Source organism: Eleutherodactylus coqui, chromosome 13, assembly GCF_035609145.1.
Source record: "Eleutherodactylus coqui strain aEleCoq1 chromosome 13, aEleCoq1.hap1, whole genome shotgun sequence".
NCBI lineage: Eukaryota > Metazoa > Chordata > Amphibia > Anura > Eleutherodactylidae > Eleutherodactylus > Eleutherodactylus coqui.
This window is the reverse complement of record NC_089849.1, coordinates 30,636,908-30,705,002: the sequence shown is the minus strand read 5'-3', so window position 1 is coordinate 30,705,002 and position 68,095 is coordinate 30,636,908. Positions and strand designations below refer to the sequence as shown.

The 68,095-nt window shown below is 44.6% G+C and overlaps 1 protein-coding gene across 4 annotated transcripts; it reads right to left on the bottom strand.

Moving 5' to 3' along the window:
* Window positions 1–10,702: 10,702 nt before the first annotated feature.
* FAM171A2 (family with sequence similarity 171 member A2) lies at window positions 10,703–57,557 on the bottom strand. 4 transcript variants are annotated; one of them, XM_066586173.1, is made up of 9 exons: window positions 57,361–57,557; window positions 34,334–34,573; window positions 30,942–31,034; window positions 23,056–23,220; window positions 17,491–17,667; window positions 17,279–17,395; window positions 13,587–13,710; window positions 12,026–13,404; window positions 10,703–11,917 (listed from the first exon to the last, which is right to left on the bottom strand). In XM_066586173.1, the coding sequence occupies exons 1-9, from the start codon at window positions 57,482–57,484 to the stop codon at window positions 11,868–11,870; spliced, it is 2,469 nt and encodes an 822-aa protein (XP_066442270.1). In that variant the 5' UTR covers window positions 57,485–57,557; the 3' UTR covers window positions 10,703–11,867. The 4 variants fall into 4 exon arrangements, with proteins under 4 accessions (XP_066442270.1, XP_066442267.1, XP_066442269.1 ...); XM_066586170.1 differs by having other exon boundaries at window positions 10,703–13,404; XM_066586172.1 differs by having other exon boundaries at window positions 10,703–13,404; window positions 34,343–34,573.
* Window positions 57,558–68,095: the final 10,538 nt, after the last annotated feature.

Genomic DNA, 68,095 nt, shown 5'->3' with positions numbered 1-68,095 from the left:
TGTTTTTTTTCTTACACACTCCTCCAAGCTATTCTCGCTCCTCTGTAGTTTAGGATTCCGAAATCCTGCCTCCAGGAAGCAATGGCAATGATTGGCTGAGCAGTGGTCAAAGAAACCAATCACAGCCATTGCTTCCTGGAGGTGGGATTTATGAATCCCAGGAACATGGGAGAAATGGGACATGCCAGTGAATGTGTTGTGTACATGTGATTGGATAACACAGACTGCCCTCTATGTGCCGCCTGATGTGAGTTGCACCGGAGTCGCTTGTGTGCAACTTGCAGTTAGAGCTGGTGTGCCTAACCTATGGCGCATGTCCCACTAAGGCATTTATCCCCTATATGCTGGAAAGGAGACAAATGGCTGATTGCTGGGCATCTGCCCACTGGTCAGGAGTAGCCCACCCTAAATCATCCTAGTGAATACAGCAGCGGTGTAGCAAGTGACCACAGCTCCATTCACTTCTGTGGGATGGAGGATGATGGCGTGTGTCTCTTCATCCATACCATAGAAGTCAATGGTACAGCGGTTGAGCATGCACCCGGTTCACCTACTCCGTTCATACGGGGCATTCAGGGTCCCCTATTGTGACTGTTACCAGCTGTTGGACCCCTTGCATTCATTTATTCCCTATTCCGTGGAGAAAAGAGAAAGGCCGATTTCACACGGTTAAGAAAATCGCGTGAGATTTGTGCTTTGTGAGATGCACAAATATGAACCCTATTGTTTTGAATTAAGTCATATACATGAGTTTTTTTTAAAACTTTTTTTCTTCCTTGAATTGCGGTGCAAAAAAATCGCAGCATATGCTATCTTTGGGCGTTCCCTCGGTACAGCACCATTGTTTTCAATGGGGCTGGCGAAAGCATCGCTTATAAGTGAACGTACCCCTTATTCACACAGAAAATATGCAGTGAGTAGAAGCCGTTGATTCCAATGGGTTTGTTCACATCCATGTATTCTGCACACAAGTGTGTTCCATTTTTACTGCGCATTTTTGCATGAAAACTGTAACAAATTACACTAATTGCCCATTGTAATCAATGGGAGCAGAGTTGTATGCTGCTTTGTGAGCGCAAACACAGCTGCACACCAATACAGTAAAACAGGCACAGGTGCGCAGATAAGTTACCCTAAGACTCTTGTCTTAGTATACCGTAATGGGGGTGGTTTTATACTGTAGTTTCCTAACTAGGACTGAAGTGTCAGCTGAATTAGTGCTAACCTGGTGGATTGACATATGTGCCTCTCCAAATATTGATCACCCCCCTCTACTACCCTGCAGGAGCTCACAATGCACCACTCACTTTTTAGAAAGCAGGTTTCATATCAGTGTATTTCCACAATGGTATTCTACGGAACGTCCACTCTTGTATTTGGAGCTTTGGCAAGACAAAAAGTAAATCCCAACAACTTTCAGACAAGTTTGGCAAATCCTACATTACAAATGGTGACCGCCGCAGGGGAGGACGTACCGAATGTCAAATTCTATATGCGGATTCCCCACAGCTTCTGGCTGAGCTTCATTAAAATCTCATCCACTTTGTTGGCTGTAATAGGCTGGATTTTTCCATCCAAACTTGCATCTGCTGCATTTGAACATACCCTATAGATGGCATGCTGACTTCCTGGAGCCACCACTAGAGGGATCTGACACCATATACTGTATTAAACAAGACAGTAAGTGCCCCCTAGTGGCAGCTTTAGGAGGCGTGCATGTTTTTACATCCACACTAAGAGCAGGTGGCTTCATACGATCCAATGTGCAAAAAAAAAACCCCCACTGCGTGCTGTTTTTGCGCATCAACAAGGCTGTTGAGGTAGATTGGCTTGTGTGGATTTAATTACTATTTAAGCCTAATAAGGTCCAGATGTGTTTTTTCCCTGCATTTTGCACAATGTCAAATCCCTCCCCTTGCATATTTGTGCACCTCTCATAGACTTCTATGGGACTTGCTGCACAAAATTCAGGAAAATAGAGCAGGTCCTGCTTCATACCTGTTAATGAGAATGAACACCTTAAATCAATGGGTTCTGTTCTCTGTGCTTGGCTCGTGCAGATTTTGCGTACCTATACCCACGTAAACACGGTCATGTGTTTGGGTCGACTCGGTAAACTGTGCCGGTTTTGCCCTGGATTTTCTTGTGGATCTGCTGCAGGTTTTAACACTTTTGTATTTCTAGGGGTAAAACCGGCCGTGTCTTTTCAAAAGCTTTCCGCTATTTTTGAAATCCCCTCCACATGGCCTGTAGTGTAAATGCAGAACATCGACATCAAATTGTGTAGCAAAGCAAAAACCACCGGTAGGAGCCAATCACTGGACGCCAATGACTATGATGGCAGACTTGTTTCCAATTAAAATACCCTCTTTGTTAATGGAAACATGAATATAAAACTACGCGTTTCACCCCCAGAATGGGGAGGATGCCTGAGGTTGAAACGCGTAGGTTTAAGTTTTTATATATTTTATGTTCGTGCTTCCATTAATAATGTGTAGTTTATGGGAAACACAAGTCTGACCTCATAATCATCGGAGCCTGCAGACGTGGGTTTTGCTTTGCTATAATACACTGCCTGGCTTAAACCTTGGGAAAGAAAGCTTCTCCAGTGGACCTAGAAGGGCAACTTCATCCCCCCCACCCTGTTACACTTTTTGCATTGGGGGTCAGGAGCTTCAAGTTTCACCTCTGCATTAAGAGAAGTTGGTGGAGGGGGGCTCTAAGATAAACTTGTGCACCCGGGCCCATGAGCCTTTAGCTACGCCCCTGGGTGGGACGGAATATTCTGCACCAGAATCCGCACAGCTAACTGCAGATTTTGATACATAATGGCCAGCAGAATTCTTTTTTTTAATTCTGCATCAAAATCCATGTGTTAGCGGCGCTGACTATCCTGCAAGAGGGCGTATGCTGCAATGCTTTTGTGGAATAGTCCATCCCGTATGAGAGGTCCCTTAGGCCGCTCTCACACAGGTGTCTGTAAACTGCGTCCATTTACAGTGTGTTCGTCAGCGGTTTTTAACGCACCAAATCATTGAAATGGGTCATTGGATGTGTTAAAAATTGCTGAAACACACTGAAATAGTGTGTCGGGGGAACGGCGGGGTGGAGCGGAGGTAGAGTGAGAGAGATATCTCTCTTCCCCCACCACCTGCCCCCCTGAGCCTGCTCGGACGAGAATGCAGTTACTCGAGAAGAGTGATGCTCGCTCAAGTAACTCCCTTATCCAAGCGTGCTCGCTCATCTCTATTGAGGACCTATCCTGAGGATACATAATCAACAGTATTTCCTTAAGGCCCCTTTCACGTCTTGAAAAAATGACATGAAATTTGCGCATTGCGAGACGCACGAATATGTACCTCATTCTTTTGAATGGGATCATACACATGAGCGGGTTTTCTTTCGTTTTTTTTCTGCGCTGTGTGGAAACAAATTGCGGCACGTCCTATGTTTGGGCGTTCCCTATTGTTTTTAATAGGGCCAGCACAAACATTGCACGGCGCGTGAGAGCGATGTGAGGTTTTCGATTGAAAACAATGGGAAACACTTGGTGGTTTGCTCCTTTCCTGAAGTTATGCCAGGTGTGTTTAACACAAAAACGTCTCCCATTCCGCGGAGAAATCGCATAATATCGGGCAGAACGTCACACTCCTGATATCGCACTCGTCAGGCTAATTTCACATTAAGGAGTTTTGTTTTTTTTTTAAAGTGAAGTTTGTGTTGCTGCTGTCTTTGCTCATTTTTGGAGGAAGGCGTGACCCGCCCTTCTGGTAGAGTGCTGCACCCGGCTCCGTTTTCATATATAACGGGTGACTATATATGTTGTATAAACGCTAAATACCTGAGATCTCCTAATATCAGGGCAGCCAGACTCCCATCTCATTCGAGGGGCGACATTGTTTGGAAATTCGGCGCTATAAGGAAAAAAATTCTCATTGGGTCTCTCACACAAACATGTTTTCGTTGCGCGTGCAACATGTGATGCTAATAGCCCATTGGTTTCTATTAGGCGACTCGTACTTGTAGTTTTTTTCTCGCGCGTATTACTCGCGTGAAAAAAAAAATCAGGGCATGCGCTCTCTTGGCACATAATATGCGTACATACACGCTAAGATGATGTATAGGGAGTGGCGGCACGCAATAAGTATGCATGCTTGTGCTTGTACGCGCCTACTTATGGCCACGTGAGCCCAGCTTTACGCAGATCCATATCACACTTATGTAGAACTAGCAACACTTTTTTTTTAACTCTTTCAAAAAAAATGAGCCACAACACGGTGGGTGCAATTGTTGGATAAAACTGGAGCAGGACATCCCTAACTGATTTTCTGGGCCCTTATATCCAATCTGCTCCTACAAATGTATGGAGCTGATGTATCATGTATTCGCAGTGATGTACTCTACGGACAGGTACTAACAAGGGGGCTGGTGTAACAGATATGTATCCGTCCCCCACATAAGCTGCGATCATGGCTGATGTAAATGAGCAAGGGGAGTTGTGCATGGACAAGAGGACTTTGGTGAGAAAATAGGAGTACAACCAATTTCCATAAACGGAAAGAGATGACAAGATGGAGGTCCCCATGCATTTCGCTGACGTTGGAGGACTCGATGACTCGTATGGGGTCAGATTGACAGATGATAATGGGAGAAAGGAGGCTTAGTTATGTTGCGGTTCAATCTTTTTGTCCTCCCTGCAGAAAAGCCATGGCACGACGCGGTCTTGTGCGGTTACCCCCATGTAAAACGCATGAACACTCCGCCAAACTCAATGGGAGCAATAGTTGCTGGCCAAATAAGCATTTGGGCATAACTATCAAGTTGCCCATACATCCTTCAAACTGCAATATCCTTATCTGTTAAAGATCCTTTTACACGGGGCTAATTATCAGGCCTGAATATTCCTCTGAAAACTTGGTCTCCCTACACTTGGACTGTGTAAAAGGACCAATGAACCAGTGGATGGTTGGTCGTGGACTGATTGTTCAGTTGCAGTGGGCATTAAAAAAAAATCGTCTGTACATCTTCCCATGTGAACAGGGAAACGTACAGCCAGCCTGTTGGGAGGAACCATCTTAATTCTGACTTTGTCAATTCCTGGCCCCTTTAAAAAAAAACAAATATATATGAGGTCCGATTTGACATACATTTAAATTGGTACTCATTAGATTGGATTGAGGATTTGGCAATAAAATGACCATTATCACTCCACCCCACAAGTACATAGTCTCGGGGTAACATTCAACTGCCCTCATATCCACACTCTCCACCATCTCCAACTGTAATTCACATATATGACCCTACACACAGCCACCATTCTACCATTCCCCTTCTACTTCCATTCTTGCATACCTCATCGAGAAGACTGCCCATGCATACTTGGAAATACTCGTCTGTAACAGTCGTTTGCAATGTTACCCCGATAATACGTCATGGAAAGTGGCGCGGCAGTTTATGGTGCTATATCACGTGAAAACGCTTTAAGACAACCCATCCAATATTGCATACAAAAGAGGTCTTCTAGGGAGGTGGTCCTCTCAGAGAAGATGGAAAGTATGCATAATACAAGGTAGAATTGAAAATCTGCCACAGGAAATCTGGCCAGGATAAGGAAGGGGTCTTAAAACTATCTGACAATGAGGTGATCAATGAGTGGATAAGGTTGCCACGAGAGGTGGTGAGTTATCATTCAACGGAAGTCTTAGTGATCCTGCATTGAGCAGGCAGTTGGACCCAATGACCCTGGAAGTCCCTTCCAACTATACCATTCTATGATTCTCAAAGAAGTAGTCCTTTGGGGAGGTTCCACTGTCCTGAAAAAAGCATATCTATACTGTAGACACTGGGGACAAACTGCCAACATATCCATTAAACAGGCTGTGGCAGATGTCACCCATGGGCTGTAATGGCCTCTGTTTAATGGATATGTTATGCAAAGTTCATGACTTATATATGTAAAATAGATGTCATAGTCTTAAGGTCCTTTTACAAGGACTAATTAGGGTGCTTTCATACCTGCGCCTGGGGTGCCGCTTTTCTGCTCTGTTTGGGGAGCAGGGAGGGGAATCCCCGTGGCCGACGGCTCTGTCTCGGGACGGAACCGAACAGACCCCATTTACTATAATGGGGTCCATTCAGTTTTTGCTCAGCTGCCCAGCTTTTAGAAGGAATAAAAATTGCTGCATGCAGCGCTTTTTCTTCCGGTATTTTGAAAAGAATCTGCGGCGGAACATACGATGGGAGGTCCCAACCCAGATGTGAAACCAGTCTGATTGGACCTGAATGCCGCTATGAATGCTTGTTCGCTTGTTTATCCTTTTATAAGACTCAATTGTCTGGCAAACGCTTGTTTATCTGCTGGCCATGTGTAAGCAGGAAGATGTGTAGCTGATCAATGACCGCTGTATGGGGTCAAACTGTTATGTTGACCACAGGTTGTCCCCATGGAGCAGATAATCGGCCCATGTAGATAGAGGGAACAAGCACTGGTTAAGGTCGGGCAGCGGTCATTATAAAAGGACCTTAAAGGTGTTTCCCCACTGCTTACAATTGCTTCCCAACCACTCTGGCCTTCCTGAGCGCTGTTGACCAGGTCATGTGACTGCTATAGCCAATCACTGACTGTAGAAGATCACTGCTGTAGCTAGTGATTGGCTGCAGCAGTCACATGGCCTGGTCAAAATGTGATTGTTCTCAGTAAGAGAAACCAAGTAATCTTGTAGATATGGTACCTTTTAATAGCTAACAAAAATACATGAGGTTATAGCGAGCTTTCAAACCTGAGGCTTAGGCTTTATTCACACGGGTGTTTTATCGTGGTGATTTTGCCATGCTGGCTGAAAATCACAACCATCTGAAGCATTGGATTCCAATGTATTTGATCAGATGGGCGATTTTTATTTTATTTATTTATTTTTTTTGAAGGGCGTAAAATTGGCCGGCTGGAAAAAATAGTGCATTCCAGCCAGCCGCTTTTACGCTGACCGGAAAAGATAAGTCTGGACCTATCTTTGGCCGGACTACGGCGGTCGGTCCCATAGACTCCTGTGGGAGCTGCTGAAAAAGGGAGATGGGGGGTAGGGGCAGGAGTTTAACATGCTACCTTCCACCCCATCCCACCCCCTCCATTTGCCAGCAAGGGACAAAGAGGGGGAGGAAGGTTAGCAGAGCTAAACTCTCATCCCTTGCCCGATGGTATTCCGGCCTGTGGCGTATATGCGCCACAGCCCTGGCCATCTGAACAGTCGACAAAACGAGAGCTGCAGCCGGGACCTGGTCGCAGCTGACCCGCGTTCATGTGATTTTTGGACGTGATCTGAAGACGAATATCTGCTATTGGTTTAATGCAGATTAATCACACTGTGCCTGTGCCTTTTTATATTATAGAATTATAAAAAGGTACAGACATGGGGTGATTAATTGGCACTTAAAACAATACCAGAACAAGATGAGTAGAGAAGTAAATGATTAGTCCACTAATAAGGATGTGAAAGTTTTATGGTATCTAAATTGGTGATAGGGGGCCACCAGGCCTGTGTGTTATCTCTTCTATAGATTCCTCATATTCTCCAGTGATACATGAAGCCTCTTGAGATGTTGATTCTGGTCTTGCGAGTATAAAGATTGTTATAAACTTGTACTCTCAAATTCTTCTGTGACGTTGAGATTTGAAGTTGCCTTTTAATACAGTAACCTTCATATGTTCTATGTTATGTCCGTGACTAGAAAAGTGCTCGGCCACAGGGAATTCTGTCTTCCTCTGTTTAATCGTGTGACGATGAGACCTCATCCTCGCTTTCAGTTTTTGTCCTGTTTCTCCGACATAAAGGCCCCCAACAGGACATTTACTGCACCGGATCAGGTACACAACATCAGACGTGGAACATGTGGGATCTTATAGTCCTGCTGTGTGTTGGGGATTTGTATCCTGTCCGCGATCCGTACATGTCAGCAGGTCTTACAGCTACTTACTTTAGATGGAGAAGTTCCTTTTTGTGTGTAAGAGGACAATGCACTCCTGATTATAAGGTTCCTCAGATTTGGAGGTTGCCAGTAACACAGAAGGGGAGGGTCTGGGAATATGGTCTTCAGACGGTCATCCTTGTGTAGGGTATGATGGGAGTTTCTTTGTGGTTTTCCTTAGTGCTTCTAGTTGTGAATTGTAGGTCACTACTAGAGGTACACAATTGATTGTTTCCTTCCTTCACAGCAGGACTATAAGATTCTTTGGGATGTTCACATGTTCCACATCTGATATTGTGTACCTGATCCTGTGCAGTAAATGTCCTGTTGGGGTCTTTATGTTGGAGAAAAAGGACAAAAGCATAGATGAGCGAGTATACTCGCTAAAGGCAATTGCTAGAGCGAGCATTGCCTTTAGCGAGTATCTCTCCCGCTCGAGACTGCAGGTTCGGGTGCCGGCAGTGGGCACGGAGCTGTGGGGGAGAACGGGACGGAACGGAGGGGAGATCTCTCTCTCCCTCTCTCCCTCCTGCTGACAGCCGCTACTCACCGCTCCCCCGCGCCGACACCCGAACCTGCAGTCTCGAGCGGGGGAGATACTCGCTAAAGGCAATGCTCGCTCAAGCAATTGCCTTTAGCGAGTATACTCGCTCATCTCTAGACAAAAACTGAAAGCGAAAATGAGGTCTCATTGCCACACAATAACTTAAAGGAAGAAAGACAGAATTACCTGTGGCGGAGCATTTTTCTAGTCACGGACACAACATAGAACATATGAAAGTTACTATATTAAAAGCAACTTCAAATCTCAACGTCATAGAAGAATTTGGGAGTACAACTTTATAACCATCTTAGATACTCTCAAGACAGGAATCAACATTGCAAGCGTATTCATGCATCACTGGAGATTATGAGAAATCTATAGCACAGATAACACGCTGGCCTGGTAACCCCCTAACACCAATACAGAGACCATAAAACTTTCACATCCTAATCAGTGGACTAATGAAGTATTTACTCCTCTGCTCATCCGATTCTGGCATTGTTTTAATCTATGTGTGTGTTTTCATGGTTTTTGTTTCTTTGGATCTATTCCATTAAGACCAAGGACGAACCCTAAGTAGGTTTGAAAGCTTGTAGTAACATCATGTATTTTTGTTAGCCATTAAAAGGCATCATATCTACAAGATTATTTTGTTTTTCTTACTGAGAAGAATCACATTTTGCTCCACTGGCTAACATAGTACCAAACTTTTTTCTTATGTCCTTGTCTGCAATAACTAGGAAGAACAGAGTGGTTGGGAAGCTATTTTAAATCTTGGGAAAACCACTTTAAATTATAAGATTTTCATGATACATCTGTTTAAAAGGGTTATCCAGGCAAGGGAGAAAAAAAAAAGTGACTGGCACCTCCCCTTTCTGTTTGGTTCCATCACATGGTACGGAGCTCCCTTTACCTTCCTGGTATCAGTGACCTCATTGGAGTGGCCCGATTGTTCAACTCCTATAACCAAGTCGGCCTCTTTCTCTGTCACGGCCAATGCAGAGAGGAGCAGACTGGGTACATATCTCTCCTCTATAATTGCCCTCTTCGTGCCAATATAGCCTATTAGTTATGGATGCCACAGTTAGACCATTTGTAGACTGCATGGCACCAATTTAATGGATAGAGCATGAAAAGTTCATGACCCAAGTGTTTAATAGTTGCCATTATAAAGGCCTCTGTCACTCAGTCTGTTATATTTAAGAAAAAAAAAGGAAAAAAGGATCTTTAACTAATGGATACCAGCCAATAGAGGACGCTCTTTCATCCTCTGACAGATTATGAACATGTTTCCATTTAGTGTGTAAGCCAAGAAAATTCCCGGGGTATATGGTTAAAAAAAATACATTAAAAATATGATGTGAACAGGCCTTTACCGGTTTGACGAGGTATAAAAAAAAGCGGACAAACTCCCTTTTACGAGACCTTCCGGTCCCGGAGAAAGATGGCCGCACCGCTTCTCTGACTACCTGAAGAACACTGTGTTTTAGTATGCATCATTAGTCTAGAACACTATATGCAGCTTTCATTCGCCAGTGCTGCCCACCGGCCAGTCAGCGTAGCATGCAGTGTCTTAGACTACCAATGCTACTAATTCCCAGCCTGTACTCAAGAGCATCGGTGCAACTATTTTTGCTTTTTCAGGACCGGAGGGTTGCTTTAAGGCCAGTTTCAGAGACCTAGTTGTGATACAGACTAGTATTCTGGTCCGACTGCAGATCTACCTACCCAAACTCGGCCTTAAAAAAAACAACAAAAAACTATAATGCTGTAATTTTGAGTCAGTATACCTGAGTTGAGCGGGATAGTCGTCTTTATTAGGGCTCCTGCACACTTGCGTTTTTCTTGCGCCTTTTTTTTACCGCGAAAGTCAATAGGACTTTCTAATGTTAAAAACGCATAGCGATGTTCATGCGTTGCGATTTTAACATTAGGAAGTCCTATTGACTTTTGCGTTGAGAAAAACGCAAGTGTGCAGGAGCTCATCTGAAACTTACTAAAGCCTGTGTCTGTGCAATTTAGAGCTCTGTATTGGTGGGGAAGAAGAGGTCAGACTGCTTTACAGTTGTAGGTGCTGCCAATTTTGGGTATGCAAAGTCCTAGTCGATGGTGTGCGCTCATCCCCATTGAGAGTAGCTGAATTTTTTTTTATTTTTTTTTTTTTTTTTTATAATTTCACTAACTTGCACTGTAAACTTTTCTTTCACGTTTTATTAGTAATGTTTGTAGGAAACGGCAGTAATAGTTCAACATGACAAATACACTTTTCTTGTGCTGTTCTCCTCAAGAAATTTCAAAGGGATTGGCTTCTTGCAAATACAAATAGCTTCCCAGTGAAGGAACGCAACCACGTGTGCCGGAATGCATCATGAAATAAGTCTGAATACCCTTAGAAACAATCTGGTTCCAAAGATCATAATGCATTGCAACAAATTTAAAAAAAAGGGGGGAACGTGGTACTCCTATAATATATTAATACTATGTTGACCAGAATGCATTACACATTATTAGCTAATATTGAGATGTAGTGGGGTTGGGTTGGGTTGGGTGGGGGTGGGGGGGTCAGGGTTACAATGAGTACAATGCATTGCCAGGCATGTTATAGGACTGAGAATTACAAGGATCTGAATGTATCATGGCAGGTAGCCGTGGCCTCCATGGTAGAGGGGGGTGGATGAAGCCACAATGTGGTGACGAGTGGAGCCATTTAAGTAGAAAACGAAAAATTGCTAGGATTTCCATGGCTCCTCTACATGAGAACTTGAAGGACCAGAATGCATTGCAAGCTATGATGTTTCACACACCTTACACAAACAAAACACTAGGACCACAATGTTCAAGCTACTTGGAGATGTCATGTTTCTACCGGGCTTTGCATACCCTGCTGCACAGGTGCCAAGACCATCTCCGTAGAAATTATGATAATGACTGAGCCAAGGTCAATTCCCGATCCGACCGAATCTGCACCTGTTGTCCTTGTATCACTATGTTAACAGGAATAAAGAGAAGAATCAAGGGTACATATCCAAAAAAAAAAAATCTTGTCCTACCCAACGTGAGGTGGGACGGGTCCCGCTGAGAGTCTCACTGTGCAGTGTCATAGACTCCCAGCTCACAGAGGGACCGCTACGCTCTTGTGTTTCGGTGTGCCGTGTAAGTGTCACATTTGAGTGTGTACTGTATACGTGTGTGCATGAAGATGTGTAAATGTGGGTGTATACATGGTGTCTGTAGGTATTTATATCGTGGTGCCTCTGGCCTTACACACAGGAATCTCTCCAATGCTGGGGCTGTGCCTCGAAGATAGGGGAGAGTTGGGGGCAGGGTGGTGTTGTCACTCTCCAAGCCCCAGACGTCGGATTCAAGGGATATCCCTGCGTTTTCTCCCCGAAGTCCTTTGAGGGGTACATCCTATACACAATGAGAATTGAGAAATCCCTCATTATTTTACATTAAACACCATCAGTGGTCTCTCCTCTCTCCTTTGCCAGGGGCTCTTCTTATCTTGGTCATCCCCACCTTCAGATTGGTCATTAAGGTCCTCATCCGGGCTGGTCATAGAATCCCTTCTTAGCTCACTGGTGCTGCTACGGGAACTGTCTCCTCTGCTGCGCCCTCTCCTGTTCATGACTGGGCAAGTCTCAGAGGTCTCGTCGAGAAGTGGCGTGAGCGAGCTGTCTTCTGGGGAGCAGCCACCAGCAGTCCGACTCTCACTTAGGCTGTGTTCACCTTCTTCAGCAAAGACCAATTTGGAGTAGGTCAAGTTAGAAGGCTGATGCTGTGACCTCCCACCTCTCCCTTCCTCTGGGCCGGGTTTTATTTTAATCTCATTGACATCCACACCCGAGTCCAGACTGGCATCATTACTACGTGTCTTGTCTCCAGCCTGCAGATCAATATAAGAATGACGCACCTGTGCATTAGAACGTCCATCTAGTGACACAAACCAGGCTCTTGGGTGAGGCTTGACTCCAAGTTCTAAAAGTTTCTTCTCAGTCAGCGCTTGAAGTTCTCCGTTCAGTTGTGCCATTGTGGACTCATTGAAAACTACGGGAATGGTGACGGAACCACTCATTTGTGAAGAGTGATTGGCCCAGTTTTTTCCGTCTTGATCCTGTGCGGAGCCAGGAGGTCCCCCTTGTTGGTAGTTATGGCCTTGCTGAAGTAATTGCTGGCGTTGGGCATGATCTTGAGGAGCAAAATGATGAGCATGTGAAATTAGGGTGGATCCCAATTCACCTTCTGTCTGCTCTTCGGGTTGGCCGCTGGGATTTTCTTCTGATGATAATCTTACATAATGTGCTGGAATGACCAATGTGGGCATAGCGTGTCTGTACCCTCCTTCCTTCATGTGATCAATGGACCCACAAAAGATGAGTTGCCCAGGTTGCGTCAAAGAAGTAGGACGTGATAATGGATCAGCTGACTGTGTCATCAAATAATCAGGCGGTTTTGAGTCCCCAATCACATGCTTGAAAGGTGGTGGAAGCGGAGGAGGGGATGGAGGAGGATCTCTGTTTGACCCCCTACCTCCTCGCCTCCGGTTTCCCTTTCCACCAGTGCCATAACCTCTTTTTATGTCTTCTGCATCCAGCAGGTCGCCAGAGCGAGCTGATTTTAATGGATACTCATCTCGAGAGCCTGGCCTTAAAGGGAGAGTGTCTGTTGAATGCTGCATGGAGGAACGGCCACTAGGCTTACAAAAGTCCTCTCGAGAGGAAAAAGCAGAGCGCAGAACTGGAGTCCGAAGGTCACTGTCAGCTGTGGAGGTGGAGTCCAAGTGACTGGTACTGATAAGGTTAAGGTGGGAGGTCGAGGTTGCCTGGTCCCGTTTGGGCTCATTAAGGCCAGAGAGCTGCAGCTTGTGATGCTGTTGTCTTGGTTTCAAGCATCGCCTCCTGCCAAAAAAGTAAATTGTAAGTAAATTGCACTAAGACTGAAAGCTACGTGATGGACATGGTCTAAAACTGGGCACGTTAATGAGAGAGGAACATACAGTTGTGTGGTGCAAATTTCAGGAACAGTGCAATTAGTATTGAATTGGCAAAGTTAAGTGCCATAAACAAAATCAAGCTTTTACCTGCAGTAATAGATTAATAGGCAAAGGAGTATGAGGACCAGGAGTGTAAGAGCGCCCAGAATGGAGAGCAAGAAGATAGTATGGTACCCAGCAATGTCCACACTGCTCATAAGTGACAGCATACCTGAGAAGAGATCACAGCGTAAGAGACAGTGTAACAAGGAGATAACAAATCTCCAGTCATATAACTACAAAGGGCATAAGAAAAATGGAAGATACTGTATTGTGCAAAAGTTTTAGGCAGGTGTAGAAAAAATGCTGCAGAGGAAGAATACTTTCAAAAATAGAAGTGTTAACCCTTTCCAATCCACTGTCTGACGTCTTCCAACATTCTGATTGAAGCCTGTACAGCTCCGATGTCGGAAGACGTCCGGCAGGGTATTCTTACTGTATATTACTGGCCGCTCTGTTGTCGGAGGCCTCTTCGGCATGTCACAAACTGCAGTACTGGCTCTAGCCAGCATATGGCGCCATTCTAAAATGGCAGAAAGAGCCCCTAGGAAACCCTGAATCCAAAATTGGATTGCAAAGGGTTAATAGTTAATTTTTGCCATGTTTTATGGTGCCTCACTGCTGCCTGCAGACACTCATTATTTTCTCTCCGGCTTTTGGCAAACAAATTGCCTTCTGTTATGGACAAATATTCCACATTTTGACTCCTCAGTCCAGAGCACCTGCTGCCATTGGTTCTATGTCGAAGGTGTATACACATTTCTTTTATCAAGACCACTTCTGGCCAGACTTCTCCCAACAGTAGATGGGTGTACCTGGGTCCCACTGGTTTCTGTCAGTTCTGAGCTGATTGTACAGCTGGATATTTTCCAAATTCGAAGGGAAGTAAGCATGATGTGCCTTTCATCTGCTGCACTAAATGTCCTTGGCTGACCACTGTGTCTACTGTCCTCAGTGTTGCCCATTTCTTACTGCTTCTTTAAAAGAGCTTTAACAGCCCATCTTGAAACCCCAGTCTGCTTTGAAATCTTAACCTGGGAGAGACCTCGCCAATACAGTATAACTATCTTGTGTCTTGTTGCAGTGCTCCTCAGTCTTGCCATGATGTATGACCTGTGATAATTCACTGTCTTCCACAACATCACCTTCATTTGGCTGTTCCTTACCCAGTTTTAAGCCTCCTACACAGCTGTTTCTGTTTCAGTTAGGCAGGGCTCACACGGCTGTAAGTGTAAAACTCTGCAAGTGTCTCACAATGTTTTATAGCGTTTTGACAGCTGTGGAGACGGCTGTGACCCTGCGTACTGCTGTATATGGCGGTGAAATTGTACTATGCATGACCACGTACTCAAGTACACAGTTATGCGCAGTATACCTGTTTTTTTGTTGTTGCGTATGGTAATGTAATTTGATTGTCTGCAAGTTACTGCGTATCATATGTGCATACAGAGCCCATGTAATACGCGGTAAACATGTGCCCTTGTGAACCCAGCCTGACTGTGCTTTAACCTATATATGAAAATGATGATTATTCACTTGTTTCATAGAATCATAGAATAGTAGAGTTGGAAAGGACCTCCAGGGTCATCAGTTCCAACCCCCTGCTCAGTGCAGGATCACTAAATCATCCCAGACAGATATTTGTCCAGCCTTTGTTTGTACACTTCCATTGAATGAGAACTCACCACCTCCTGTGGAAACGTGTTCCACTCATTGATCACCCTTCACTGTCTAATATCTAATCTGTGTCTCCTCCCTTTCAGTTTCATCCCATTGCCTCTAGTCTTTCCTTGTACAGATGAGAATAGGGCTGATCCTTCTGCACTGTGACAGCTCTTCAGATATTTGTAGACCGCTACTAAGTCTCCTCTCAGCCTTCTTTTCTGCAAGCTAAACTTTCCCAGATCCTTTAACCGTTCCTCATAGGACATGATTTGCAGACGGCTCACCATCTTGGTAACTCTTCTCAGACAAACTGGAGCAAGTTCAAAGTCTTTTTTAAATTGGAGTGCTCAGAACTGGACACAGTGAGATGAGGTCTCACTAAGGAAGAGTAGAGGGAAATAACTACCTCACGTGACCTAGACTCTATGTTTCTCTTAATATATCCTAAAATTGTGTTTGCCTTTTTTGCTACTGCATCACACTGTTGACTCATGTTCAATCTGTAATCTATTAGTATACCCAAGTCTTTTTCATATGTGCTGCTGCTTAGCCCAATTTCTCCCATTCTGTATGTGTGGGTTTTTTTTTCATTTTTCCTGCCCAGATGTAGGACCTTGAATTTCTCTTTGTTAAATACAATTCTGTTAGCCACCGCCCACTGTGCAAGCTTTTCTAGATATTTTTGAATTCTCTCTCTCTTCTCTAGGGTTAGCTATCCCTCCTAGCTTTGTGTTGTTGGCAAATTTCATCAGTTTTCTCTCAACACTTGGCCCAGGAAAGAGCCTTGTGGTACCCCACTTGAGACATTCTTCCAACTGGATGTGCAGCCATTTATGACCACTCTTTGAGTATGATCACTCAGCCAGGTGTGAATCCACCTAAATGTTGCCTTGTAAATCCCATTTTTGGTTATTTTTTCAATACCTATGGTATGAGATACTTTGTCAAATGCTTTAATAAAGTTAAGATATACTATATCTACCGCATTTTCCTAGTCAGTGATTCTGTCATAGAAGGAAATTAAATTTATCTGGCATGACTGGCTCTAGTTAATTACTCCATTGTCATCCAAGTACTTGCATATATGCTGTTTTAATAATTTGTTCAAAGATCTTTCCCAGTATAGAAGTCAGACTCACAGGCCTGTAGTTTCCTGGATTCACCTTCTTCCCTTTTTTGAAGATTGGAAAAAGGGCAAATGTTGTCCCTATCTTCTAGGACTTCTCCTGTTCTCCATGAATTTTTAAAGATTATGGCGAGTGATTTAGCAATTACCTCCGCTGCTTCCTTTGGTATCCTAGGATGTAATTCATCTGAACCAGCAGACTTGAATTTATGTAAGTTAGCTAAGTCTTCCCTCACCATCTCTCTGTTTACACATAGCCTGCATTCTTTTATTTCCCCAACAGCACAGGGAAGATCAGTTGATGTTACATCTACTTTCTGAGAGAAAACAGATGCAAAATAGGAATATATTCCTGGTCTCTTTAAATGCTTCCCATTCTTCCTTCTTTTAGGGATTGTTATTGATTGTGCTTTGAGAATCTCATTTCACAACATTTCCCAACTTTCTTCGACATTTCTGTCCTTCAGAACATCCAGCCATTGGATTCTTCCTATTCTCTTTCTGAGTTCATTGAAATCTGCCTTTCTGAAATCCAACCTTGAGGTCTGAGTTTTCTCAGGTCTTCCTCCCCTTTTTATCCAAAATTCAAGGATAGCATGATCACTGCCTCCTAAGGTTTGGTATAATTGTTTCATCATACACATGACTGTAATCCTACAAAATCCCTTACTTTGTGCAAGTGTACCGAGAAGAAATGATGTGGTTTTGAAGGTCACACCAAATATGGATGTGATTTACATTTTTCTTTTGCTCAGTCACTTTGCATTTTGTTAGTGAAGTACCATGAAACATGGCAAAAATAAACTATTAACACTTCCATTTTTGAAAGCATTCTTACTCTGCAGCATTTTTTCCCACACCTGCCTAAAACTTTTGCACAGTTCCATAAGTATCAATAATTCAAGTAGGAAATTACATGTAGGAGATAAGGAGAAAGAGAAGGTCTTACCACGACCAGTAGATGGGATGGCTGCTGCCCAGTAACCCAGTTTTGGGGAGGAAAACGACCAGTACAACTGTTGTCCCTCTCTTCGTACGACGCCCATACCAGCACGGAGCCAAAGACCTTCAAGAAACAGAAGAGAAGCCGAACCAGTCAGAATAAGCAGAAAAAAGAACAACATTTATATGAACTTGTGTTTCCGCTAGGTTTTTACCTACCAGTCTTTGGCTCAAATTTCCAGGCAGGTATACTGCTCGCAGGTGTGAGACCATTGTCCGCGGGGATGGGAAGAGACAGCTGAGCGGGGCCAGTTAATGGAACTTCAGAGCCATTCCCTGCAAATAGATGGACGCTCACTGCAGCGACAGGAAGCAGCTCCACCCAGCTGGTGTTACCTGGTTAGAAGCACAAGAGACAGAAGACGAGAACAAAGTGAAGAAAGAACCTAAGTCACAAGTAACAAATGGGAAAATAAACTACTGGTTACCACCATGATAAGCTGCTCATTGCGCCAGTGTGCTTATGCACTGAGCTGATTTTTCTAGGAAAGCAGACCGCTCCGTTCCCACTGCAGTGGCCAAGTTTGGTATTGCACGCATTGAAGTGAATGGCTTGTAATGCCAAGCTTGGCCACTGCAGTGGGAATGGAGCTGTCTGCTTCCTGCAGAAAACAGTGCAATGCATAAGCCCTCCCATGAATGGCTGATCAGCGGGGTTCTCAGGCATTGGATCCCCTGCCAATTTACTATTGATGTCGTGTCCTAAGGGTCGGCCAAGTAAGAGTTTACAATTGGAGAACACCTTTAAAGAGAATGTTTCTAGGAATGTGATGTACATATAAAATTGAATGGAAATAAACCATTTGGGGTTATCAGTATCTTCTAAGCAGTGGCTTTTCCATAATCCCCAAATTATAATTATCAAAGTGTGTAAATCATTGAGCGATTTCTAGGAAAATGTTCTATAGATGGTATTTTACCCCCATAGAATTGCAAAACCGTACCCAAACGTACTATCTACATGATGCAGGCATGAAACGCATATGGTGGGACTGCAAAATCCTTTCCAACTCTTTCAGCATCATTACACAATGCATTTCTCCTCTGCAGGTGAAGCTACGCTGGTTGCTGCCAGCACCTGAACCTGTTAGTTCAACCACTATGATAAGTCCCGGTGCGGGACACAATCAGCGTTTCTCCAGCTGCGTCTTGCAGAAGAGGAATACTGACATGTAATAGCACCATGTGAGTAGCAGGTGAACATTCTATATCTCAAGTATGTGGCTACACGATTGTTCTTACAGTGCTTATTATCAATCGATCTGGATATAGTTGACTATGAGCACAAAACTAGAATTACACGTGCAATTATCTCTGCCACATCATAAACAGCTAAATATTGGAAAGATCCGGGCTCTCCCCTCTAGCAGAAATTCTATGCAGTATTAATGATGGTTACTTACTGGAAAAATGATTCCTTCAAGCCTTAATAAGCTTTAGAAGGGCGTTTCACACCGGCGTTGGGGATTCCACTTTTCTGCTCCATTCGGAGCGGAATCCCCACGACCGAATGGTTCCGTCTCTGGAGGGAACTGAATACCGCACGGCGGACCGCATTGGCCTTAATGGGGTCTGCCCAGTTTTTCCACCCAGCTGCCCGGCCTTTGAATGGAACAAAAAGTGCTGCATGCAACGCTTTTTCTTCCGGTATTTGCAGCCACATCTGTGATGTAACCTTCGGCCGGCGGTCCCGACGCAAATGTGAAACCGGCCGAAGTTCTACAAACTGTTAACTTGTCATAATAAAATTCCCTCCTTCTAACCATTGAAGGGGTTTTCTAGAAGTAAACTATTGATGACCTGTTCTCAAGATACGTGTGATGTCAGTCCTGGCCGAGGACTCACAGCTCATGCGCTGTCTTCCATGCGGCGCAAGCGTGGTGGTGATGGAACATGTGACTAGAGATGAGCGAGCATACTCGCTAAAGGCAAACTACTCGAGCGAGTAGTGCCTTATGTGAGTATCTGCCCGCTCGTCTCTAAAGATTCGGGTGCCGGCGGGGAGGAATGGGGGGGGGGGAGAGATCTCTCTCTCACTCTCTCCCCTTCGCTCCCCCCTGCTCACTCCCGCAACTCACCGCTCTCCCCCGCCGGCACCTGAATCTTTTGAGACGAGCGGGCAGGTACTTGCATAAGGCACTACTCGTTTGAGTAGTTTGCCTTAGCGAGTACGCCTGCTCATCTCTACATGTGACGTCTCCAGCGAGCGAAACTGGAGACGTCACCGAGTATGGAAGGGGGCGTTTTTTTCAAGCACTGGGGAAGCAGCGGTGGACCGCACATTAGACGGTCCAATGCCAATTTACATATGGCACAGGATAAGAAAAGGCTAATGTCTGGACTGTGCAGTCGCGCAGAACAGAAATAAACGTATCTATGGATTCCACTTAACATCGCATATAAAGTAGGTGAGAGACTTCCTTTAACAGTTTACTGCTGGGGCGTCAAACTCATTTTCACCAAGGGCCACATCTGGCTTATGGTTGCCTTCAAAGGGGCGATTGTAAAGCCGACTTCACATGAGCGCCGCATTTTTGTGCAATGAACTTCTTTGCGTGCGCATCAGCATATTTTGCTGTACTTTTTCCGCACGCCAAAAGAAAAGCACCGATACTCCCAGCGATTGAAATGGCTAATCAGTCTAAGGAGTCCAAGATGTGTTCCTCTTCCTGTGCAATTACACAGTGTATTACACATCTATACACAGCATATTGTGCGCAAATTTGTGCATCCCCATGGACTTCTATGGGAACTTTTGTGCACAAATGCTCAGGAAAATAGGACATACTGTAGTTTTTGTTTTTCAAGCAACGGAAATGCGCAGGAAAAATACGCTTATATGAACGAAGCCATTAAAATCAATGTGTTCTATGCACTGTGTATTGCACGCACGAATAAACCCGCATGAAGCCTGCCTAAGGCCTCATGTCTACGGGCAAAAGAACAATTAAAATCCACAGCGGATCACCCGCACGCGGATCCGCGTCCTATAGGGATGCATTGACCACCCGCGGGTAGATAAATACCCGCGGATGGTCAATAAAAGGGAATTAAAAAAATTCTGGAGCACATCCGCCCGGCCGAAGAAAGAAGATCCGGCCGCGAAGAAGGGAAGACACGCACGGCCCGCAGCAGGTGAGTTTATTCTTATTTTCAGCCCTCATGTCCGCGGGGCAGGAGGGACCCGCTGCGGATTCTACATGGAGAATCCGTAGCGGGCCTGATTTTCCCCGTGGACATGAGGCCTAAGGGCTCGTTCACATGAGCGGATTTTTTCATGCGATGTGCAATCGCGTGAAAAATACACAGCATAACCTATTTTAATGCATATTACGCATCGCAATAGACCATTGAAGTGATTGGGTGGGCACAAATACGCAATGAATATGCAGGAAATCTGCATATTTATGCAACATTTCAATCTGCGGGGTTTTTTTACATGCGCTAATACGCCGTGTATTTGCACACATAAAAACATGCCGGAGCAGCTGAAAACCACAGACCTAAAAAAAATTTTGGTTGCCTTTCTGAACGAGGCCTAATAGTGACGCCCATAGTGGCTGCAGTAGTAATAGTGATCCCCATAGTGACCCCCAGTAGTAACAGTTTTCCATAACTTGGCCACAGTAATAATACCCCCCACCACCAGGGATGTTGCCCGGCCAGAGGCTAATATCAAAGCCCTATTGGCCTCTAGCTGGGCAGCAACTCTATAGGCTTTACACTCACCCCGCCTGCAGCTCTGGTTCGGTGGCGGCCGCTGCTGAGTCTGCGACCGTGGACCCCTCACCTTGGCACAAAAGTCCGTTATTAGGAGAGGTCAGCGCTCACAGACTGGACCCGCAGGCGGGGTGAGTAGAATGTTGCGCGGCCGCCTGGCACATAAAATGAGGCGCTGTGGCTCTAAACATATTTGGAGTAGAGTTAGTAGTCTAACTAACCCAAATAGAGGCGACCTGGGAACAGAGAATGTAACTCATTAATGCAGAAAGCCCTTTCAATAAACATATAAATGCGACTGACTATCGGTGCCCATTAAGTACAAAGTGACTTATGACATCGCAGCGAACAACCTTTTCTGCCGCTTAATGCCTTATAAGACTCCCCGTAGACGTTACGATTTCAGCATCGGGGCGCTGAATGAGATTATGCTGCAATTATTTCTTTTAAACTGCAAAGTGCTGCAAATATGAAGACAGTATAAATAATTAATTATGTGAACATTAAACCGTCTCCCTCGGCTCACAGCATTGTAAATGACATTCCCGGGCAGCGCTGCAGAGAAGATTCTACATAGACATGTGCAGGTGGAACACAGAACAGGCCACAATCATAGCAGCTGTACAGAAGGAACGGAATCTCCCCTACGATTCCTATACACCTCCACTGACACAGCGGGGAGATCGGATCAACCAGACCTATAGAATGCAGTATATACTGAATGGCCCCTTTGTTACAGATCCCTGGCCCTTTTTATGATTGGAGCTTCCCTGTATAGAAATTATCCCCGTGGCCCCGGAGTGCGGCATAAAATCACAGGACACGTTTTCAATAGATCAGCTTCATGTGAATCCCCATTAGATGGGAAAATCCAGCAGTCTGAGCGACTTCCGAAAATGGGTTTGGTCATCAGTGCGAGACTAGCTGTGGCTAGGATTTCACTGCCAACCGCGTGGGGTTTTCTCGTGCCGCGGTGTGGAGAGTATACAGAGAATGGCGTGATCGAGAAAAACATCCAGTAATAGGGGATCTTGTGGTTGGCAATAACTTGATGGAAAGGGGTCAGAGGAGGATGTCAAGAATTGTTCTGATGAACAGTTGCTGCACAGTCAAGTACATCGCAGCTGGATACAACGCTGGTGCTCCAACTAATGTGTTTGAGTGCACAACTCGTCCTTCATTAGCACAGATGGGCTATAACAGCAGGCAACCAGTTCCAGCGCCCTTGCTGTCTAAGAGAAGCAGAAAGGCGAGACTCCAGTGAGCAAAAGAGTGCAAAAACTGGATCACTAAGCAGTGGAAAAACATCACCTGGTCAGATGAATCCAGATTTCTGTTGCCCTGTGCTGATGGGAGGTCAAAATTTGGCACAAGCAGCATGAATCGCTGAACCCTTCCTCTCAGAACATGTAAATAAATAAATGTATAGCGCCAACTTATTTCACAACGCTTTCAGGTAATTTATTTATTTCCCCACCACCACCAAGCTGGGTACTTATTTTACCAACCTCGGAAGGATGGGAGGCTGAGTCGGCCTTGAGCCGGCTACCTGAACCATGTGGCGATTGAACTCGCAACCTTCAGGTCGTAAGCGAGAGCTTAGGACTGCATTTCTGCTGCCTTACGCCACACGAGGCACCTCCATCTAATTTGCAGCAACTACTGGAAGCTTCCTGTCCGCAGGGGCCAATATTCCTTCAGAACGACTTCATCACCCAGTGGAATCTACGCCACAATGAATTGCTGCAATTCTGAATGCCAAAGGAGGTCCAACGCGCTACTAGATGTGGGGTTTATAATAAAGTAGCCATTCAGCGTAGACACACGTTTATTGAGCAGTGTAAGAATTAACTCTTTTCCACTTTTAATTCCACATATATACAAGTATTCTGCACCACATGATGGATATCATAGTCAACGTTCTAAGTAATGGGCAACCTAGTAGATTTTGGGCACCTCCATTCCATGAAAGGGACAACAGAACTGAAGTGAATCCATTCCTACCTCCATTGTTGGAATCGGGATCGGCTCCAATAAATGCTGGGAACCCTCTCATTTGGTGGAGGTTGTTGGCAGTGGTGAGCGAAGAGGACAGTTGGTTATAAGTGGAGGATCGGGGTAAGCGGGCAGACTTTCTCTGGAACTGGACCAAGGGCTGGCTGCGGACTCCTGTGAAGACAAACAGGGAATAGCTGAATCAATCAGAACTATATATTTATATCAAACACAATACGGGTGAGGTACCGAGTGTTCTGCCATTGGTTTAGGCTGGGTTCATAGCATGCAGTATTCTAGTATTTTGTGCATATATTACACCTTACGTCCTTCATAGAGGATAATGTAAACTACCCAGAATCGCAGGATATGCTAATTTACCAATGTGAATGACATCTCGTGGAAAGGAACAGAAGCTCCTTGAGATCTGCTCCGTCTGCTGCTCCAGCGTCTACTCTCCAGACAGTTACATAAACAAATGAAGTCATTAGCAGCCGTCAATCCACTTAGCCTGAGCGGCCTTTAAAATCAGCCAGATCTGTGGATAACGATACACGTACGCTGCTGTCACGCAAAGAGTTTTGATGCAGCTTTTGAGAGCCAAATCAAGAATGCATCATAAAGTGGGGGAAACAATAAGGAAAAGACTTTGTGGGTCACTGGAGTAGTAATAGGGGTCACAGGGGTTGCAATTGTGACTTGGCCCTTAAGCTAGGGGGGTCCCAAGGCCCCCCTCACTAGTTGTATTGCTGCAAGGACACAGAGGGGGTACTTTATAGGGACATTACAAGACTATTTTTTATTTTTGCTATTGATGACCATAAGGGACCCACTGCTCGGATCCCTGCCGATCAGTTGATTCCTAGTGCCCCTGTCACTATGGTCAGCCAAGTAAGCAGGAAGTGCTGACCACAGTGCAGCAGGCCGGGTTGGTACTGCAGTATAGCTCCTATTGAAGTCAATGGAAACTGCGCCTGCAATACCAACCTGGGCCACTGCACTGTGGTCAGCGCTTTCAACTTCCTGACCGGAGTGACAGCAGCCCCAGGAATCAGCTGACTGGCGGAGATGCGTGCAGTGGGTCCCTGTCAGTCAACAATAGCAAAAGTAAAAAGAAGTCCTGGAATACCCTTTTAAATGGGCACAAAGGGCTCTATTTATAAGGGCACAGGAGTTGGGGGGGGGGGGGTCTCTATTTATGAGGGCACAGTGAAGTTTTATGTCTTTAAAGGGGTTGCCGAACTTAAATTTAAAAACAAATCATGCCCCCCATTTGCTAAAATAAGAAACAGTTGCATACTCATCTCTCCCGGGTCCCCACAGCGCCATATACTCAGGCCTCGACTATGATGCTGTACTGAAAGCCTACAGTCAGCCGGTGTTCAGGATGTCACAGGCTGCTGCAGCCAATCACAGTCCTCAGTGTTGAATATGTGATTGGCTGCAGTAGCCTGTAACATCCCATAAAAAAGGCCAACTGCAGCCCATCAACACAGTCCTGGCAAAGAGAATGGAGCTGCTGCCGGCAGCTGGGAGAGGTGAGTATATGATTATTATTTTTATACATGGGGAGCAGGAATTAAAAAAATAATAACTCAGACATCCCCTTTAAGTTGCACAAAGAGACCACTATTACTTTGTGAGCATTGGGTGGTATTATCACTTTTCTGGAGCATAAATCAGGCATTATTACCGTACTTTGCAGGGAACACAGAAAATAATTATTTCTATGTGGGGCATGAAGAAGTGTTATTACAGTGTGAGGGTACAAAGCAGGCATTATTTCTTGTGGTGGTCAATATGGGTGAATCATTCCTATGTGTGAGCAGTATTACTTTGTGGGGCACAAGAGGGGGCACATTTACTGGGGGAGACACCTAGGGGTGTTGGGGGTAGTGGCAGGATGGAAAGTGTGCAAAGACAAGTCATAGATATAGGAAACGTTTCTTTATAGCTGTCAGAGATGATGTCACAACTGATCACTGGAGGTAACTGCACTGCAATCACTATCACTGTGTAGAACTGGTACCTGACTATTACATGGTAACTGCACTACTTAGAGGTTACTAGAGTTAAGTGTGTGTGTGTGTGTGTGTGTGTATTGTATTTTTTGAGCAAGACCACTGGCAAAATAACTGTGGTGGAGGGAGAACAGTGGAGGCCCAAAGGTGAACTTTTGCATCCGGGCCCAAGACTCTTTAGCTATGCCCCTGCTTAGGGTAGAGTCACATGTGGCGTAAAAATCCATGACAAATATGCCACAAAATCTGCATGTCACACGCTCTGTTTACATTCGCGCTGGATGATGTGTTGTGGCGCAGATCCGGCACAAAATGCCATATCAAAATAGCACAGCATGTGTAGTGAATGTGTTCCGGCTGCTGCGATTCGAGTCCAGTGCTTGCGGCTCTTCCGTTGTTCGGCTCCTAGGATCGAGCCAAACAATGGAAAGCAAAAGTGTTGGTGTGAAACCATGTTGATTTTGATGTGGATTTGCGGTGGGATTGTTGCGGATTGCGCCACTTACTTTGAAAAGAGCAGATCTGCAGCACTTCCGTGCCAGTCCTGCAGGGTCCTTTTAGATGGCACGATTGTTGGGTGCTAAGCAGTGATTGGAGCGGAACAGGGCGGTCACCCACACCGATTCACAGTAGTCATTCGCCATTCAATCGCTGGCAGTGGTTACACTGAACGGTTATCATTCAGATTCGCACAATCCAGTGATCACCTGAATAATAACGGTTCCGTGTAACGGGGCCCTGAGATGTGGAACTTGTGTCGGATTCGCTTGTGGTAGATTTTTACACCATATATGAATCCATCGCAGATCTGTGTTATTTCAAAATGACACGCGTGAAAACCCACAGAGTCGCCAAATAAACCCTTTTCAGACTGGGGTGTTTTAGGCCTTCTTGCCCAGAGCAATTCTTTTTTTTTTTGTATTTCTTAGTCTGAAAGTGGATCCAGCAGGAAGAAATAGACATCCTTCTAACTTTTCGCATCGCCCATTGAATTTAATGGGAGCTTTAACACATCGCATGCCGTGTGATGTTCATGCGAATTCGATGCAAGGTTTCCTATTGAAATCAATAGGAAACTATTTTGATCCTCTATCGAGGGGATCCAAACTTTACCGATGCGATGCGTTTTTGCCTAAAATGTCAGTATGATAACCCAATCCTGCCAATGGCAAGGACGCACAGTGCTGTGTAAGGGACTCACCCCTAAGGGGCTTCCCAAAACAGTATAGTTGCTATGAACATGAGAAACCTAGGGTTGTAATGACCTCTAGTGGCCATTTTGAAAAATTGCACCCAGATATTGCCAGTGTGCTGTGCTTTGATTGGCTGTTGGGAGGTTTCATGTGGGAAAGGTCCTAGAACGTCCTATTGGAATGCTCTCAGCTCCATAAAAAAAAGACAATTTCCCTCTGCATCACAGGACAGAGCTGAGGGACTGTGTAGAGTGGAGGTGCTGCTACTGAAAGGGTGGAATAATCTGTAGAGAGACTGCTGCTGCTGCCAGAGAGGAGAAGGAGGAAGTGGGAACCTGAATCCCTGTATGAGAGAGGGTCTGTTTGGAGAAAGGACTGTGCAGCGGAGATAGGAACTTCTTGCTGCCAGATGAATAGTATGGGACTGCGCTACAGAGCAGACAGATCGAGATCCAAAAAGGATATCGAGGCATTTGTCTGCATCAGGTCGTAAGTGAGGGTGGCCTTAGTGAAAGCCATAGGGGTGCACACCACTAAAGACAAAATAGTTAGTCAATAGTCAGTATAGGGGCTTCAGCAAATATTTGAACGTTAATTATTCGGAAGGTAGTGGCGAATTCTAGGCTGAAGCAATCAGGACTAGACAAAGACTTCTGAGGAAGTCGAAACGTTGCTTCATTGTGTGTGTCATGGAGGAATAAAGTACATCTTAGGATGTGAATTGCACCATTCATGCTGCCTGCTCTTATCATCATTCGACTATTATTGTCACATTGACCAGAGTCTAGCCTCGTTAAGGTGTATTCAAACGGTGTTCCTGCCTTACCAATCCGCCTTTGGCGACAAACAGCATTATGGTTATTGGGGCATTATTGTTATTACTGGCATTATAACTGTTTCATACGAAGAACAAAGTATAACTTTTTTTCTCATTGCGCATGAACTACTAATCTCAGGATTTAGTTAGCCGTAGTCAGTAAAGGGTAAATCTACGGGAAAAGATACACTGTTTCTGTTATTTGTAATTCCATCTGCTGTATCGTATCCTGAACCTGCATCATAATACCGTCTCCTGTGACAGTACCATCAAACATAGCACTCAAATTAACGATAAACCAATTATCATGTGTCACAAGGGTGGTACTCTCATTGATATAGTACTGCATTGAACCAGGATAGTTTCTAACTGCTCCATGCCCAAGTACGAGAGCGAAACAAACAGCAACTGTTGTGAGCTACCACAGTAATACTTTGTGTTGCGTGTGAATACAAGCCACATCAAATTTCCATTAAGTCCAATTCTACCTAAAAACAAACAAGTTTTGGGAGTTTGAGTCAAATAAACAAGTTTTGGTATAATACCTCTGCAGCGCCACCTATTGGATGGCAGCGTTCCTGAGCCTTTATATAGGTCTTTAGAACAATGATTGGGAATTGAAAGCCAAGCCACTATCCATACACAGACAGCTGTTTCGGGGTATTTGACCCTCATCAGTGTACAGTAGGATCCTGGCTTGGCTAGTGAGAGGCCTATGATATGGGTCGGGAGTGGTATCATCACTCCTTAAGGAAAGCACCTAGAAAGTGAGTGAGGAGACTTATAAGGCCATCTCTGTGTTCCTCTGGGTTATATGCAAAAAAAGAAAGATGGACATCAATTCCCAATTCTTTTCTTAAAAACCTGTATAAAGGGTTGGACATTGATTTGCAGGAATGCTGCCATCTAATAGGTGGCGCTGCAGAGGTATTCTTCCATCTTCCTTATTTGCATAAATTTCCCAGAGGAGCATGGATGGCCTTATTCGTTTCACTCACATTATAGGTACTCTCCCTAAGGAGTGATGTTACCCCTCCCGTCTTACATCACAGGCCTCTCACTAGCCAAGCCAGGATCCTACTGCACACTGATGAGGGGCAAACACCCAGAAACAGCTGTCTGTGTATGGATTCTGGCTTGGTTTTCAATTCCCAATCAATAATATGCAAATAAGAAAGATGGACATCAATTCCCAATCATTGCTCTAAAGACCTGTATAAAGGGTCAGGAATGCTGACATCCAATAGGTGGCGCTGCAGAGCTATTGTACTAAAACTTGGATTGTTTTAAAGACCTGTATACCGGGTCGGACATTGATTTTCAGGACTGCTGCCATCCAATAGGTGGCGCTGCAGATGTATTGTTCCATCATCCTTATTTGCATATAGACAAGACAAGGCCAAACTACAGCCTGGCTCTTATCTGGATCAACACAATTACTGTGATATCAAGTTTATATAAAGGTTTTTATTTTTTACTACTTGCGCTCAATAAAAACACGTTTTTTCTTTAAAGGAGAACCATTAAGGCCTTAGTCAGACGGGCGTTTTTTGCCGCGATTTGCGCATGCGCATGCGTCCGGCGATTTTATAAAACCATTGCTTTGCACTGATATCGGACACATGAGCGCTTTTTATGCGCTCGTCCGATAAATTATAGAACAGAAATTGCAGATCGCACCTATCTGCGATCTGCGATTCCTGTTCTCTTCTCTATATGCGCTCAATGGGGCCGGCGGCAGCAGCGCCGACCCCATTGACAACATATAGAAGACAAATCATTCTTCTCTGCCACAGCTGTAACAGCTGTGGCAGAGAAGAACGATGTTTGCCCATTGAATTCAATGGAGCCGGCAATACAGCCGCCTCCATTGAAAGCAATGGGCTGCCGGCGAGCGCAGGATGAATTGTCGGGAAGGGCTTAAATATATAAGCCCTTCCCTGCAATTCATCCAGAAAAGTGTTAAAATAAAAAATATATACATACTCACCTGCTCCCGGCAGCCGGAGTTCCGTGCGGCTGTACTGCAGTGGGTGTGAAGGGGGTGTGAGTCAGACCTGTCCCCTGATTGGCTCAGCGCTGAGCCAATCAGGGGGCAGGTCTGACTCACACCCCCTTCACACCCACTGCAGGCCGGCCGCGCGGAACTCCGGCTGCTGGGAGCAGGTAAGTATATATATATTCTTTATTTTAACACTTTTCTGGATGAATTGCAGGGAAGGGCTTATATATTTAAGCCCTTCCCGACAATTCATCCCACACTCGCCCGCAGCGCATTGCTTTCAATGGAGCGGGCTGTATTGCCGCTCCATTGAATGCAATGCGCTGGACAGCTCCAGCCCGTTTCTAATGAAACGCGGCTAGGAGCAGATTTTCGGGCAATTTTCGGGCACCGGTCACGCGATTTGCGGATGCGCATCCGTCATGCGATCCGCAAATCGCGCGAAAAAACGCCCGTCTGACTAAGGCCTAACTCTGCATTCCCGCATTCCAGGATCCAAAGCATTTTTATTTTTTCAGCAACAGAGCTGTGAGGGCTTGTTTTTTGCAGTAAGAGTTGTAGTTTTTATTGGTACTATTTTGGGGTACATGTGACGTTTGGATTAATTTCAATTGTGTTTTTGGAAGGAAAAAGAAAAGTAGGAATTCTTGCTTTATTGGTTTTTTTTATTACTTTTACGATGTTCACCATGCAAGATAAATAACTAAATATTTTCATTGTCTTGGTCGCTACGTACGCGGTTATATCTATTATGTGCTGCTTTTCCAAAAACATATTTAGTATTTTATCCATTTAAATGTTTTTTTGCTTTAAATGAAACTTTTTTTTTTTTTACTTTAAATTGAACTTTTTTTTACAATGACTTGAAGATGAGATAATTCGATCGTTAGGATAGTGCACTGCATTACTTATGTATTGCATTTTACTACACCTATGACAGCAGCCTATAATACTCATTGGACTAAACAGGTCATCAAGCCATGTAGGGATGGTCACACCATGTCAGGTTTGTTATCAGGACTGGACTGCACAAAATGTAAAAGCCCATTAAGACACAGCGATTATTGCTAAAAATTTGCTCAAAGCCATCGTTTGAGCGATAATCGTTGTTTATAAATGTGCCCGTCTTTCAGTTTTCTGCCGAAGGATGGTTTTCAGCTCTGCTAAAAAACCATCCTTCCGCAGAACAGCTGATAAGCAGGAATGCAGGCTGTGTTCTGAGGGGGAAGGCGCTGATTACAGCTGATTGCTTTGTCTCAGATGTCAACCCCACCAGCAGAACAGGTGATGAGCAGGACCGCACACTGTGTCTGCTGTCAGTGGTGCTGAATTCTCCATGGGGAGCCCATGGCTGAACAATAGAGTTAATTACAGAGCTCAGACCTCCTGCTGAGTTCTGCAACAGATTGCAGAAGCTCATTTGCATGCAAATGAAGCTGATAAAGTCGTAATTGCAATTAGAGCCTATTAGTACTTTATGCAAAACGATCGCTGATCTTTCAAGCTTTTGAAAGATTATCTGTGTGTGTAAATGGGCCTTTAGGCTATGTTCAAATATGTGGCAAAGTTCAGTCTGGAGTCATCAGTGTAAATCCATCCTAAATTCCAGATGAATTAGTGCAGCATGCTGTGCTACGCCATTTCGTTTGGAAAAATACCGAAGGCAGGATGAAAACAGAAAAGGCTCTATTATAGTCAAAGGCGCCCATCTGGCATCCTTCTTATCGGTCATTGGACGGATCCAGCATTCCCTTTTTTCTTCTCCCATGACAAAACAGACAAGTGGAATGCCAAACGAGAGCCCAAAACTGGTGTGATTGTCGCCTCTACTTTTCATACAGTTAATATGCAGGAAGTAGTACCTGGTGATCCCAGCAGAATCTGCACAACATCTTCATACAGGATGAGTGTGGCCGGCCGCTCAGGAACCAGGTACAGGCTGACTGAGGCATACACTGCAATAAAAACACGTTATAAGAGCACGAGATGAAGAAGGAAAGACCGACATGAATACTAAGAATGTGCACTGCCCATTGGGGTTCACCCACGGAGACTGCTCTCCAACTAGACTTTGCCATTCCTGGAGTCTGGTCTGGTCAGTCCAGTTCTTCAAAACTAACAAGACAATTTTACAAGACTTTGCTTTTTACACTGAGAAGGGAAACTTTTCTTAAGGTGGCATTAAAGAAGTTTTAATCTATTGGCCATGAAATGGTGTAACTAAAGAAACAAGCCATACTCTCAGGTTTCAGTGCCCCCCCCCCCCCCCCCCCCCCCCCCCAGTCCAGCGCTGGAGTCCTGGTTTTGCCACTCCAAACCCTGAAGAAGCTGGCAGTGGTCATGTGTTGTGCATTGTGCAGGTGACCACTCAGCCAATCATAGGTTTAAAGGGGTATCCTGGTCCATGTTTTTTCATGTTTTCACCCATTCACCAAATGGGTAAAAACTGATAAAATCGGTGAGATCAGATTGCCGTGACCCCCATGATCGCATGAATTTTGGGGATTTCCTCGTCCTTCTCACTTCTGGGTAGCTTCTGCAGCAAGTATTGACGTCGTTGAATGGCATGCAGGTGGCACATTCATAGCCGCTATTCCATTCATTTCAATAGGGCAAACAGAATTAGCCGAAAGAGAGCTTTGCACTTGGCTATTTCTGACTTTCCCGTTGAAAATGGAGCAGCACCACGCATGCGCTATTGCCGCTCCATCCATTCTCCTTCAAACTGTGGGGGCTGCAACAAGGAGGACAGGAGAAACAGGATCGCCAGTCTTGCATCAGCTTCTACCCAACCATGTTTTAAAAATATGAAGTAACATTGTCCCGGAGGTAAAAGGTTATCTTGGGGCCCCCCAACTTCTCTTATCCCCTTAAGCAGAGACGTAACTTGAAGTTTCAGGTCCCCAATGCAAAACCTGTAACGGGGCCCCCAACTATAATGCTTTATTCATAGTACTGGGCTCCCTAGATGGAGAAGAGAGGCCTTATGGGCCCCCTAAGGCTCCTGGGCCCGGGTACAACCGCATCCCCTATAGTTACGCCAGTGACTTGAATACACCTTTCAGCAGTGATAATGCCATAAACAGCATACAACCGCTGAAGCCTGTGATCAGCTGAGTGATCGCTTGCACTATGAACTGTGCGTGATCGCTGCCAGCTTCTTGGGCTTCAGCACTCCTGCGCTGGATCGGGAAGGGCACTAAGGAAAGTTAGAATGGCTTATTTTTTTATTTTACATCACTCCATGGCCATAGATTTTTTTTCTGTTACTCAGTCCACACCACCACATTTGTAGCTAACCTTACACCATGTAGGGTATTTGTATTGTCTCAATAGGTTATGGAGGATGGTGGGGGAGGGGTATGAAAAAAGAAGTACAAGGAGGAGGAGGGAAAAAAACTCAAGATAGCGGAGAGAAAATTGTGACAAAAATTGTATTTTTTTTCTCTTTGTGACCTTGGATAAGAGACCGGAAACAAGATACATCCTGCCAGACCAGAGGCGGAAGAAAAAGCAGCTAACAATGGTAAAGTGACAATATAAAACAAAGGATGCCCAAAAAGTGAACTGTATGGCAGTGTGGATGTAAAGGAGGAACTGAGCAAGGCTCTCTACTCTCTTTTGATATCATGAAGGTGAATAAAAAACAAAAACACATTAACTACACTATCCTACCAAAGGTAAGTGGACACTTGAGCAAGTCTCAAAGGTAGTCTGTAGTTCCATGTGTTAATACTTAGTGGGGCTCCTTTGGCCCTAATGACATCAGATACTCTCTGTGGTATACTTTCTATTAACATCTGATACACTTCAGGTGATATTTCCCTCTATTCAACCTGCAAACATCTGGTGTGTTCTCGCAAAGAAAATGGACACTGTTCATATTTCCTGACCCGACATTCGAGGTCATCCCAAAGCTGTTCAGTAGGTTCAGGTTGAGACTTTGTGCAGCCGGTCCAATTGTGGAACATTCATATCCTCAAACCAACGTAAAACAGCTTCGGATCTGTGACAAGGCGCGTTGTCTTGTTGGAAGTATGGCCGACCATTCCCAGAGTATTACCACATTGTTATTCTCTAGAATATCATGGTACATCTCCGTGTTCATGGTTCTTGTCACTACAACCCATGGACCAAGACCATGCCACGTAACACTTCCCCAGACCACAACGGAACCTCCACCATACTTAACTGTTGGCACAACACACATGGGCAAAGATCCTCCAAACCCAGGAACCTTCATCTGATTTAAAGTGATTCATCCCTCTACACAATGTTCTTCCATTGTTTAACTGTCCAATGACAACACTCTTTGCACCATTGTAGACGAGCCGATGCATCTTTCATTAGAGAGAACTTGCCAGACATTTGCAGGATGAATGGAGAGAAATACCAGCTGAAGTGTATCAGACGTTATTAGGGATGTCAAAGGAGCCCCACTAAGTATTAAGATATGGAAATAAATACTACTTTTAATTCATGTTGAGGAGTTCAATTACTTTTGGTAGACTAGTGTACCTAAGCACACGATTGGGCACTTTTGAAAAAGCCCTATTCACAGACGTGACTTGGTTAAAAGTAATAAATTTTATTAAGTTTTATCTAAAAAAACACGATTGGGCACTTTTTTTAGATAAAACTTAATAAAATTTATTACTTTTAACCAAGTCACGTCTGTGAATAGGGCTTTTTCAAACTTTCAGTCGACTTGTGCTGCCCTCTCTGTGAATAGAGTGTACCTAAGCACAGTGGATACAGCTTTGTGAATAGAACCAATGAACTCAGTAGGTAGTAATGAGGAATAATATACCTCAACATTTCAGCAAATTGAGAGGCTAAACATTATTTCAGCCCACGCTGCCTCCATAGACAACCCAAAAGCTAAGGACACGGCATTGCGACCGCTCCCTGACACAGCTGTGGCTGGGCCTGCCAAGAATTTCCCTACATCTGACCAGGGTGGACAGGTGGCACAATAAACTTTCCAATATGAAAATAACACCAGATGCCCATAATTAAACCCAAGTTCATCCAGGAGTCTGGAGAAAGTTTTTAGAGAACTATAAGGGTCAGACTCATATATGGTATGTTATTTTAAAGGATGGCTTTATGAGCGGGGTTAAGAATGTAGGAGACCAACAAGAAATTCTCTGTCCTAGTGATCCAGTATGTTTCCCAAAGGACTTGCACTGGACCACATATCAGTAAACCCGACATAACACACAGATATACACATACATATGGCATGTCTCACAATCCTTACGTGGAAGTCTATCCACACGCCAGGGCACGGAGTTGGTCACGTAGCCTCTCTTGCTAGCAGTGACAAGAACCCAGGTCCCCAGTCTGTAGCTGATGCCCAGCACCGCCATGCCATCCTGATCGGTGACTCCAGAAGCCAGACCGCTCTGATTTCCAAATATCTCCACCACGGCTGAGGCCAGGGGCGACAGGTCTCCATTCTCGTATACTTGGACCTTTATGTTGACTTCTGCTAAGGACACAGATATGGGTTCAGTTAGGAACAGCAAGAAAACACAGTGATGTATATTACAAGATTTACATTAGGCTAAATTGTAAAATGAGAGATTAATAATGGAGGCAGAAAATAGTATCGGATGACAATTGGACATTTCTATCCTTTTTTTCAGGTAAAGCGAATGGTACGGTGTTAGTCGGTAGAGCAAAGTGTGATTGTTCTCAGTAAGAGAAACCAAGTCATCTTGTAGATTTGATACCTTTTAATGGCTAACAAAAATACATAATGTTAATGCGAGCTTTTGAACCTCTCAGGGTCCTTCCTCAGGCATAATGGAACAAATCTAAAGACGTATCTATATAAAAACATATACACATGGTCACAATGAATATTTACAATGGTGCAGGATTAAAGCCCAGAAGCAAGCACCATATATGTATTTGTGACACTTGGTCCTTATCGGGTTACAGGGTTTTCTAACAAAGCTTCTGTGTTTACTCGACTTTGCTGAGGATGAGGCGTTTTGACACATGACAATTGCGCAGGTGACATTTTGATACCACTGATGCCAGTTCTGCGGCCATTCATTAGCTGTATCAGTTACATGTCATTTCAGTGTTTGGTCACTGGATACTGGTGGAGGACCAGGAAAGCGTTGGCACCGGAGGGGTAGAGAATTTGCAAGGTATTACTCCTTTTTATTCTATACCACGATAAGTGGTTTATAAAAAAAATCATGGATTGGAAAACTCCTTCTGCCGAAGATAAGGATACAGTTGACTGTGCCCAGTTGGTTGTGTCTCGCGTTGACTTTAATGAAGTGTTAAAATAAGGGTGCAACAGCCTCTCTGCTACAAACAGGAAAAGAGGAACATATGTGGCCCCTGTATGGAGGTGCCAATAATATGCCATTGCTGAACAGCAATTTAGAAACCACATAGGAAAACCCTTCAGTCGGTTTCCTAGAAATGCCACTGCAAAATCTACCAACTTAGTCAACTCAGTTACTTCCCTCTCATGTTCCTCTAACCTTATCCATCTCTGTGGCACTGGGCACCTTATGGAGGGATTGACAGAGAATAATAGCTCTTTCCCTATTTACACTCTTACCAAAAGTAATTGGACCCCTGAGCAAGAATCAAAAGTAGTATTTATTTCCATATGTTAATACTTAGTGGGGCTCCTTTGGCCCTAATGACATTGTATACTTACTGTGGCATACTTTCTACTAATGTCTGATACACTTCAGATGGCATTTCCCTCCATTCATCCTTAAAATGTCTGACAAGTTCTCTCAAAGAAGATGAACATATATTTCCTGACCCAGCGTTCCAGTTCATTCCAAAGATGTTCAGTAGTGTTCAGGTTGGACTTTGTACAGACCAGTCCAATCATAGAACACCCATATTCTCAAACCAACGATAAATAACGTTGGATTTGTGACAAGGCATGTTGGCTTGTTGCAGAGGTGTAACCTGAAGCTCCTGGGCCCCAATGCAAAATCTGTAACAGAGCCCCCAACTATAATACTTTATTCAAAGTACTAGGCTCCCTATATGGAGAAGAGAGACCTTCTGGGCCCGGGTACAAACTTTAGTTACGTCCCTGTCTTGTTGGAAGTATGGCTGACCATTCCCAGAGTATTACCACATTGTCAGCAGCACATTATTGCCTAGAATGTCAGGGTCACCTCCCATGTTCATGCTTCTTGTCACTACAACCAACGGACCAAACCATGCCAAGTAAACATCCCCAGGACATAACGGATCCTCCGCCGAACTTAACTGATGGCACAACACACTCAGGCAACAGACGTTCCTCAGGTGCCTCCACACCAGGTACCTCCATGTGATGGAGCGTGATTCATCATTCCATAGAACGATCTTGCATTCCAATGACAATGGTTCTTGTACCATTCTAGTTAATGCATTGCGCTTTGAGAGAACTTGCCAGACGTTTGCAGGATGAATGGAAGGAAATACCAGCTGAAGTGTATCAGAGGTTAGTAGAAAGTATACCACAGGGAGTATCCAATGTCATCAGGGCCAAAGGAGCCCCAATACATATTAACATATAGAAATACATACTACTTTTTGATTCTTGCTCAGGTGTCGGATTTCTTTTGATATGATAGTCTACCACTATGCATATAACCTCTACTCTGCCCATTACCTTATTCCTTACCCTCCCAAATATAAAACTTGTGTGTCATTCTGCCTCACTGGGATTCCCTTTCCTATGCAATCCACCAGTTTCCAGACCTCTCCCTACAATTTTATGACCAAGCCTTCAACGTTCCACCTCAACTATTGTTCCAGTGTTGACTATCCATGCCTGATTGCCACTAGAAGGGAAGGAGCGCCAGTTAGCTGTTGGATTGGAGATTTTGCTGGAGTAATTTTCAGACGCCAAGTCACATTTGCAGACCCTCTGAAGTACCCAGTACATCCCCCACCCCTCCCCAAATGACCCCACTTTGAACCAACAAATGTTTGACATTCAGCCATGAAAAATTTGAACTTTCCCAATAATGCGTAGGTTTAGCCCCAAATGTTTCATTTTCACAAGGGAAAAGAAGATAGAAAGCACCCCACAGTTTACTACCCAATGACTCCCGAGTACAGAAATGCCCCATATGTGGACATAAATTGCTGTTTGGGCACATGGTAAGGGTCGAAAAGGGAAAAACACAGAATTTGTTGGAATCATTTTTGGACGCTTTGTCACATTTGCAGACCCCTGAGGTAGGCAGTACAGTGAGCCCCCCAAGCATGACCCCATTTTGGAAACCACCCCCCTCATGGTATTACTGAAGGTCAGAAGTGTCAAACTCATTCTCACTGAGGGCCACATCAGCATTATGGTTGCCTTTAAAGGGCCGTTGATATGGGCTCATTCTCACAGGCATACTTGCGCTCTGTGTCATGCGCATAACACGGACGGCTTAAACATCATTAATTTGCATTGGAGTATTCAGTCATACGTTTTTCACGCGTTTTTGTTTTTTAAAATATCTTTTTATTGGTATTTAGCTATAACATAACAGGAATAATAGAAATAAAGGTACATTACATTACAATATGGAAATTGTGTGAGCTTGTGCATTAACCTTTTTTGAAGGGGTTTTCCATGGAAATACTATTGATGACCCATCATCAGGATAGGTCATCAATAGTTGATCGGCCAGGGTCCACCGCTCGGCACCCCAACCAATCAACTGAGTGGGCACATGCTGTCAACACCGCAATAACACAGAGGTCGGAGCGGAAGCCTCTGCGCCGACCTCTGTGTAGTGGCCGGCGCTTGTAACTGCAGGCACGGCTCTCATTGAAATCAATAACGCCATTGATGGAAGAATCTTCGATTCTGCCCGTCATTCTGTTTCTACCCTATCCATATAGAGGAGGTATTTGATCTGTTGTATAATATCAGATATTGTTGGGACTTGTGGTTGTAGCCAATATTGTAATAAACAGTGTTTACTCACAAACAATATAATGTGTGACCGTCTTGTCATTTTTATTGTGGGTGGTGAAGAGTGTAATAAGTATGTTTGTGGAGACAGCGGTAAGACATTGTAGTGGCCCAGTACACCATCCTGGTCTCCTTCATAAATGTCATACATGTATGTCTTATGTTGATGCACTGTTGTAATTGCCAGTATGAGTGTTGCGCAGCTGCAGCGCTAGAAGGGTTAAATGTTTAATAAAATCCAAAGCCTGCATGTAAATGTATCATGTTTGTCATGTCGTATGAGAGAAGATGTAAATAGGAGTGATTGAGAGCGGGAAAGCAGTAGTGGTCTTCCATCTTGTCTGCTACCTGAGTTCCACCTAACACAGAACCACATGGAGGCACCTTTAGCCTTCTTGTGGTGAAGATGAAAGCGGTAGAGAGATTTCCTGTGCTGCTTGTGAGTGGATGTTAATGGAGTGAGCCCTCCAAGAGAGAGAGCATTTGTAAGTAACTACTTCTTCTCAAGGCCAGTGCAGAGGTACTAATTAATCCTCTAAAGTTTCCTACATGGCCATCCTGAGCCTGGATTACTACGTAGAGGTACACCCTTTAATTGTCACACCCACGCGTCTCCAAGGTGGGGTGGAGGTACTGCAAGAAAATAGTCTTTGGTCACACACGTGCGTCTTTGAGCCTATGAGAGCCGTGTGGAGGTACTACGTTGTGAAGTCATTTGCCTGCACTGTAAAGTCTTTAACTGAACTGCCTTGTATATTCTGTTCAAGATTTACAAGTAAAGTTTATGCCGGGCGCTAACCGTTCCTAAGGCCCCGTGGTACTGAAAGACTGTCTCTGTCTGCATTTATTCTCCACCGAAGGTCATACCGGTGTGTAGGAACGGTGGTGTCACCCGTGACAACTATAACCTCTGTTATCATGTGTGTGGGGTGTTTGAGGTGGACTGCAGTGATGCTCTGGCCTTGGCTGCATGTGTCCCTCCTGGGAAGGAGTCTGGTAAGTGCCGCCGTGACAAGACTTCACCCTCCCAGCTCCCCTCAGGTGCCCGGGATCTCCCTATGGGACACTGCAACATGTTACCATGTTCTATGTATTACTGTATTTGAGGCGTGTGAAAAAAATCTCAGCACAACCTACTTTGGTCTATATTACAGAACAAAATTGACCATTAAAGTCAATGGGATGGCGTAAATATGCAGTAAAGATGTATGATACATATGTGATAGACATGATAACACACATAATACGTCTAGTTTAGTACAAATCGATAGACATTTTACACTGACTAATCATCATGTCTATCACACATATGTATTCACTGTGTATTTATGCATGAAGGCAGGAGAAATCTGTGGGACCTTCTTGTGTATTTTTTGCGCATGTGAAAAACATAGTAAATATGTCCACAATACAAAAAATATGCCTTGAGTTTGACACATGCGTTAGGTATTCATAGGAAATAGTAGTTTTGTTTGGGACTTTTCTTTTATGTCCATCTATAATGTAGGAGCGTGCGCAAGCTGCGCAGAGTATAACAAGGCATCAATTTTGGGGGAAGGGTGAAAGAAAAAAAATCAATTCACTCATTGTTGTACGGCTTTCGTTTTTATGGCGTTCGCCATGCAGTATGAATGGCTACTGTTATTCTGCAGGTCAGTCCGATTACAGCGATACCAATTTCATATATGTTTTTTTATGTTTTACTACTTTTGCACAATAAAATTTTTCATCTCCATATTTCGAGAACCAGAACTTTATTTTTCTGTCTTCGGAGATTTCTGGGGATGGTTTTTTTGCACAAGGAGCTGCGGTCTTCTTTGGAACCATTTTGGGTAACTGATAACATTTTGGTTACTTTTTATTGCACTTTTTTGTCAGCAGAGGTCTACATAAAAAAAGCAACTGTGGCTTTTCGTCATACAGTTTATCGTGCGGCATAAAGGAACCTTATTTTGCGGGGCAGTAAAATTACAGTGATACTAACTTTACATAGTTTTTAAAATATATTTTACTACTTTTGCACATTTTTACTTGTTTGCATTATTTTTGAAATCAACAGATTTAAAGAGCGATCGCTTTTTAGTTTTTTTTCTCTGTCTAGGGAGCTCTATGAGGGCTTGTCTTTTGCAGCACAAGTTGCCCTTTTCATTAGTACCACTTTGGACTGCATACAACTTTTTGCCATCTTTTTATTTCACTTTTTTGTAGGCAAAGTGATCAAAATCAGAAATTCTTGATTTTTTTGTTTAACAGCACACACTGTGTGGAATCAATAGTCTAACTTTATAGTATAGGGTATTATGAACGTACCAATTTTGTAGGGGTTATTTTGGTTTGTGGTTTAGCCAGAATAGATTTTTAGTTGAAAAATGGCAATTTATTTACATTTTATGTGAATTTTTTTTCTGTGTGAAAATATTTTTACTACATCTCTTTGTCCCACAAGTGAACTTGAACATGCGGTTGTTTGATTGCATAGATAATACACTGCACTACTTATGTAGTACAATGTATTAGGTCTGTCTGTCATTTATCTTAATGACAGATGGGTCTATTAGTCCCTGCCTCCTGCATGGCTTCATTAATATGCTGCTGTCATGACAGAAGCAGAGGCTATTATTTGGGTTTTAACTGCCATGGCAACCAACGGCACCCTGCGATCATATGCGGGCAGCAGATTGGTTAAGGGAGCGGGATCCGATCCATCTAGATGCCACGGTCAACATTTACAGCAAAATCTAAGGTATTAAAGCAATCGGAGACCAATGCTATTGGTCTGTATAATGCCTAGGCTGTTAGAAACAGACTTGGCGTCCACCATAAAAAGTCTACTTGAGGTCAATAACGGTGTAAGATCACTCCATCAGCACAATGAGCAATCCTAAAAGAGGTAAGAAAGAACTCAAGGAGAACAGCAGAAGGCCTACAGAAGACTCTACAGACTACAAAACACTGTTCATGGGTCACTATTAGAAAAACATCGAAAAAGAATAATGCTCAAGGAAGAAGACTATGAAAGAAGTCATTGCTGTCCAAAAAAACCCCTAAAACACTGCAGCCTTCCTCAAGTTTGCCCAAGATCACCTGGATGCCCCACAACGCAATAAGATGAAGCAGAGGCGTAACTTGAAACTCCCGGGCCCCGATGCAAAACTTGTAACAGGGCCCCCAACTATAATGCTTTACTCATAGTACTGGGTTCCCTATATGGAGAAGAGAGGCCTTATGGGCCCCCTAAGGCTCCTGGGCCCGGGTGCAACCGCATCCCCTGCATCCTCTATAGTTACACCCCCGAGATGAAGTCAGGTGGAGTGAGCATCCCGATTTGGGGCTGCTTTGCTGCTTAGGGCCTGGACCCCTTACAATCATTGAGGGAACAATGAATTCCAGGGTCAATCAAAGCATTTTACAGAAGAATATAAGGGTAGCTGTCCATCAAGTTGACGACACATAGGATGATGCGACAAGACAAGGACCCAAAGCACACAAGGAAATCAATTAAAGAATGGTTAAAAAAAGACTTGTGTTTTGGAATGACTATGTCAGAATCCTGACCAGAACCCAATGAAGATGCTGTAACATGACCTGAAGAGGGCTGTGCACACAAGGCATCCCAGAAATATTGATAACCTGACACAAATTTTGCAGTGAGGAATGATCCAGAATTCCCGTTGTGCAAATCTTATTTTCAGCTACAGGAAATGCTTGGCAGAGATGATTGCTGCTAAAGGGAATATGATGATGGTGATTTATCCATTCAGTCGTTGCCGACTTTTGGTCACTTTGTGGATCAACGCACAGGGAATCTATGGGCTATTAGATGGAAGAGTTAATTTCTTTTTTTTCTACATTATGGATGACTATTCATTGGGTTTAACCCTTCCCAATTCACTGTCTGACGTCTGAAGACATTCTGATTGATGGCTGTACACAGCTCCGATGTCGGAAGACGTCCGGCAGGGTATTCTTACTGTATATTACTGGCTCTGTTGGCGGGGGCCTCTCCAGCATGTCCCATTCCACAGTACTGGCTCTAACCAGCAGATGGCGCCATTATATAATGGTAGAAAGAGAAAGCCCCCTAGGAAACCCTGAATCCAAAATTGGATTGCAAAGGGTTAATAAAAGGAATGAACAGTACAACTGTCTGTGTGTTAATAGACAGACTGTGTGTCTATAATTGTAACTCATAACAACCAGACCACATTATTCAGTGCAGAAATCCAGGTAATTCCAAAAGGTTCACTTATTTTCACCACGTGCATATTACAGTTGCAAGAGAAGGTAAGTCTGTCAACATCTCATTATGGCCACAGCACTTAATATCCCGCTATTACCCACATAATACAACACTGGTCAGTGTGAGGCCAATTAAACAATTGTTTCAGTAAACACAATTCGACAGAGGTGGCCGACCGCCTCATGTGACCTGGAAGGAGTGCGATTTCGTTCAGAGAACCTAAATAATTACTCAGAGCAGTCACCATGAAAAGTACCAAACTTAAAAGCTACAGAGGAGGAACTTCCGTAATTAGGCTGCATTTACCGTTTCCATTGTTTGGCTCTATCCTAGAAGCAAGTGCCAGATGCAGCCGCTTCAAAGTCCCCATTCAATATAGTGAAGTCTGTTCAGCTTCCAGCATTTCCCAGACACAATAACGCAGCATGCTGCACTATTTTTACTGGAATTTTATGTACAAAGCGACACCATAGACTCTAAAGAAAGTTTCTGGCGCAAATGTGAACATGCTCTTCAAGACCAGCTATTTCAAATGATCATATGTGCATAAAAATTGTATGAAACCTCCCCCTATTATTCCTATTACTCCATATAACCTTCACCAACATGTTCCATTACTCCATATAAAGAAATAGGAAAGGGGTGGAGCCAACCCGGCGTGTATGAGGATCTGGAGCCTGCTAGGATATCCGGGGACCAGAAGCCTCAAGAAGCTGAAGGGGAAAAAAAAAAGTGTAGATTTGTGTGAAAATTAATTTGTCTAGGAGGCGCTGCTGACCAGATAGAGCCACCAACTGGTGGACAAAATGGAGAAACAATGCTGGTGGCCTGGTGCCGCTTTCCAATAAATTTCAACAGGTTTGGGATAAAGTGCAAAGTGGTCTTCTCCTGGTCTTCCCAGGTAGGCTCGCAGCGCCTTCTGGCAATACCAGCACTTTTGGATTTATTTTCCAATCTCAAAAGAGTTATGTCTAACACAGCTTGACTAATGAAGGGGCCCACTCCGAAACGCGTATCTGCTGGTTTTAATTGACAGAATAAAAAGAGAAGTTGGATAAATCTTATTCCACTGCCTGTTGATATTACTCCATATAACCTCTCTATATCTTCCCCTATTACTCCATATAACCTCCCCTATATCTCCTCCTATTACCCCATATAACCTCCCCTATATCGCCTCCTATTACTCTATATAAGCTCCCTATATCTCCTCCTGTTACTCCATATAATCCTCTATAGCACCTCCTAATACTCCATATATCTCCCCAATATCTCCTTCTATTGCTCCTTATAAGCCCCTATATCTCCTCCTATTACCCATATAACCCCCCTATATCTCCTTTTATTACTCCATATAACCCCCTATATCTCCTCCTATTACTCCATATAACCTGCTTCTATATCTCTTCCTATTACTCCATATAACCCCCTTATATCTTCTCCTATTACTCCATATAACCCCCTATATCTCCTCCTATTACTCCATGTAACCTCCTATATCTACTCCTATTACTCCATATAACCTGCTCCTATATCTTCCTATTCCATATAACCTCCCCCTATTACTCCATATAACCCCCTATATCTCCCCCTATTACCCCATATAACCCCCTATTACCCCATATCTCCTCCTATTGCTCTATATACCTCCCCTATATCTCCTCCTATTACCCCATATAACCTCCCCTATATCTCCTCCTATTACTCCATATAACCCCCTATATCTCCCCCTATTACTCCATATAACCCCCTATATCTCCCCCTATTACCCCATATAACCCCTATATCCCCCCTATTACCCCATATCTCCTCCTATTGCTCCATATACCTCCCTTATATTTCCTCCTATTACTCCATATAACCTCCCCTATATCTCCTCCTATTACTCCATATAACCTCCCCTATATCTCCTCCTATTACCCCATATAACCTCCCCTATATCTCCTCCTATTACTCCATATAACCTCCCCTATATCTCCTCCTATTACTCCATATAACCTCCCCTATATCTCCTCCTATTACTCCATATAACCTCCCCTATATCTCCTCCTATTACCCCATATAACCTCCCCTATATCTCCTCCTATTACTCCATATAACCTCCCCTATATCTCCTCCTATTACCCCATATCTCCTCCTATTGCTCCATATACCTCCCTTATATCTCCTCCTATTACTCCATATAACCCCCTATATCTCCTCCTATTACCCCATATAACCCCCTATATCTCCTCCTATTACCCCATATAACCCCCTATATCTCCTCCTATTACCCCATATAACCCCTATACCTCCCCTATATCTCCTCCTATTACCCCATATAACCTCCCCTATATCTCCCCCTATTACCCCATATAACCCCTATATCCCCCCTATTACCCCATATCTCCTCCTATTGCTCCATATACCTCCCTTATATCTCCTCCTATTACTCCATACATTGATAAGAACACAATGGTATCTTTGTCATATTCTCACTCTTACAGCCCCGGGTTGTTGGGTATGGGTGGTGTGATGAGGTGACAGGTTTTGGGACAGTCTCCCAGTATTGAATGGTTGTGAATGGGATGGCAGACAGTTCCTGTTGTCCTGGTAACGACCTCATTCACATCCGCCAGACTCAGAAATGGATAAAGAAAGGAAGGAGGAGAAGTCTGGGAAGAACATTACAAAGAAGCAAGACTGCTAAACCAAAGCAGAACAGCTGACACAGATGCCCGGACAGGGGGGCTGCGCAAGGACTAAGGAGTGTTTACAGCATACACACTATAGCAGAAGGGACAGAACTTTATTCTGTGGGTCAGTAAGATTACAACAATACCAAATTTAGATAGTTTTGTATTTTTTGATGCCGCCGTCTTCTACCAGCTTTAACTTTATTTTTCTGTCATCATAGTTGTGTGAAAGTTCGTTTTTTGCGGGACGTTCTGTAGTTTCTATTGGTACCATTTTTAAGTACGTAACTTTTTGATCATTTTTTATTACATTTTTTCATGAAGACGGGGTGACAAAAAAAAATAAAAAAATCTCAGTTCTGGTGTTATGTTTTTTTTTTCTAGAAGACATTCACCCTGCGGGATAAAAAATGCGTTACTTTTATAGATCCAACTTTTACCAAATATATAAAACACATTTTTTTTAAATTGTGAATATGGGAAGAGGGTATTTTTTTAAACTTTTTTAAATACTTTTTTTCTAATTAACTTTTTTCCCCGATTTTTTTTTGTTTTTAGTCCTCATAGGGGACTTGATCTTGCCATCATTAGATTGCTTCTAGGGTATAATGCAATACCATAATATTGCATTATACTGCACCCTGACAGTTGTGGCTTGATACTTAAATCGGCCAAGGTAGCCCTGGGAGCCTTCAGTAAGCTGTAGGTTGCCATGTTATCATGGGTGGGCCTTTCGGGACCCTAAAATACTGATCAGGGCATTTAAGTGCTGCTGTCAGAACTGATAGTGGCGTTTAAAGGGTTAACAATTGCGATTCATTGTGACTGTTGTAGAAGGGTGTCAGCTGTCAAAGACAGCTGGCATCCGCATTGTATGGGGTGGAATCGATACAAACCCTGAACCCCTAGGACGTAATTATATGCCCTGTGACATTAAGGGGTTTTGCCACCATGCGTGAGTAAGGGCTGGAGCAAGGCCTGCAGGACTGTAGTCGGAGGCCCAGGCAGGACAGGGTTACCAGCAGTGGGTGGGCGGGTGGGTGGGGGGGGGGGGGGTCCTTGGAGTTGGTAACAAAATTGGTTGGAGGGAGAAGGCAGGGGGTGGAGAGCCACCTTCCCCGTATGTTATTCTTGGTTGGTCTTGGGTCTGTCACCTCTTGGCTCTGACAGGGGGGTAATCCCTGTAGAGATGGTGGTGTGTCTAAGCCTTGTAAAGGCCTGTTGGGTCTCCAAGGTGGTTGGGAGTACTTGGAGGCAATTGGTATATACTTCATGGAAATTGGTGAGGTGACAGATATATGGGGCTCCAAGGACCTCCCCTTGTGTTGGTTGGTTTTATTTGGGTTAATTATGTTAACGGCTGCTGTGGCCAAATTATCCAAAACCAGAAGTGTGGCGTCTTCTATCAGGTGTTACATGGTATGGTCTAGTAATAGATAAAGCTACAGCCGGGAGCCACTCTGTTATATTGTTAACATCGTTCTGCAGACTTAAATGCCACTGTCAAAATTGACACATTGGCATTTAAAGGGTTAATAGCCCAGATCAGCTGTGCAGCTGATTGTAGCAATTGCTGCCGGGTGTCAGCTGTAATAAACAGCCGACACCTGCGCTGTATGAACAGAGGTCGCTTAAAAACCGATCATACCAGATAAGAAACGGCTTCAAACTGAAGTGAACTAATCCATTTTTCAAAATACTGGATCGGTTTGCATCGGTCAGACATCTGATTTTTTTTTTATAGAAAACAGAAAAAAATCTAATCTGATGAAGGATAAAAGAAAACAAATGTGGAGACTGCCTAGGCCTCCCCCTCACACAGGCGTTTGCAGAAAGGCAGCGTTTTTCAATGCTACGTTTACTGGAGATTCGTCCCGTTTCAGCAGCGCTGGCATGCATTCTGCCGGCATTTTGAGCACAGCTGAAAATGCAGCCAAAGATGCTAAAAAAAAAAAAAGTATCTCACCGTGCAGGTGCCGTCCAGGTCCCAGCCGCTGATCTCTGGTGCTGCTCCAGGCTTCCCCGGCACTGACAGGTCATCTATTGCTGTAAGCGAGGTTTGAGAGCCCGGCTTCTAGCAAGAGATCACTGTGATTGGTTCTCGGCGCTAGCTCAGCCAATCAGAGCCGACAAGCTCCATTTGGCTGAGCCGGTCAATAAATGGCTGTGATTGGCCATCGAGCCAGTGCCGAGAACCAATCAAAGCAATCCATTGCTGGAGGCGGGGTTCTCAAACCTCGCTTACAGCAATAGAGGATTGTCAGTGCAGGGGAAGTCTGGAGCAGCACCAGAGAGCAGCGGCAGGGACCCGGACGCATATTAACATCTTCTTGCCCACTTCTGCAATAATCAGCAATTCCAGCAACCTGATTGGTTGGTTGTTTGGGTTGGCTGATTCACAATTCCAGCAACCTGATTGGTTGTTTTCATAGTTTCAGCAACCTGATTGGTTGTTTGGGTTGGCTAATTCACAATTCCAGCAACCTGATTGGTGATTAGGGCAGAAGTGGGGAAGATGATGTCAATATGCAACCCGGACAGCACCTGCAAGGTAAGTATTGCTTTTTTCCCCCATCTAGTGTAGCTGGGGCTGATTTTTGGGCTAGGGCTTTCCCCCCGAAAATCGGTGTTCGGTTAACGCTGCCAAAAACGCGGCACCAAGTTCTGCTGTGTTTTCAGCGTCGCTGAAACCATTTCCCATTCATTTCAATGGGCGACGCTGAAAAAGGCCAAAGATAGGACATGCACCGCTTTTAAAGTGCAGCATTGAAGATGCAGCGTTTTGACGCTTGTGTGAGCAGCCCCATTGAAATGAATGGGAGCGTTGTACAGCGTTTAGCGCTGTGCTGAAAAGGCAACGCTAAACGCTGTAAAAATAACATCTGCGTGAGGGAGGCCTAATGAGAACATACAACCTCCATGTAGATGTTGTCCATAGGCGGACATGAACCTAGAACCCCAGTGTTAAAAGGCAACCGTAGAGTCAATCATCTTTTTCTCCTTCTGCTGCTTCACTTTCTTCCTCTCCCTCCTTTCTGGAAGAGGAGGAAGGAAAAGAAGAAAAAAAAATCACGGTGGCTTAGTCATTACCACTGTTGCCTTGCTGCGTTGGGGTCCAAGGTTCAAGTTAGACCAAAAACAACGTCTGCATGAACTTTGCATTTTCTTTGTGTTTCTTGTTCTTCTCCTACTCTATAGAAGGAAGAAAGAAAGAAAGAAGAAGAAGTATGGTAATTTAGCTGCTCAGTGCTGAAGTCATACATTCAAATCTGACCTAGGATAAAGTCTGTATGAAGTTTTTCAAAGTTGATTTGAACTTAAGGCCCCAATACTGCATGGCAACAGTGCTAAGCACTGATTGTCAGTTGTGGCGGATCAAGATGGGTAATGTCGTGGTATCAGCCCCAGCCCATGTGATCCACATGCCATATCGTATTCAGTGTCATTTCAGCATTGGATGCCCACATGAGCGCTTCTCTGTTGGTGTGTGGATGGATTGGTCGGCTGGAAGGTGTGTCCTAGCCGGCAAATCAGCACTTGCCTGTACACATTTATTCTGGCTCCTCCTCATTGAGGACGACGGTTATACTTCTCTGAAGATGTTTCTGGCCTAGTCAGTGGCTCCTGTCCTGTTCCTACTGTCAGATAAGTCTGTTTTGGGTTTAGGATATTTGGGGTGTTTTAACATCTTTCTCCTGACTTAATGCTATTACTGCATTAGTATTTCATCTAGTTCATTGTATGTTGTTTAACATCTATATGACACGTATTATTTATTGTAGCAATTGTCGCTGTTTTCATCTAGGAAGAGTCGGGGTTGCCCCAGTTCCTGGTGTGGGGTCACCCGCATCAGGCTGAGTGCTCCACTTCTACGTAGGGAGTCATCATATTAGTAGGTTAGGATCAGATTTCACTTTCCCCCACTTTTTCATTCTGTTATAAATATTCTGTGTTCTCCGCGTTAGTATATTGTATGTATATCTGTGCTTTTAGGACCACAGTGGCGTCTGATCCGAACTACCGGTAGGTGTTTTGTGTCCAGCTCAGACGTAACAACAAAGAACCATACATACGTTCTAAGCAAAAATTTTAAGGGAATCCCTTGGTCCCACCCCCGCTCAACATTGGCCATAGCACAATCTCAGATTTGTTTGACGTACCCCCTAGTGATCAGCCTATTGTGTGCCCTAAGGACATAGCAATTTTATTGTTGCATTGCAAGACACATAATAGGTTTTTTTTTTTATTGCTTTGGGTTTACTTTTTATGTCATTCACCATTTGGTAAAAATAACATGTGTTGCAGTAATTGTGCTGATCCAGATTATCAAGTTGGTCTAATTATAGAGATTTTACTATTTTTTACTACATTAGGACAATAAAAACATGTTTTTCATTTAAAAAAAAACAAAACACAAAAACTATCGAATCTGCATTATTGCAAAGCATTTTTATTTTTCCGGCAATGAGCTATTTGAGGGTTTGTTTCTTACAGAAAAAGTTGCAGTTTTTATTGGTACAATTTTGGGGTGACTTGTAACTTTTGGATTGATTTTTATTGCATTTTTTGGGGGAAGTGAACAAAAAAAGTGATCCTGGCATTACTTTTTAAAATTATTTTTACGACGTTTACTCGTGCGATAAATAAAATATTTCCAGTGATTGGGTTATTACGAACGCAGTAATACCTCATTTGTGCTGATTTTTGAAACATTTTTTTGGCATTTTATTCATTTAAAACAAGATTTTTGTGGGGAAAAAAAAATCAGCGTTTTGTTTTAGACTTGATTAAAAAAAATAATATAACTTTTTTTTTTACACTACTTCTTAGTGCCTCCAGGAGACTTGAAGATGTGATTCTTCACTCGCTAAGATAATACACTGCATTACTTATGTGGTGCATTCTACTAGGTCTATGACAGCAGCCTATTAGACTCTGCAGGAGGCAGGGAGCCCATCGGAAACTTGCAAATCGCACTACGGGTAGCTGATGGGTGGCAGAAGCAGCCCCTCCCAATGTAATCTACTTCCATGTTGCAGTTGCTATTGAGTGTGCCATGCAAGGGGTAAAACTGCCACAATGTGAAGTTTCTCAATTTCTGGCTGTTAAAGCAAGATCCTGGCTGTCAGTAGTCAACCAAGCCACCCGCCTTACAAATATATATGTGCAGGTGTAAAGCCCATTAGTCAGATCAGTAAAAACACATATTGCGGTCATTAAGGGGTTAATTGAAAATAGAAAGGTCTCTCCAATGCACAACTGAAGATGTAAGAGTAAAGCCTGGAAAGCTATACGGACCTCCCTAGCAGTCCTGTGGATAGAGCCAATACTATGTAAAAAAGGAGACAACAAAAGCAGGAAAGGACATAAAAAGGATTAGGAAGTGAGATGGCAGGAGATAAATATGATGAGTAATTAGCTGGTGGCCTGGGAGACGGCCAGAACCCCCCGTCACAATAATATATACTTGTGTGTAGAAGAGGAAATCTAACAGAAATAATAGGAGGTGTCTCGTAGACAGAAAACAGCACGGCGGGAAGCAGATCCCCAGCCACCAACTAAGACAAAGCCAAGGCCCCGGGAGACGCCATGCAACACATGGAGAAAATAGAACACCTGCAGTCACATGAATGTATCAGGACTGCCGCAGGCCAAACCAGCAGGACCCTAGTTCTTAGCCAAGAGGCCAGTTTACACCGAATGGTCACTTTCTTAGAGACCCCCATCTAGTAGGGCATTGGCCGTTCTTTGGCCTTCACAATGGCAGCATGGTGCAGATCCCACTGGGTGATGAAATCGTTTTGTGAATATCGGCACCTGTGGACATGAAGCAGTCTGTGCTCACTGCATACAGATCATAGTTGTGATGCTTTGATCAGCCACCAGTAGATGTCTCGGAGTTTCCTATACAAGGCAAGATATAATGACTTCCCTGAGACTGAAGAGTAGAAGTGGATGCTGGTTCGAGAGGACATCCGTACCCAGAGATCAGGTTGGCGGAACCGCACCACAGACTCATGGAGAGACCATATTAGCCAGAAGGACCACCACATGAATTTCTCCTCCTGGCTAATGAAGTCACTCATTGTGCTTGATGAAGGACAAATTGACCGAAACATAGCTACAGTAAGGCTACATTCACACGAGCGAGCGTGATATTGGGTGGAGAAACCCGTCCCAATATTGCACATTTTACCCGTGGATGTGAGGAGTTTTCATGCAAGAACGCCTCGCATCACTTCTGTGAAATTGCAATCCTCTGGTGCTTGTTTCACGTGTGTCGCGGGATCGGCATGTGATGTGTGTGACTGTCCCATTGAAAAAAATGGGTGATGCGTTCCGAGGGACACGAAAAAGATACAACATGCAGCATGCGGAAAAATCTGTGAATGACTGCATTCAAAAGGAAAGAGTTAATATTCGCGCAAGTTTTGTGCGTCTCGCAAAGAGTGAGATTTGTGCTCGTGTGAATGGTACTTACTCTGCGTTGAAGCCCTGATATAAAAAAAAGATGTATTTTAAGTGCATACCAAGTCGGTGGTGCAGTCCCTGCAATCTATTCTATGTTTATGTGAGGTTTCTGACCTGAGCTCACACACAGCACTCCTTAAAGGGGTTGTCTAGTTGTTAACTATTGATGGTGTATCCTCAGGATAAGCAGTCAATAGTAGAGCGGCAGGAGTCCATCACCCAGGATCCCGATCGATCAGCTATTCTCTGGTCTGATACAATTGTGAGTGGAGCCAATTTCTGCAGGAAGCGGACAGTTCCGTTCTCTTAGCAGTGGCCAGGCTTGGTATGTGCAGGTAAAGTTCCCATTAAAATGAATCAGAGTTTGACCTGCAATACCACACCTGTCCAATGCAGTGGAAATGGAGCTGTCTGCTTTCTGAAGAAATCAGCTCAGTGCACAAGCACACTGGCTCAGAGAACAGCGATTGTAAGGTTGATATAAGTCATACAATATCAGAAATAAAGGACAATTTAACATGGAAAAAAGTGACCCCTTAAAAGGAGGCTCTAGTACCCTGTTGTACCGCCTCTCGCTTGGATACAAGATGTGATACGGGCAGGCATGGAGGCTCTAGTACCCTGTTGTACCACCTCTAGCTTGGATGCAAGATGTGATACGGGCAGTCATGGAAGCTCGAGTACCCTGTTGTACCGTCTCTAGCTTGGATAAAAGATGTGATACGGACAGTCATGGAAGCTCGAGTACTTTGTTGTACCGCCTCTAGCTTGGATACAAAATGTGATACGAGCGGGCATGGAGGCTCTAATACTCTGTTGGGCCTCATCTAGTTTGGATACGAGATGTGATACAGGTGGGCATGGAGGCTCTAGTACCCAGTAGGGTCACCTCTAGCTTGGATGCAAGATGTGAAACGGACTTGCATGGAGGCTCTAGTACCCTGTTGTACTGCCTCTAGTTTGGATACAAGATGTGATATGGGTCGGCGTAGAGGCATACAGGTTATGTATGGTATCCTGCAGCATATCGCTCTACATTTGCTGTAACTGAGCCTCTAGATTGTGCAAACTTGTAGGTGGTCGAAGTTGTCATCTCAGATGGTCCCCATACATGTTCTATTGGTGATAGATCTGATGACCGGGCAGCCGTGGAAGTGTGACAGTGATGTAGAGGCATTCATGTGACCCCCTTGTGTGTGCGGCCGAGCGGAAATGCATCTTGGAAGCCGCCATGAGAGAAACACATGTGGCTGCAGGATGTCCTGATATCGCTGAGTTGTCATTGCCCCTCGTACCACTACTAGGGGTGATGACTGCCGTATGCGATGACCCTCCCCCAGACCATCACACCAGCAAAGGCAGGATTGAGGCACTCACCCCTAGGTCTTCAGACACGAACATAGCCATCCATTAGGGCCCAAACTAAACCTGGATTTTGTACTGAAGACAGCCCGGTTCCACTCCGGTAAAAAGAATCATCTAATGGTCCGACACACACAAGCAGCTCCAACTGTTTTGTTATCCACCTTCCGGAGACAAGTGGTGCCATCGTTACACCCCTGTGTCTGTCGGAACCATTTCCAGGTGCTTGGCTGAAGGATGTTTGGTCTCATTGCACCTATTACATGTGCTGCTTTTGACACCAACTGTTACCTCTGTATGCAGTCGTGTAGTGAACTGAACGCTGCGTAGTGGAACCGGGTTGTCATGTGCAATGAGTCCTGGCTTAGTTTGGCCCTGACGACGGCAGTGTTCGTGTTTGGAGACCTCGGGGTGAGCACCTCAATCTCGCCTTTGCTGTGGAGCGGCACACTGCCCCCACTGCTGGTGTGATGGTCCGTGGGAGTCATCGCATACGACAGTCAATCACCCCTACGAGGGGCAATGACAGATCAGCGATATGTTCAGGACATCCTGTAGCCACATGTGTTCCTGTCATGGTGGCTTCCAAGAAGCAGCAGGATAATGCTCGGCCGTACACACAAGGGGGTCACAGGAAGCCCCCACAACATTGTCACACCTCTGCGGCTGCCCGGTTGTCAGATTTATAGCCAATAGAACATGTATGGGACCATCTGGGATACCATCTTGACTGCCTAAAATCTAGAGACACAGTTACTGCAAATGTGGAACATATGCCACAGGATACCATATGGAACCTGTATGGCCTCCATACCTGCATCAAAACTTGTATCCAAGCTAAAGGCGGCCCATCAGGGTACTAGAGCCTCCATGCCTGCCCGGATCACAGCTTGTATCCAAGCTAGAGGCAACGTAACAGGGTACTAGAGCCATCATTCCTGCCTGTACCACATCTTGTATCCAGGCTAGAGGTGGTACAACAGGGTACTAGAACCTCCATGCCCACCCAGATCACATATCTTGTATCCAGGCTAGAGGTGGTACAGCAGGGTACTAGAGCCTCCCTTCTAGGGGTCAGTTTTCCACAATAAATGATCCTTTTGCTCTGATATTGTAATCACTTACTTATATCAACATTACAATCAGAGAGAAAGTTTCATCCCATCCGACAACTTCTGGGGAGGGATTTCTTTTTTACGATGGGTGTATATATACATATATATATTTTTTTATAAGCCAGATTCGGTACAGTTCTTCCGACTCCACCAAAATAGGACTGACTCTACAAACCAGCTAAGAGCCCATTCACATAGGCATATTAACCATCCTTGTGCTGTCATTGTATTTCACGGACACCATACAGACCCATTACAGCCAATTATGCTCTTCACACAGGCAGATTTTCACATGGATCGAGTGTCCGTGTGAGAAAAAAAAATACATGTCCTATTCTGGTCTGTATCATGATGAGAACAACATATTCAATCTCCACAGGCCACAAGGATCGGACAGCACAGGGATGGGGGGTCTGTGTACTGTCCTTTTCAAGTTGCGCCCAAGAATCTAAGGCACTATTTGCGTACACCCATGTGAATGGGCCCTAACTTGGGCACTACGTAGCAAGCTCCATGCCAGTATACATGATTTATTAAGATGCCTCAATGGCTATTTACAAAAAAGGTGAGCTTCACATTTGCCTGGAGCTCCCCTTTAGGTAAAAGTCACAACGGGAATACTATTGGCTTTTCAACTAAAAAATTCGGGTACGTCCTCACGGGATGTTTTTTCTGCATGTGGATTTCATCTCACTCATTGGAAGAGGAACAATTTGTGGGGAAATCCGCAGCATAAATGGACATATTGCAGGTGTAAAATCTGATTTGCAGGTCAACTTACGTTGTGGATTTTCACCCGTAGTGTATGGATGAGATTTCTTTAAATGTCACCCACTTTGCTGGTACTGTAATAGTCTGCAGATTCTTTTGCACATCAATCCATGGCGGAAAATGAGTCATGTAGGTACGTGTGAACATACCCTTATATGGCTTATGGAGGCTTTGTTATCATTGCCGAGTCTGAGTCTACAGCGGCCTCATAGCCATCTGGAGAACGTTTGAAAGGTAGGAGTGGACAACAACTCAAAAAACAGGTGCATAGGTTACCTGGCTTCAAGGTGCCCCCTACTACTAAAGACCATGCCTTATGCATGATAATAAGGCCCAGACAGTGCGCTGAGGTGGCTGCACATTAGCGTAATAAGGGCTTTTTAGATAGGACGATTATCTGGCACGACGGTTCAATTGCCCAATAATTGGCCCTTCTGTATGAGCAAATTCTTGTTTGTTGGTCAATTGGCTCATTTATAGGAGCATAACATTGCTAAGTGGTCCCTGTGTACAGAGAAACCAATGATGGGGCTCTTTCACACGAGCATATGCGTTTTTACAGTTTATCGACGACACCGTAAAATCGTGTGAAAGCACGTTTTTTTCCTGCCAGGGTAATTAGTATTTTCTCGCCCATTCATACGACCATTAAGTGTGGTTTTTAGTGAAAAAATATGTTGCACCCCCGGAAAACCCTCGCTCGACTTTATTCTGCCGAATGACTTCTAATGCGTACATAGAGGCACCTGTAAGCTTTTCGCAGCCTCCCCCTTCCTTTTTTATCCTGCTCCCATAGGAGTCTATGAGACCCGCCGGTATGTATTGGCCAAAACATAGCTCCAGAACTATCTTTTTGCCCAATGTATATGTGTCGGCGCGTATTTCAGTCACATGTGTTCCTTTTTTTCAGGGGTCGCCATTTTTACGCGCCGTATATTCGCCCATGTGAACTGATGCCTTGGAAACCAATGCCACAAATGGTCGCGTATATCGGTCGCCCGTAAAAACGCCCCATTTATGCACTCGTGTGAAAGAGCCTATATAAATGCATGGGAATGGACAATCGCATTAATGATCATTCAATACCTCTATGGGAATGAACGACCATATTAACAATCGCTGGCCCCCATACAGGCCAGCCTCTGCCGTCAGTGAACGAGCGCCGATCAACATGCTGTACCAATTGGTACTTGTTACAATGGGCTCCTTATCGGCCCATGTAAAGGGACTCTTGGCGCTCACTCAACGAGCAAATGTCACCTCCTTATTCCGCGATTCTAAAAGTGCATCGATTTTTATTGGACCACTCACATGTGCGTTTTATTTATTACACGCGTGAAAAATGCAGCATGTCCTATTTTGGTGCAAAATACACCCATTCGGGCCATAGGGGTTTAGAATCCGCATGTTACATGCGTATTTAGCTGTGCACGTGAAAAACATATGCAGCCGCCATACACCAGTGTGAGCGAGCCCTTATCCTCACACTGTAAGGGATTCATCTTCATGCATACTATTAAATACTCACTTGCGAGAGAGTGAATCTAGTGCATAGCAACCACTGAGCTCCCCGCGTTCATTATCACTGGAGCGATATAAGCCGCATCCTGATTGGTTGCTATGATGCCTAGCAGATTTCCCCCATCGCACCCTACATTTACAATGTGCATTCTTTTGTTATATCATTATATACCCAATTCCTGCGAACAACTAAAATGGTGACCACCCAAAATTTCCAACGGGCACAGATGCCCCTTGAAAGAGAATTGCAAACAGACAGTCATCCGCCAGGAAGACAGCTGGGAACCGAGACAGCTGATATTGGGAGTTACTAGAAATAGAGAGACTGCTAATATACACTTTTCCCTGGAGAATCACAGTCACCAACATTCCCCAAACATGTGAGTATGCCAGGGAGGGGGTCTCGCCACCTCCTTCATAGACCTTACAGAATAGGGCATTAACCCCTCAGCTACCTTCAGAATGAATTACCTCAACTACATGTCGCTAAGGCGTGAGTCACTATGCAAAAAGGTAGCAATGATTCACAAAATGTTGCCCTTTATATGCCCACCAAATGCAAGCAGCAGCAGCATCCTCTATCACAATGTAACTATTTTCTCTACATAATGACACAATGTATCACATACTGTATCTCCAGCCTACAATGTATCATCAGTCATTAAAAACAAACAATCCTCCTCCCACCAGTTTCTACACCCCAAATCTATCCCCACCCATTACATCACACATCACCATTACCCCAGAGACTGAAACCCCCTCCCCTAATGTGTTACTCCAGTATCCCACCGCGACTCCAGCCTCATCCACATGACATATTATATCCGACAGTGACTGCACCCCCAGAAAATGAATGAAGCCTTCCTGAAATCAGCATCCCCAGAATAGGGTCACCCTAATTTATCTGGTCGGAGCCAATCAAAAACCAGGAGCCGTCTCTCCCTATCACAGACCAGAACCACCCTCTCCAATCAAAGATCAGGCTCCCTGAATTCTCAAATGCCCTCACCCCACAAATGTTAACAATAGAGCTTGCAAACCATCACCCCCCAATTCCACCAGGCATCATTCATGCAGCATGCCATCACCAAATGCATTGCTAGCAAAGCTTCATGCAACCTCCTCTGACCCTGCTACCACCCATTTCATTGTCTTCCCATCCTGCAGACTTACCCTGAGGCATTGGGGGCTCCACCAGTGATTTTGCATGGCAGCCTATGCAGTAGATCACCATCAGGCTCAACCAAGGATTCCTGAGCCCCCCAGAAGGCATCCCTAAATCCACGGCTCGCCCCATGCCTCCCACTCATCACCCCTCCATTCTTCCTTCTCCTCTACATACACAGACAGCTTATGATTCCTGCTTCTCCCTCCCTCTGTCTTTCTGTCTCTCCTGTGCCACACCTCCCCCTTTTTTTTTCCACTGGAAAACTAGCGCCATCTGCAGGCCAGATGTTGAGTTACATGGACAAACTCATTGAGGTGAGAATAATGCTTCACTGGCAAAACCTCATAGATACAAGGGGCTTACTCACCGCCAATGATGATTGTGCCCCCTCCCTTGCCACATTGGCTCTTGGCCTATTATCTGCAAAAACCTCATGCTTCTCCTGTACAGGGAACTTGATTTTCAAATCTAGAAAAAAAACTCATCCAGGTATGAAATACAACAGTAAAGAAACATAAAGAGCAGCAAGCATGTGGAAAATATTCCTACAGGGATGATGAAAAAGATGCACTCACAAGTGTCTATGTGACAAACCAATTACACTCATTGACAAAAAGAAATTAATGCGCCAAGAAGGAGTTGTCAAAATCCAATGAAACTTTCTATGTGTGAATGTAATAATGATGGGAACGCTATCTTCTCCTTAGGGAAAGAGCCTAGAAGGTGAGTGAGGAGACTTATATGGCCATTCATGCTCCCCTGGGTAATATGCAAATAAGGGAGATGGAACAATATCTCTGCAGCACCACCTATTGGAAGGCAGCATCCCTGCAAGTCAATGTTAGACTCTTTATACAAGCTTTACAATGACTGGGAATTGAAAGCCAAGCCAGAATCCATACACAGACAGCTGTTTCGGGGTATTTGCCCCTCATCCGTGTGTAGTAGGTTTCTGGCTTGACTGGTGAGAGGCCTGTGACATGGGTCAGGAATAGAGATGAGCAGGCATACTCGTCCGAGCTTGATGCTCGCTCGAGTATTAGGGTACTCGAGATGCTCGTTACTCGAGACGAGCACCACGCAGTACTCGAGTCCATTCCATTTAATTCCCTGCATGTTTAGCGCCATTTTTTGGCCAATAGACATGCAGGGAAGGCATTACCACTTCCTCCTGTGACGTTCCAGCCCTATCCCACCCGCCTGCAGTGAGTGGCTGGTGAGATCAAGTAACCGCCAAGTATTTAAAGCGGTCCCGCCAGCGGCTCACCTCAGACACACGCTGGCAGAGATTAGGGAGGGTGCTGCTGGTGCTATAGTGAGAGTCTTGGCGTCCTCAAGAACCCCAACGGTCCTTCTTAGGGCCACATCTGACCATGTGCATTACTGTTGTGGCTCTTGGGAGCAGTTTTGCACAATTTTTTTTTTCACCTCGGGCTGTGCAGGCTATAGCGTTCTAAGTCTGCAGTCAATTATACAGAGTATAGGGGCAGTACTGGTGAGGCAGGGACAGTGGTAGTGTACAATCCTGTCTACAAGAACCCCAATGGTCCTTCTTGGGGCTACCTGTGACAGTGTGCATTTTACTGCGTGGCTGCTGGGAGTTGTACTGCTTCACTATTACGCAGCCACGCCTTTCTGCAGCCTTGCGTATAATTTTTTTTCTGACTGCAGTTTGCGTTACATAACCGCTGTCAGCCTTCAACTGGACGCAAATATTTCCATAATTTTTTACACCGCTCTGTGTGTGTCGTCGACTGCACGCACAACGTGCGGCGACAGCCCCTGATACAGGGAAAGTCATATACACGCTATATAGCCTGTATTCTTTTTCAAAATTTTTTTTTTAAAAAGCTCCTTCTTAGGGCTACCTGTGACCGTGTGCATTTTACTGCCTGGCTTCTGGGAGTTGTAGTGCCTCACTATTACCCAGCCAGGCCTTTCTGCAACCTTGCATATAATTTTTTTCTGACTGCAGTTTGCGTTACATTACCGCTGTCAGCCTCCAAGTGGAAGCCAATATTTCCATAATTTTTTACACTGATGCCCAACCTTTGGAAAGTTCCCGGGGTCCGGGTGATGAGGCTGGGGACTTCCGGCAACTGTCTCAAGAGCTTTCAGTGGGTGAGGAGGATGATGATGATGATGAGACACAGCTGTCTATCTGTGAGGTAGTAGTAAGGGCAGTAAGTCCGAGGGAGGAGCGCACAGAGGATTCGGAGGAAGAGCCGCTGGACGATGAGGTGACTGACCCCACCTGGGGGCACTTTAAAAAAAACCCAGACTGACTAGGGCATGGAGTGTGGGCTGAGGCTAACATGTATTTTCTCTCACGTTACCACAGCTATCCGGGGCACTGCAATGGGATTTCTTTATGTACCGTCTGTGGGCTCCTGCTAGCCACCCATGCTGTTGGTGCACACAGACTTCCCATAGCGGAGTTGTACCTGCCTGGCACTTTAAAAAAAAAAAAAAACAGAACGTCTAGGGCATGGAGTGTGGGCACAGGATTGGAATGAAGATCGAACGTCAATCTATTATCAATTCTCAACTGCATTGTGGACTATCGCCCCCCCCCCCTTTTAAAGAGGGTCGCTACCTGGCCCTGCCAACCCTCTGCAGTGTGTGCCTCCGGTTCCTCCTCATGGCAGATGCACTTATAAATAGACATGAGGGTGGTGTGGCTATGAGGCCAGCGTGTGGCATGAGGGCAGCTGAAGGCTGCGCAGGGACTCTTGTGTGCGCTGCGGACGCAGGGTCGTGCGGGGGGGGGGGGGGTTGGGCAGCATGTAACCCAGGAGAAGAGGTAGCGGTGTGTCCCGCAGGCAGTGATTGTGCTTGGTTAGAGGTAGTGTGGTGCTTAGCTAAGGTGTGCCTTGCTAATGAGGGTTTGTCCGAAGTAAAAATTGTTGGGGGGGGGGGCACTCTTGCCGCTATTGTGGCTTAATAGTGAGACCTGGGAACCTGAGATGCGGCCCTGCATGTTGCCCCTCGCCTGCCCTATCCGTTTCTGTGTCGTTTCCATCACTTTCGTAGGTTTTGCAGATTTTCACAAATGAAAACCTTAGTGAGCATTGGTCATATACAAAAATGCTTGAGTCGCCCATTGACTTCAATGGGGTTTGTTACTCGAAACGAACTCTCAAGCATCGCGGAAAGCTCAACTCGAGCAACGAGCACCCGAGCATTTTGGTGCTCGCTCATCTCTAGTCAGGAATGCTATCTTTCCTCCTTAGGGAGAGCACCTAGAGGTTGAGAAAGTGAGGAGACTTTTAAGGCCAAGCATGCTCCTCTGGGTAATATGCAAATAAGGTTGATGGAACAATACCTCTGCAGCACCACCTAACACTAATACCAGGTGGTTTAATCTTAACATGGGAAAGATGGGTACCTACCTTTAAGAATGCACTTCTCTTGGGACTATGCCTACAAGTAAAACCAGGGAAGGTAGGATACCATTTATATGGTCCAATAGGAGGGACAGAAGGTAAATGGACAGGCGTGCAAATGTATTTTGCGTGCTGCTGCCACTTTTTGGTTTCTGCTTCTACTGCATGTTGCAGCCATGGTTTAGCATGCACCTATAGATTTCTATTGGGAAGTGCTGACCTATTTTATCTTTTTTTGTACCAATATTGTGGAGATATAGCTGCTTCCACCTGGTCATGCATGCCCACCCATTTTGTCTTCTGTCCCTCTTCCAGAAAAAATAAAACAGATCGGCAACTTTGACCGCATCCTCCACCAAAAGCTTAGATATGAGGGAGCTTTGCAGGAAAATCTTCTGGCATTGTGAGGTTTCCTAAGCAAATGGACCAACCCTTCTTCCTCCAACATGTTTAATCTTCAGGTGGGAGACGCAACATAGCAGGGGATACCCTTTAAGACAAACTAAATAGATCTCTTCTACATTTCCAGTGCAATATACATGGAGATATTAAAAACAGACTCACAACTGATGAAGCTGATCAGAACTGGGATAGTAAAGCAGTCAGAATCTGGTCTTCTGTAACAAGTTGTCTCTCCTGTCCATTAGCTCAGAAAATAAGGTCACTTTTTGTGCAGTAATGATTTGCACAACTCCAGAATGATACAGTACAGTATATATTACGTACACATTAATCTGTCATAGGTATCAAAAATTGTAAATGTTATCAGCCTTTAATGGCTCAACTTTTCAGAAAGAAGTTACTGAAAAAGCTATTTCTTTGGTCTCCAACCTGTGGCTTTCTGACTGTTGCAGAACTATAAAACCAATCATGCCAACAACCGGAGGCCATTTACACCAAATGGCCAACTTATTAGAAAACCCAGCCATCTCATGATTGGAGCTTCCCTGTATGGAAATTTGATTTGTGACCCCCTTAATTGCAGCACAAAATCACGTGAAAAGTTTTCCATATGAATCCACATTAAAATGGGAAAATCTAGCAATCTGAGTGACTTCCAACAAAGCCTGGTCATCATTGCTAGACTAATCATGACCAGGATTTTAGTGCCAGGCTTGTGGGGTTTTCTCATGTAAGAGTGTTGAGAGTCTACAGAGAATGGTGTGATTGAGGGAAAACCAAGCAAAAGGGAATCCTGTGGGCATATAAAAAAACAACTTGTTGACGAAAGGGGTCAGAGGAGGATGTCTCGGTGAGTGTTTTGCCTACGGCCAGGGACATTCTCAATGAGTGAGCCCTGGTTTGAGCATTGCCAAGGCCTCCAGTGAGCGGCTTACAGCCAAGATAGCATCTAACCCTCGTGTGAGGGACTGCTAGAAGATTCAGAAGTTAGTCTGCTCCGGTCTACCTCCTTGTTGGAGTTTCTTCATGGCGCTTCCTGCCATACTGTCTTCCACGTCACGTGGACCACTGCAACAAAACCATGCTACCTACAGGTCCCAGCAAGTGTAAACCCTCAGAGAGAAGGAACCAGAGTTATTCCCCCCACAGACATTCTTAGAGACTTTCCATGCCAGCAGACACAAACTCTGGTGGGATAAATCTTCTAAGTTAGGTACAGAGACCGTTTTGTTTGTCACGAGAACCAATTTGCGTTCAACTGCAATGTTTTTGAGATTGTGCCTCTGCTGAAGAAACAGATTTGTCATAATGACAATTAAAATTAAATCAGTTAATGAGCCATGCTACGACAATGGCCCATTTCATTATTGATGCAACCACGCGACCGTGTCTACCTTAGGGCCTACGGCCCGGCCGTCTCGCAGAGGGTAGTGATCCCAGAACCATCGTCCAGCAGCTGGCAGCAGATGCAGATTAGTTAGGTACCCTATCCTCTGAACCGAGAGTAGCCCAGCCACCACCTTAGGGTCCCCAGACTGTTACACCTTCACCAGACAGGGACTGAGCTTACACCCTTAGGCCATCTTCATACAGCAATATTTGGGTCAGTATTTTGTATTAGTATTTGTAAGCCAAAACCCAGAGTGGAGCCTACATAGATAAAAAGTAAAATAGAAAGATTTGCATCTCTTCAATGTTTTGGACGCACTCCGGGTTTTTACGGATGCAAAATATTGCTCAACTAATGGGCACATAAGTAAAGGGCACTGAGTTGGAAGTTGTAATTCTATGCAGCTGCAAATTTGTCACTCAATGCATAGAGGGGACTACTTGAGTAGTGATGATCGGTTCGTGTCGGTATCAAGCTGATTTCACGAACATCATCGTGACTCGGGCCAGTTGATTCTGACTCCAATTTAAGTCAATGGGATTAATGCAACCAAAGCAATACATCTGGTCAACATTAGGCTCCTCCTAAACGTTAGTCAAAAGAGTGTACAGTGGTGTAGGGGTCAATCGTAGCACACGGGTGTCACTGAAAATAAAAGGCGGCCCATCTAGATTAAAAATTGCACCAAGGAAGTGTGACAGCAGGTGTGCTGCTTGTTTTGAAAGCAAGGTCATAAATTGTGCAAAGGAAGAATTCTATCAGGTGGACAGAATAGCCAAGCACGGACCTTCTCCAAGGAAAAGCTGTAGAAAATTTTTGTATATGGGATAAGGAAGAGGAGGAGGTGGAGTAAACATGGCAGAAGCAGAAGAGCAACAGCAGTATTCACCACTATCATATTGTAGCAGAGTGCACTCCTTGTGGAAACATGAGAGCTGTAGCTCTGTATTTCTATATTGACATATTTCTCACTGGCCTGCAGCCTGACCGTCAATGGCAGAGGAGAGGCCTGAAGTTATTGTGCAAATGCCCCTACACAAAACTGCCTCTCTGTGCTCAGAGGCTACTGCATGACCAGGAAGGTAGATAAAGGAAGAGGCAGCTACAGCAGCGGAAGAGGGATCAGGATGAGGCTGACTCTTTGCCATCTGCCCAAGGTGGACTGTCCAAGGCAGTGGGTGGTGGGAGTTAATTTGACTGTCAATACAAATTGCGTTGCGGTTATTTAAGTTCTTGCTGCATTTTAAACGCTTACCCCAGATCTTACAGTTGACCGCTCTTCTGTTATCACATGTGGTTTCAAAGAATGCCAAGGCTGCACAAGTCCTGTGAGCAGACCTAGCCGTGGACCCGATGTTGGTGCTGCTGCGACTAGTAGTAGCTGATGGTGACGGTATCTGCATTTCCCTGTCTTTGCATGGTCCTGCCCCACAATGTCTGCCTCATCCTCCTTCCTCTAGAAGTTGCCATCATGACTCTTCCTCTCTCTCCATGTTGGGTCAACTACCTCATTATCTTCCACCTCCTCTTCGTTGTCTTTCTCCTCCTGAGTGGACTCTATGTCACAGTGAACACTGGTAGCTGTCACCTCAATTTGCAGATCCCTCTGAGTACACATTGCCTGTGGAGCACTGACCCAACCTCATCTCCCTCTTCGGAGGAAAAAATGGTTGGGCATCAGTGCATTCAATTTTTGGTCCTCTCCTTCTGGTTGCTTGGAGTGCCCCATTGACATTCATGACACGGAATGATGAAATAACTCCTCAGACTGATGCATCTGGACTGCTATAGAAAGTGCAGGGGATTTGGCACAGGGTGAAGTAGGTGGGGGATGCTCATAGCCGACTGGTGCAGAACGACTGCCATGTGCCTGGGAGGAAGAGGAGGTGGTGGTACTTGAGACATGCTGTGTCATCCACACAACGACCTGTTCAGCATGCTGCAAATGTAACGCACTGGCAGAACAACTTCTAAACTTAAAGGGGTTGTCCCGCGAAAGCAAGTGGGGGTATACACTTCTGTATGGCCATATTAATGCACTTTGTAATGTACATCGTGCATTAATTATGAGCCATACAGAAGTTATTCACTTACCTGTTCCGTTGCTAGCGTCCTCGTCTCCATGGTGCCGTCTAATTTCAGCGTCTAATCGCCCGATTAGACGCGCTTGCGCAGTCCGGTCTTCTCCCTTCTGAATGGGGCCGCTCGTGCCGGAGAGCTGCTCCTCGTAGCTCCGCCCCGTCACGTGTGCCGATTCCAGCCAATCAGGAGGCTGGAATCGGCAATGGAACACACAGAGCCCATGGTGCACCATGGGAGAAGACCTGCGGTCCACCGTGGGTGAAGATCCCGGCGGCCATCTTCGCAAGGTAAGTAAGAAGTCACCGGAGCGCGGGGATTCGGGTAAGTACTATCCGTTTGTTTTGTTTTTTAAACCCCTGCATTGGGTTTGCCTCGCGCCGAACGGGGGGGCTATTGAAAAAAAACAAACCCCGTTTCGGCGCGGGACAACCCCTTTAATGTGGAGCTGTTACTTCAGTGCAAACCGCTTAAAGTGCAAACTTGGCCCATCCTCTACCAACCCTACGTCCACCCCTAACACGTACATTTACCCCTTGCTCTCTTCAGGTTTCCTTATTTATTTTTACTTACTTTTTCTTATGGTTCACTTTTTAATGTAGTTTTATACAACTTATCAGCTAACTTTGTAGCTTGCAGAAAACCACTGCTAACTGAGTAAGACCTGCAAATAATTCGTAGTAGCCGGACTGGCGACTTTGCTGCCCATATACAAGATGGAGGACACGTTTGATAACATAATAAAGGCACCCTGGGTGCGGATTGGCTGCACGCTGACCTCTGCAGCAGGCATAATAGGAAATTGAATTTTCCTATGATTTTCGCCAAAGATCGGTTCAGAATAAACCAATTCTGTTAACCGATTATCTCCCGGTCAATCATAATCAGCAACACTATACTTGAATGCTTGCACATTAGAAGAAGGGGTGCTGACTTCATTATGTGCAAGCACTCAAGTAGTATACTCTATGTAGCATGTGACTGGTTTTCCGGTGTGTAAGGACCCCCCTGGCAGGAGGACCCACAAGCAGGTACTTGTGTTGACTTATCGCAGGGGAAGACAAGCCATAGTTTGGTCCCTTTAGTTGCAACTCAAGCACTAGAAACCATTATGGAAAGGCTCTAACTAGAGATCATTGTCCTTAGCGAGTACCTGCCCGCTCATAAAAAAAGGTTTGGGTGCCGGCGCGGGTGAGCGGTGAGTTGCGGGAGTGAGCAGGGGGGAGCGGAGGGGGGGGGGGGAGAGGGAGAGAGAGATCTCCCCTCCGTTCCCCTCTGCTCTTCCCCGTCACTCCCCGCCGGCACCCGAACCTTTTCTTCCAAGAGGGCAGGTACTCGCTAAGGACAATGCTCGCTCGAGTAATTGTCCTTAGCGAGTATGCTTGCTCATCTCTAGCTCTGAAAAAGGCGGACCTCTCGGTCTATGAAGAGGGACATTCTGATATACAGGCCACACCATTTTATCTGCTGCAAGTAAATGGAGTATTCACTCATTACAACAGTTCCAGAAATTACCTGCGGCTACAGTCTCTCGGTGGTCTGTATTGTGGCCAGGTAGTGCAGGAAGAACATTGTTCATGGCCGGTTTAGTCTATCCAGTTGCCCGGATTTGCAGAGATTAACCGATCCCCAAGACTGCACTGACCGGCATGAAGCATTTCGGCCAATCAAGGATTCTTTTCTGAGCTTTATTCACCACCACTGCTGCGTCAAATGACACTATCTTCCAATACAGCACATATAATATGGAGCACAAAGGTGCAAGTGAATGAAATAAATAAGCGTATATCACAAAATGAAAGTGAAGACTCCAGAACTTGGCATATGAGAAGAGGCAGCGATTAGGACAAGTCCCTGAAGTACACACTTAGGCAATGAAATGTGCAAGCTCTTACTGGAAACGCAGATGATGACATGGACTCCAACCAGCTGCATTTGTCAGGTTGGAAACAAGTCAAATATCATACACAGGAGCATTAATACATGCATATTTCATACAGAAAAAAATTATCCCCCCTTTTATTAACCCCTCGATAACAGCCCGGGTTGCTATTTAATGACACAGCGATTTTTGAGAGGTTTTCAGCTCCACATTTCAATGCCATTTTTTTTTTTTTGTGGGATGAGTTGAATTTTTTTTGCTTATTGGTACCATTTTGGGTACATATCATTTATAATTTTTGGGGGCAGAGTGAAATAAAACAAAAAAATACACAAATTCTGCTATTTGTTTTTATAGCATTGACCATGTGGGATAAATGAGGCATCATTAGGATAATACCACAATTAGGGCTCACTCACATCAGTGCCAGGGGTTCCCATTTTCCTACTCCATTCAGAGAGCAGGCAAAATAGCAACTCTTGGCCGAACAGAACTGTGATGTGATGGAACCAAAATGGACCCTATTGACTACAATGGGGTTAGTTTGCTTTCTGGCATTTTGCCGATTTGATAGGATTAAATAGTGCTGCATGCTGCACTATTTCAAAGCAACGAAATCAGCAACGGATACTGCAAATGAAACCTCGGACACTGATGTGAACGAGCCCTTAGCTAGTCTTATTTATTTTAGTCTTTTGTACTTTTGTGCAATAGGGGGTAAGGGAATTGTTATTTGTATAGCACCAACTTATTCCGCAGCACTTTCAGGTAATGTATTACCCCACACAAAGCTGGCGACTTCAGAAGGATGGAGAGTCAATCTTAAGCCGACTACCTGAACCAAGCAGAGATTGAACTCGCAACCTTCTCACTCTGCGCCACATGAGGCCAATAAAAACACTTTCTGTATATAAGTTATTTTTGTGTCACTGCTTTCAGAGACCAATACGAGTTTTACTCCTTCCACAGAACTGTATGAAGACTTGCTTTTTGTGGGACAACTTGTAGTTTTCATCGATGTAATTTTGAGATCCATATAACATTTTGATCATATTTTATTGCACTTTTGGGAGGTGGAAGGAACAAAAGACAGCGTTTTGCCTTTTTTTCCCCTACAGTGGTCACCATGTTGGATATTCATTTTACTGTATGGTTCATTATAGTTATGTCAGTGCCAACTATGTATTTTGTTTTTACCAAAAATAAGGGAATATAGTGTGCAAAAAAATGGTTCCCATTCTTGTCTCTATTCCTTTTTACGCATATTTTCCTTTTTCGTTTTACCTTTTGTAATTTTTTTCCTATGTCCCTGTACAGGACGTGAACGTGTGATCGTCTGATTGTTCATGTAATACACTGAATTACTTCTATTTTGCAGTGTATTACTACTATTCTATCAAACTGCCAACCACGGCAAAACTTTACATTCTTGTTAGAACTCCGACTGTCATGACAACCCATCAGCCCATTACAATCACATGGCTTTACTTGGTTTTGTACACAGATTCTAATAGCCCATGCCAGTCCTTGTCCCTAATGGGACTCACAATCTATATTGAGATTGTCGGAGCTTTTTACATCCTGCACGGACCATAATTCTA

Bases quoted from the DNA above. Each gene is read 5' to 3' on its own strand.
- FAM171A2 (XM_066586170.1), bottom strand. From the start codon at position 57,484: ATGGGGCGAGCCGTGGATTTAGGGATGCCTTCTGGGGGGCTCAGGAAT. The intron at 23,221-30,941 runs GTACTACTTCCT...TTGTCTTCACAG, and splicing joins GATTCTGCTGGGATCACCAG to GAGTCCGCAGCCAGCCCTTG. The intron at 13,711-17,278 runs GTAAGACCTTCT...ATCTCTTCTCAG, and splicing joins CATCCCATCTACTGGTCGTG to GTATGCTGTCACTTATGAGC.